Source organism: Ranitomeya variabilis, chromosome 2, assembly GCF_051348905.1.
Source record: "Ranitomeya variabilis isolate aRanVar5 chromosome 2, aRanVar5.hap1, whole genome shotgun sequence".
Classification (NCBI taxonomy): domain Eukaryota; kingdom Metazoa; phylum Chordata; class Amphibia; order Anura; family Dendrobatidae; genus Ranitomeya; species Ranitomeya variabilis.
Window position 1 is genome coordinate 271,535,648 of NC_135233.1, and position 72,089 is coordinate 271,607,736.

Sequence of the window (72,089 nt, forward strand, 5' to 3'; positions counted from 1 at the left end):
GCCGTTAGACGGTTCGGGGGTTCTTGAATATCCAGCGTGGATATTTTAATAGGGTTTTTGCTGACCATATAAGTCATCTTACTATATTCTGCTATTAGCTAGTGGGCCTCTCTTTGCTAAATTCCTAGCTCATTCTTATGTTTGTCTTTTCCTCTTACCTCACCGTTATTATTTGTTGGGGGCTTGTATCCAACTTTTGGGGTCTTTTCTCTGGAGGCAAGAAAGGTCTTTCTTTTCCCTTCTAGGGTTAGTTAGTTCTCCGGCTGGCGCGAGACGTCTAGAACCAACGTAGGCACGTTCCCCGGCTACTTCTATTTGTGGTGCTAGGATTAGATATATGGTCAGCCCAGTTACCACTGCCCTATGAGCTGGTTTTTTGTGTTTGCAGACTTGGTATTGATTCCTGAGACCCTCTGCCATTGGGGTCATAACAGACGTCCCTTATGACTGATAACACTGGTATACAGTGTCTTTGGTGCGTGCCAACAATGTCTGAATGGTGCGGTGAAACGCTACCTGAGTGAGTTGGGGAACACTCGCTTGGCACGGGATTTAAGCACTCAGGCAAAATTTCTCCACTTAAACATCCGGTTTATTAAACATCATAAACCACGTGACATACAGTCTATTTCATTACATCCATGAACTTATCATGACCGCCAGTCTGTTCATGCAGCAGATAAACTTCTCTGCCATATATTACAATCCCCTTGTCCAGGGTTACCTTTCAGGAGCTCCACTCCTCACGCTGACTCCATGTCAGTCCTGGCTTCGCCAGTACAGAAGCCGTCCCAGGCTCTGTAGGTCCACGGTCTCTCAGGTGCTTCCAGGAAGACTCCACTCACAGGAGCTTCCAACACAGACCATCAGGACTCACACTCTCACCAGGTGCTTGCAGGACTCCAGTCCATCCCAGGACAATCCAACACCCTGAGCATTCAGGCCCACAGTTTTTCTAAGTACTTCCAGGATGTCTCCACTCCCAGGAGACTCCAACATAGACCATCCAGGACCTTGCACATGGACCACCCCGATCCATACACTCTATCCATGTGACCACCCCGATCCATACACTCTGACCATGTGACCAGACCTCAGTCACATTATATGGTTGTAACCACTCCCCTAGATGGGAGTGTGTGTGGTTAGCCTGTCCCGCCCAGCTCACCAGCTAACCCTATAAGCCCGCCCTTATAGGTAAACACAACAAACTCTTGTGGAACTATAAGTCCCAGCATAACCATATCATTTTGGGCTTACAGAGCAGAGCACCTCTGCGACACATACCGGCCATTTACAATCCTGCCGGACTTTGTCTCATCACCATAATTATGCCTCCAAGCGCATCCTGAAGCACACACACAGTGCCCACTGGCTGTAACATGGGTTACTGCACCACAACGGTTATGGTGCCGATTAAGAATATGACTTTGGTTTTCCAACATTAGCTCTAGTTTTTGAGATATTGAATAGTTATTTAATTAATTACAGAGGAATTCTGACTTCAAAAATGGCTTTTATATCATTGTAAGCCTACAATTTGAAATACAAAATAATCATATGGGATATTTCATTACTTAAGACAATGTTAAAGAGTCAAAAGTTTAAAATCTTTTGCATTTGTTATCACGCACAAGTCACATTGGGGGAATGCATTATTTTCATGGATGAATTATCTCAAAAACTAGAACCAAAAGTGATGGGATTTTTTAATTCAGCCCCCTCAAAATACCCAGAATCCATTCTAAAAACTTTGTCACCTGAACAAAAAATATTTTTTTGAAGACCTGTGTATAATTAAAAAAGGAGTTGGATCCTTTTTTCACAACCTGTCATATGACAAATGAAATTTTATTACGAGAACTGCTGATGGGAAATGGTAACTATGAGTTCACACATGTAGTAGGATGGCCTACGTAAGTGTACAGACCTCATGTCTCACCTACGTACTGTACTGTCTGATGTTCTGAGCATTCCTACATGTTGGCACTGTCCCCATGTGAATTTTACAGTTGCATGTTACAGGCCACCGCGACACTTGAAGATCACAGAAAGAAACATTTCCCAGAAGGAAGAGTTCTAAATTTGGATTGAAGCTGCTGAATTGTTCTTGGAGAACAGGAGATATTGTTTCTGGCAGTGGCGCACAATAACAAGCAGACATGACAGCTCTGCTGAGATAGGGTTATACACAACCTCTCGGTGCCTCACAACTTTGTCCACAGTTTCACTGCTTTCTGTTCTGATAACAACTGCCAAAAGCCTTGGGAAATCTCAAACGTCATAGCGGAAAAATGAAAGTCTATGGACATCTTCCTTTTACTATGTTTGAAAACAATTTCCAGGTAAATGTGAAGGAACCACATTATGTCCAAGACCTGTTTGACTGTCAGAATATTTAACTCTGTAAGCTTAAAGAGGGTGTCCACTACTTTAACATTGATCATCAAAGTCTGATCGTTAGGGGTGCGACTCATGTCACCGCCACGGGTCAGCTGCTCCCAGTGTCGGAATAGCTCAGCTATGGAGCTGCACAGCTCTGTTGATGGAAGAGTGGCCGGGTACTGCACTTGCACCCCCTATTGATTTGAATAGGGGGCAGATATGCAATATTCAGCCACGCCCACAATACAGTTAACGGAGCCGTGCTGTGTAGCTACATAACTGAGAAGTTCTGGCCACCACCCACTTTAAAAACAGCTGATCAGTGGGGGCGCCCCTTCCTACCCCATGATGACGTATTCTAAGAGTAGTCCATCAATGTTAAAGTCCCAGACTTCTTTAATAATGACATTCCTGACATGTTTCACTTCTATTAAGGTTTGTTGCAATTGTATCTAGCTTAGGTAAATCCTCTCTACATTTTATTTATCCTGCCACAAAAAAAATGTTTGCTAACTATCTTAGAGATTACTTAAGCGGCAGGGGTCTGTGCAGCCTGTTCAATGGTACAAGTGCCCATTACTCTGACCACAATGGCTGCATTTCTTGCTTCCTCCCTTACTCACTCTCTCATAGATTACACAAATTCTGCATCTTCCTAAAAAGCCAACTTTAATATTGTATTAAGTTTTTTGATTATCCTCTATGAAATGTGAGCAGGGGCGGATTATAAGAGGGTCATTCTGGGCGGTAGCCCAGGGCCCAGTGGTGTGGGGGGGCCCTGAGCTTCCGCACAGATTGCCCGCCGGCCGCCGCAATCAGGGCATTACTGCACATGCCCTTCAGACTGGCCGGGCGTATCATTTATGGGCCCGGACCCGGTGGGCAGAGAGAGGGGGCCCGTACCGGGCCCCGTCTCATCTGCTCACCGGGCCCCTACCGGCGCTGCGGGGGTTTCCTATTGACGTGCGGGCGCGCGCCCGCATGTCAATAGTTAACAACAGCCGCCAGCCAATTGGAGGCTGGCAGCTGAAGTCGGCCGCAGGCGCAGCTCACATGTCGCCGGCGTCTGACGTCATTGTCAGTCGCCGGCGAGTCCACGCTGCTGGAGGGAGCTCGCCGCCTGGAGCGCTGGTCAGATGAGGAGAACTCGTTTTTATAGGGGTTTTTTTGCGAACGGCAATCCGGGGGGCCCAGGGCAATATGCTGGAGACACTGGGGCAGATTGCTGGAGACACTGGGGGCAATGCTGGACACACTGGGGGCAATCCTGGAGGACATACTGGGGCAGATGATTGCTGGAGACACTGGGGGCAATGCTGGAGACACTGGGGGCAATACTGGAGACACTGGGGGCAATGCTGGAGTCACTGGGGGCAATGCTGGAGACACTGGGGGCAGTGCTGGAGACACTGGGGGCAATGCTGGAGACACTGGGGCAATGCTGGAGACACTGGGGGCAATGCTGGAGACACTGGGGCAATGCTGGAGACACTGAGGCAGATTGCTGGACACACTGGGGGCATTGCTGGAGGACACACTGGGGCAGATGATTACTGGAGACACTGGGGCAATGCTGGAGACACTTGGGCAATGCTGGAGACACTGAGGCAGATTGCTGGACACACTGGGGGCAATGCTGGAGGACACACTGGGGCAGATGATTACTGGAGACACTGGGGGCAATGCTGGAGACACTGGGGGCAATGCTGGAGACACTGGGGGCAATGCTGGAGACACTGGGGGCAATGCTGGAGACACTGGGGCAATGCTGGAGACACTGGGGGCAATGCTGGAGACACTGGGGCAATGCTGGAGACACTGAGGTAGATTGCTGGACACACTGGGGGCAATGCTGGAGGACACACTGGGGCAGATGATTACTGGAGACACTAGGGGCAATGCTGGAGACACTGGGGCAATGCTGGAGACACTAAGGCAGATTGCTGGACACACTGGGGGCAATGCTGGAGGACACACTGGGGCAGATGATTACTGGAGACACTGGGGGCAATGCTGGAGACACTGGGGGCAATGCTGGAGACACTGGGGGCAATGCTGGAGACACTGGGGGCAATGCTAGAGACACTGGGGCAATGCTGGAGACACTGGGGGCAATGCTGGAGGACACACTGGGGCAGATGATTACTGGAGACACTGGGGACAATGCTGGAGACACTGGGGCAATGCTGGAGACACTAAGGCAGATTGCTGGACACACTGGGGGCAATGCTGGAGGACACACTGGGGCAGATGATTACTGGAGACACTGGGGGCAATGCTGGAGACACTGGGGGCAATGCTGGAGACACTGGGGGCAATGCTAGAGACACTGGGGCAATGCTGGAGACACTGGGGGCAATGCTGGAGACACTGGGGCAATGCTGGAGACACTGAGGCAGATTGCTGGACACACTGGGGGCAATGCTGGAGGACACACTGGGGCAGATGATTACTGGAGACACTGGGGGCAATGCTGGAGACACTTGGGCAATGCTGGAGACACTGAGGCAGATTGCTGGACACACTGGGGGCAATGCTGGAGGACACACTGGGGCAGATGATTACTGGAGACACTGGGGGCAATGCTGGAGACACTGGGGGCAATGCTGGAGACACTGGGGGCAATGCTGGAGACACTGGGGGCAATGCAGCACGGTGGCGCAGTGGTTAGCACAGCAGCCTTGCAGCGCTGGAGTCCTGGGTTCTAATCCCACCTTGGACAACATCTGCAAAGAGTTTGTATGCTCTCTCCGTTTTTGCGTGGGTTTCCTCTGGGCACTCCGGTTTCCTCCCACATTCCAAAGACATACTGATAGGGAATTTAGATTGTGAGCTCCATCGGGGACAGCGATGATAATGTGTACAAACTGTAAAGCGCTGCGTAATATGTTAGCGCTATATAAAAATAAAGATTATTATTATTATTTAATGCTGGAGACACTGGGGGCAATGCTGGAGACACTGGGGGCAATGCTGGAGACACTGGGGCAGATTGCTGGACACACTGGGGGCAATGCTGGAGGACACACTGGGGCAGATGATTGCTGGACACACCGGGGGCAATGCTGGAGACACTTGGGGCAATGCTGGAGACACTGGGGGCAATGCTGGAGGACACACTGGGGCAATGCTGGAGACACTGGGGCAGATTGCTGGACACAATGGGTGCAATGCTGGAGGACACACTGGGGCAGATGATTGCTGGACACACTGGGGCAATGCTGGAGACACTGGGGCAATGCTGGACATACTGGGGCAGATTGCTGGACACACTGGGGGTAATATGCTGGACACACTGGGGCAGATTGCTGGACACACTGTCTGGGGGCAATGCTGGACACTCTGGGGCAATATGCTGGACATACTGGGGCAGATTGTTGAACACACTGTCTGGGGGCAATGCTGGACATAGGGGCTAATTAAGGGATATTATTACTGCAGTGATGTATTTATTTTATTTTTTGACTATACTGTTTTAAATGGGGGGCGGTCCTGTTATTGTGCAGAGTGACACTATGTCGCCTTTTTTTCTTCATGTGGTGTAATGTAGAAGTTGGGAAAAATTAAGTAATGTGTTCTGTAAGCGGAGCTCGAGATAACTGTGTTATTTCCAGCAGAAACGAGTCCTGGCTGGAAGAAATGATGGCGGTCTCCCCTGCATATATTATATACCTGTATGCCATCTCCTCCTGGCTGTCAATTTGCCTCCAACACTTTTCCTTTCACTTTTTCCCCATTATGTAAATAAGGGCAAAATTGTTTGGTGAATTGGAACGCCTCACAACATAGCCTATGACGCTCTCGGGGTCCAGACGTGTGACTGTGCAACATTTTGTGGCTGTAGCTGCGACGGTGCAGATGCCAATCCCAGACATACACACACACACATACACACACACATTCAGCTTTATATATTAGATATAAATTTCCACATTACTATCCTTTCCTCTGCAGTGATTTATCTATTCTATACATAGTGTTAGGACAACACCTTTAGATTTATGCATTTATTATTCTAGTTGTCAGCCTTTCCATTTACCATTATGATATATGCAGTTGCCCCCATACTGTGTGCGTCCTAGCTTGCCAGCTCAAAGGATGTGTGTTTTTTCCCCTCTGCACACTTATTGTTACTGTTATTACCTTTTTCTTTTTAATAAACTTTATCTTGTTCATTATTTCTGTGACCCATTATTGTTCTTTTTCTCTGTCTTTGGTTATAATAAGCAACAAGTACAATATTCTTGAACAATACAAGTCACCGACTGGTACAGGAGGAGAGAGGACCCTGCCCGTGAGGGCTCATAGTCTACAAGGGGTGGGTGCGGATACAGTAAGTGAGAGTAGAGCTGGTCGTGCAGTGGTTTAGTGGAATGATGGGTTAATGGCACTATATAGATGAGTAAAATAAACATAAGTAAAATAAATCAATACTGACTGGAGTGCTGGATGATAGCGCCAACTTGCTGATAGAAGCTTCTTATTATCGGCTACTTTTCTGTAATTAGAGACTTTCTTCTTGATATCAGTGCTGCTTACTTGCTTTTAGCCATTTTGTAAGATAAATGGTGATTTGCACCACGTATAATGATGATTGTTGCTTTTCCCATGATGTGGCCCTTATCTCTCCCCTTTTTCTTCCCCTCCGCTAATATTATCTTATTCTTTTCTGTTTTAACCCCTTAACGACCGCCGATACGCCTTTTAACGGCGGCCGCTAAGGGTACTTAAACCACAGCGCCGTTAATTAACGGCGCTGTGGAAAAAGTGAATAGCGCCCTCCAGAGTCGGATTTTCTCTGGGGTCTCGGTTGCGGAGGGTAGCCCAGACCCCAGAGAACATGATTCGGGGGGGTTTTACCGACCCCCGAGTTGCGATCGCCGGTAATTAACCGTTTACCGGCGGTCGCAACAAAAAAAAACAAACGCGATTTGCCATTTAATTTCTCTGTCCTCCGATGTGATCGCACATCGGAGGACAGAGAAATGGGGTCCCCGATCGCCCCCGATAACCCCCCAATACTCACCTATCTCCCCCGCTGCTCCTCGTGGCTCCCGATGGGCGCCGCCATCTTTTTCCAGGGAAAAAATGGCGGGCACATGCGCAGTGCGCCCGCCGCCCAGCACCCGGAAGATCTTTGGGGTCTCGGCTGCCGGGGGTAGCCGAGACCCCAAAGAACATGATCGGGGTCGGTTTTTACCGACCCCTGTTTTGCGATCGCCGGTAATTAACTGTTTACCGGTGACCGCAAAAAAAAAGCGATGTCATTCTCTGTCCTCTGATGTAATCGCACATCAGAGGACAGAGAAATAGGGGGATTTTGGGACCCTGTTATACTTACCGGTGTCCCTGGGTCCTCCTACTTCTTCTGCTGGCCGCTGGCTTCTTGCTCCGGTGAGAAAATGGCGGGTGCATGCGCAGTGCGTCCGCCATGATCTGCTGACCGGCAGAGGAAGATTCTTCCACTTGTTTTATTTTGGTCACTGTCAGATCCTATCACAGTGATCAAAATAAAAAAAATAGTAAATAACCCCCCCCTTTATCGCCCCCTTAGTAAGGAAAAAATAATAAAATTAAAAAAATGTATGAATTTCTATTTTCCAATTAGGGTTAGGGGTAGGGGTAGGGTTAGGGGTAGGGTTAGGGGTAGGGTTAGGATATGTGCACACGTAGAATGGTTCTCTGCGGATTTTTCCGCAGCGGATTTGATAAATCCGCAGGGCCAAAACGGTGATTTTTTCCTGCGGATTTATCGCGGATGTACCGCGGTTTTTGTGCGGATTCCCCTGCGGTTTTACACCTGCGGTTTTCTATTATGGACCAGGTGAAAAACTGCTGCGGAATCCGCAGAAAGAATTGACATGCTGCGGAAATGTAAACCGCTGCGTTTCCACATGGTTTTTTCCGCAGCATGGGCACAGCGTTTTATGTTTCCCATAGGTTTACATTGTACTGTAAACTCATGTTAAACTGCTGTGGACCCGCAGCTGCGGAAACGCTGCGGATCCGCAGCAAAATCCGCAACATGTGCACATAGCCTTAGGGTTAGGGCTAGGGATAGGGCTTGGGTTAGGGTTAGGGTTAGAGCCAGGATTAAGGTTAGAGCTAGGGTTAGGGCTAGGGTTAGGGTTGGGGCTAAAGTTAGGGTTAGGGTTGGGGCTAGGTTTAGGGCTAAAGTTAGGGTTTGGGCTAAGGTTAGGGTTAGGGCTAGGGTTGGGGCTAAAGTTAGGGTTAGAGTTGGGATTAGGGTTTGGATTAGGGTTGGCATTAGGGTTACATTTGGGATTAGGGTTAGGTTTGGGATTAGGGTTAAGGCTAGGGTTGAGATTAGGGATAGGGGTGTATTGGGATTAGGGTTAGGTTTTGAGGTTAGGGTTGAGATTAGGATTAGGGGTGTGTTCGGTTTAGGGTTTTGATTAGGGTTATGGTTAGCTTTGGGATTAGGGTTAGGGGTGTTTTGGGGGTTAGGGTTGTGACTAGGATTATGGATCGGGTTGGGATTAGGGTTAGGGGTGTGTTGGGGTTAGGGTTGGAGTTAGAATTGGGGGGTTTCCACTGTTTAGGTACATCAGGTGGTCTCTAAACGCCACAGCCAATTTTGCGCTCAAAAAGTCAAATGGTGCTCCCTCCCTTCTGAGCTCTGCCGTGCGCCCAAACAGTGGTTTACCCCCCACATATGGGGCATCAGCATACTCAGGATAAATTGGACAACAACTTTTGGGGTCCAATTTCTCCTGTTACCCTTGTGAAAATAAAAACTTGGGGGCTAAAAATCTTTTTTGTGGAAAAAAAAATATTTTTTTATTTTCACGACTGCATTATAAACTTCTGTGAAGCACTTGGGCATTCAAACTTCTCACCACACATCTAGATAAGTTCCTTGGAGGGTCTAGTTTCCAAACTGGGGTCACTTGTGGGGGGTTTCTACTGTTTAGGTACATCAGGGGCTCTGCAAATGCAACATAACTAGTATCTGTATAAGAAAGTCAGCGACCCGCACCACAGATCCTGCCCTATGCGAGCCTGTGGGTAAATGAAATCCTGCTGTCCTGCTGGGTGTCGGGTGCCAAAGCCAGAAGAAACCAAATGGATGTATGCGATAATGAAGAAAACGGCTGCACTCACCAACCTTCGGTAACAGGTCACTCTTTATTCAGTCCATACAAACTCGGCACGGGGGTGTGTGTACACAGGGTAATGCGGCGGCTGAACGACGGCCGTTTCGCACCTGTCCGGTGCTTCAACGGGTTCAGTGAGTGTGCAGGAAATGACGCTTTAAGAAGGACACACACAGCGTGCGCCTCCCTCCAGCTTCAATCCGCCCACCACTGGTACACTGAACACTAAAAGTATTTAAAAACAATGAAGTTAAAAACAAAAACACTCACCAAAGGCATAAATCTTAATATAACAACTATCTAAGCGTTCTCTTCTTACTTATCTGCGATTATATGGCGGGACCACGGCTATGGTAATTAGCCCACTATTCTCATTCATTATGAGTCCGATTTATTTTACACAGAAAAGACTACGCTCACCATCGGTGAAGAACCGGAGATACTGATAAGGGGGTAAAATTCATATTTTATACTATATTTTCCCCCTATCATCTCGTAGCGGCTGCATCTAATGGGCATTGGCTCACATCCCTCTGTATGAAGCTAAAAATAGGACTATCCCCACCTTCCAATGTTACTATGTTTTATAGAAATATAGACATGTCTATTTTCTCATTAAGTCCTGCAGGGCCCACAGCTCCCGTCCGCATGATCCATATAGCCTCGCTCCTCAGTAAGGCATTATGGTGGTCTCCTCCCCTCCTAGCTACATTAACTCTCTCTATCCCAGCAAAGGACATTAAATCCGGGTTCCCATTATGATTTTCTCGCATATGATTAATTAGTCTGGGCACCCCTTTACCAGTTATTACCGACCTGCAGTGTTCTCTAAAGCGTATGTATAGGCTTCTGATTGTTTTGCCTATGTAGAACCTGCTACAAGGACACCAAACCACATAGACAACATACTTGGTTTGGCAGGTGATCAATTGCAATACTCTGTGTTCGATGGGACCGATATTTAAAACCTTACTTGTGACATGTTTTTCACAGTATGAGCAATGCCCACACCGATAATTCCCTACAGGGGTACTGCGTTCTAGCCAATTACTTTCCTTCTCATTTGTGACCTGGTTATGCACTATCAGGTCCCTAACTCGAGTACTTCTTCTGTTAGAAATTAAAGGACCCCTTGCTACTACTTCGGTCAGTTCTCTCTCATTGTCAAGTAAGTGCCAATTGTTTCTGATGGCCGCTCTAATTTGTTGGTCCATTGGACCATACTTAAAACAAAATGTAAATCTTTTATCCGTGGGATTACTTCTATCTCTTACTGTACTTCTACGGCTACCCAATTTCTTCCGGGCCCCTTGCCAAATGTGATCAGGGTATCCCCTGTATTTTAACCGTTGTTCAAGGTCTCTAGACTGCCTTAAGAACCCCTCCGATGTGTTATTGGCTCTTTCGGCTCTAACTAGTTGTCCATAAGGTGGTGCACGTTTAGTATGATTAGGGTGATAACTTTCAAAGTGCATAAGTGCGTTAGTGGCTACTTCTTTCCCTTGTTTTTAAATACTTTTAAGGTACCTTCACACGAAACGACATCGCTAGCGATCCGTGACGTTGCAGCGTCCTCGCTAGCGATATCGTTTCGTTTGACACGCAGCAGCGATCAGGATCCTGCTGTGATGTCGCTGGTCGCTGAATAAAGTCCAGAACTTTATTTGGTCGTCCGATCGCTGTGTATCGTTGTGTTTGAAAGCAAAAGCAACGATACCAGCGATGTTTTACACTGGTAACCAGGGTAAACATCGGGTTACCAAGCGCAGGGCCGCACTTAGTAACCCGATGTTTACCCTGGTTACCAGCGTAAAAGTAAAAAAAACAAACAGTACATACTCACCTGCGCGTCCCCCAGCGTCTGCTTCCTGACACTTACTGAGCGCCGGCCCTAAAGTGAAAGTGAAAGCACAGCGGTGACGTCACCGCTGTGCTGTTAGGGCCGGAGCTCAGTCAGTGTCAGGAAGCGGACGCTGGGGGACGCGCAGGTGAGCATGTACTGTTTGTTTTTTTTACTTTTACGCTGGTAACCAGGGTAAACATCGGGTTACTAAGTGCGGCCCTGCGCTTAGCAACCCAATGTTTACCCTGGTTACCCGGGGACCTCAGCATCGTTGGTCGCTGGAGAGCGGTCTGTGTGACAGCTCTCCAGCGATCAAACAGCGACGCTGCAGCGATCAGCATTGTTGTCGCTATCGCTGCAGCGTCGCTTCGTGTGAAGGTACCTTTAGTGTTCAGTGTACCAGTGGTGGGCGGATTGAAGCTGGAGGGAGGCGCACGCTGTGTGTGTCCTTCTTAAAGCGTCATTTCCTGCACACTCACTGAACCCGTTGAAGCACCGGACAGGTGCGAAACGGCCGTCGTTCAGCCGCCGCATTACCCTGTGTACACACACCCCCGTGCCGAGTTTGTATGGACTGAATAAAGAGTGACCTGTTACCGAAGGTTGGTGAGTGCAGCCGTTTTCTTCATTATCGAATGCAACATAACGCCCGCAGACCATTCTATCAAAGTCTGCATTCCAAAACGGCGCTCCTTCCCTTCTGAGCTCAGCCATGTGCCCAAACAGTGGTCCCCCCACATATGGGGTATCAGTGTACTCAGGACAAATTGGACAACAACTTTTGGGGTCCAATTTCTCTTGTTACCCTTGTGAAAATAAAAATTTGAGGGCTAAAATAATCTTTTTTGTGGAAAAAATATATATTTTTTATTTTCACGACTCTGCATTATAACCTTCTGTGAAGCACTTGGGCATTCAAAGTTCTCACAACACATCTAGATAAGTTCCTTGGGGGGGTCTAGTTTCTAAAATGGGGTCACTTGTTGGGGGTTTCTACTGTTTAGGCACATCAAGGGCTCTGCAAACGTAACATAACGCACGCAGACCATTCTATCAAAGTCTGCATTCCAAAACGGCGCTCCTTCCCTTCCGAGCTCTGCCATGCGCCCAAACAGTGGTTTATAACCCACATATGGGGTATCAGCCTACTCAGCATAAATTGCACAATAAATTTTGGGGTCTAATTTCTCCTGTTACCCTTGTGAAAGTAAAAATCTGGTGGTGAAAAATCATTTTTGTGGAAAAAATATGATTTTTTTTATTTTCATGGCTCTACATTATAAACTTTTGTGAAGCAGTTGGGGGTTCATAGTGCTCACCACATATCTATATAAGCTCTTTGAGGGGGTCTAGTTTCCAAAATGGGGTCACTTGTGGGGGGTTTCTACTGTTTAGGTACATCAGGAGCTCTGCAAATGCAACATGACACCCGCAGACCATCCCATCAAAGTCTGCATTCCAAGCGGTGCTCTTTCCCTTCCGAGCCCTGATGGGTACCCAAACAGTGCCCCCCCCCCACATATTGGGTATCAACGTACTTAGGATAAACTGGTCAACAGATTTTGGGGTCCAATGTCTCCTGTTACCCTTGAGAAAATAAAAAATTGCAGGCTAAAAAATCATTTTTGAGGGAACAAAAAGGATTTTTTATTTTCACGGCTCTACGTTATAAATTTCTGTGAAGCACTTGGGGGTTTAAAGTGCTCACCACACATCTAGATAAGTTCCTTAAGGGGTCTAGTTTCCAAAATGGGGTCACTTGTCGGGAGTTTCCACTGTTTAGGCACATCAGGGGCTCTCCAAACGCAACATGGCATCCGATCTCAATTCCAGCCAATTCTACATTGAAAAAGTAAAACGGCACTCCTTCTCTTCCAAGCTTGGCAGTGCGCCCAAACAGTAATTTACCCCCACATATGGGGTATCAACGTACTCAGGAGAAATTGCACAATAACTTTTGTGGTCTAATTTCTCCTGTTACCCTTGTGAAAATAAAAATTGGGGGGCAAAAAGATCATTTTTGTAGAAAAAATGCGATTTTTTATTTTCACGGCTCTACGTTATAAACTTCTGTGAAGCACCTGGGGGTTTAAAGTGCTCACCACACATCTAGTTAAGTTCCTTACGGGGTCTAGTTTCCAAAATGGTGTCACTTGTGGGGGGTTTCCACTGTTTAGGCACATCAGGGGCTCTCCAAACGCGACATGGTGTCCGATCTCAATTCCAGCCAATTCTACATTGAAAAAGTCAAACGGCGCTCTGTTGTGAATTTGGATTCTGGGCTCCCCCGGTGGCCGCTTGTGGAATTGGACTTGTCATCCTCTTTCCTGTTTCACCTGGTTCCATCAGTAGTGGGTGTCGCTATTTAAGCTCATTTCTCTGGTGGTTTCTTGCCGGTCAACAATGTTATCTGATGCCTCTCAGTGCTTGTTCCTGCTTCTAGACAACTACTAGATAAGTTGGACTTTTGTCCATGTTTTGTTTTGCCTATTTGTTCCAGTTCACAGCTGAAGTTTTGTTACTGTGTCTGGAAAGCTCTCGTTGATCAGGGATTGCTACTCTGGCGTTATGAGTTAATGCCAGAGTTTAAGGTAATCTCTGGATGGTGTTTTGTTAGTGTTTTTCTGCTGACCATGAAAGTATACTATCTGTCTTCTGCTATCTAGTAAGCGGACCTCAAATTTGCTAAGACTATTTTCCTGCTGCGTTTGTTGTTTCATCTGAACTCACCGTCATTATATGTGGGGGGCTACTGTCTTCTTTGGAATATTTCTCTAGAGGTGAGCCAGGTCTTATATTTCCCTCTGCTAGCTATTTAGGTCTTAGGCCAGAGCTGGGCATCTAGCGATAAATAGGAAATGCTACCTGGCTATTTCTAGTTGCGCGGCAGGCTTAGTTCATGGTCAGTATAGTTCCATCTTCCGAGAGCTTGTCCCTCTATAGGCTTGCTATGATCTCTGCCTGCAGAGATCTTGACAGTTTGACCGGCCCATAAAGTGTTAAAGACCCAGGTTGAGAAAGGAGAGTTATAAGAAGTCTGCTGGAATTTTTTTTTTTTTTTTCCTCCAGTCTGCCTTGCTGCAGTCTTTTGTCTCTCTCTCCTCCTAATCTCTGTATGCTCTGTGTGCACCTGACAATAATGGATCTCCAGAGTGTAACTGCGGGTTTGAATAATCTCATCACGAAAGTACAAAATTTACAAGATTTTGTGGTACATGCTCCGGTATCTGAGCCGAGAATTCCTTTGCCGGAGTTCTTCACAGGGAATAGAGCTAGCTTCCAGAATTTCCGAAATAATTGTAAGCTTTATTTGTCCCTGAAGTCTCGTTCAGCTGGAGACCCTGCTCAGCAGGTTAGGATTGTGATTTCCTTGCTCAGGGGTGACCCTCAAGATTGGGCCTTCTCATTGCCAGCAGGGGATCCTGCGTTACGCGATGTGGATGCGTTTTTTCTGGCCTTGGGCTTGCTTTATGAGGAACCTCATTTGGAACTTCAGGCAGAAAAAACTTTGATGGCACTATCTCAGGGGCAAGACGAAGCTGAAGTTTTCTGCCAAAAATTCCGTAAATGGTCTGTGCTTACTCAGTGGAATGAGTGCGCCTTGGCGGCAACTTTCAGAGAAGGTCTCTCTGATGCCGTTAAGGATGTTATGGTGGGGTTCCCTTTGCCTGCAGGTCTGAATGAGTCCATGACAATGGCTATTCAGATTGATAGGCGACTGCGGGAGCGCAAACCGGTGCACCATCTGGCGGTGTCTATGGAAAAGACGCCAGAAAGTATGCAGTGTGATAGAGTTCTGTCCAGGAGCGAGCGACAGAATTTTAGACGGAAGAATGGATTGTGTTTCTATTGTGGGGATTCTACTCATGTTATATCAGCATGCTCTAGGCGTACAAAGAAGCTTGATAAGTCTGTTTCCATTGGCACCATTCAGTCTAAGTTTATTTTGTCTGTAACCCTGATTTGTTCTTTGTCATCCATTGCCACGGACGCCTATGTTGACTCTGGCGCCGCTCTGAGTCTTATGGATTGGTCCTTTGCCAATCGTTGTGGTTTTGATTTAGAGCCTTTGGAGACTCTTATTCCTCTGAAGGGGATTGACTCCACCCCATTGGCTAATAATAAACCACAATACTGGACACAAGTAACCATGCGTATCAATCCGGATCACCAGGAGATTATTCGTTTCCTGGTGCTGTATAATTTACATGACGATTTGGTACTGGGATTGCCATGGTTGCAGTCTCACAACCCAGTCTTGGACTGGAGAGCAATGTCTGTGTTGAGCTGGGGATGTAAGGGTATTCATGGGGACGTACCTTTGGTTTCTATTTCGTCGTCCATTCCCTCTGAAGTCCCTGAGTTCCTCTCTGATTATCAAGACGTCTTTGACGAACCCAAGCTTGGGTCGTTACCTCCGCACCGTGAGTGCGATTGTGCCATAGATTTGATACCGGGTTGTAAATATCCAAAGGGTCGTTTGTTTAATTTGTCTGTGCCGGAACATGCTGCTATGCGGGAATATATAAAGGAGTCTTTGGAAAAGGGACATATTCGTCCATCTTCTTCTCCCTTGGGAGCTGGGTTTTTCTTTGTCTCAAAAAAAGACGGCTCTTTGAGACCATGTATTGATTATCGGCTTCTGAATAAGATCACTGTTAAGTATCAATACCCATTGCCATTGCTTACTGATTTGTTTGCTCGTATAGAGGGTGCTAAGTGGTTCTCTAAAATTGATCTTCGTGGGGCGTATAATTTGGTGCGGATCAGGCAGGGGGATGAGTGGAAGACCGCATTTAATACGCCCGAGGGCCACTTTGAGTATTTGGTCATGCCTTTTGGTCTTTCTAATGCCCCTTCAGTTTTCCAGTCTTTTATGCATGATATTTTCCGCGATTTTCTGGATAAATTTATGATAATATATCTGGATGATATTCTGATTTTTTCTGATGACTGGGACTCTCATGTCCAGCAGGTCAGGAGAGTTTTTCAGGTTCTGCGGTCTAATTCTTTGTGTGTGAAGGGGTCTAAGTGCGTTTTTGGGGTCCAGAAAATTTCCTTTTTGGGGTATATTTTTTCTCCCTCTTCCATTGAGATGGATCCCGTCAAGGTGCAAGCTATTTGTGACTGGACTCAGCCCTCCTCTCTTAAGGGTCTTCAGAGATTTTTGGGCTTTGCCAACTTTTACCGCCGATTTATTGCTGGTTTTTCGGATGTCGTTAAACCACTGACTGATTTGACCAGACAAGGCGCTGATGTTGCTAATTGGTCCCCTCATGCTGTAGAGGCCTTTCAGGAGCTTAAGCGCCGTTTTGCCTCTGCCCCTGTGTTGCGTCAGCCTGATGTGAATCTGCCTTTTCAGGTTGAGGTTGACGCTTCGGAGATCGGAGCTGGGGCAGTGTTGTCGCAGAAAGGTTCCGACTGCTCCGTCATTAGGCCTTGTGCCTTCTTCTCTCGCAAATTTTCGCCCGCAGAGCGGAATTATGATGTTGGGAATCGGGAGCTTTTGGCCATGAAGTGGGCGTTTGAGGAGTGGCGCCATTGGCTCGAGGGGGCTAGGCATCAGGTGGTGGTATTGACTGACCACAAAAATTTGATTTATCTTGAGACTGCCAGACGCCTGAATCCTAGACAGGCGCGCTGGTCTTTATTTTTTTCTCGCTTTAATTTTGTGGTGTCATACCTACCGGGTTCTAAGAATGTTAAGGCAGATGCCCTTTCTAGGAGTTTTGACCCGGACTCTCCTGGTAATTCTGAACCCACAGGTATCCTTAGGGAGGGAGTAATTTTGTCGGCCGTTTCTCCTGATCTGCGGCGGTCCTTGCAAGAGTTTCAGGCGGATAGACCGGATCGTTGTCCGCCTGATAGACTGTTTGTTCCGGATGATTGGACCAGCAGAGTCATCTCTGAGGTACATTCTTCTGCATTGGCAGGTCATCCCGGAATTTTTGGTACCAGGGATTTGGTGGCAAGATCCTTCTGGTGGCCTTCCCTGTCACGAGATGTGCGAGTCTTTGTGCAGTCATGTGACGTTTGTGCTCGGGCCAAGTCTTGTAGTTCTCGGGCTAGCGGACTGCTGTTGCCCTTGCCTATTCCTAAGAGGCCTTGGACACACATCTCGATGGATTTTATTTCAGATCTGCCTGTTTCCCAGAAGATGTCTGTCATCTGGGTGGTCTGTGACCGTTTCTCTAAAATGGTCCATTTGGTTCCTCTGCCCAAGTTGCCTTCTTCTTCTGAGTTGGTTCCTCTGTTTTTTCAGAATGTTGTCCGATTGCACGGTATTCCTGAGAATATTGTTTCTGACAGAGGTACCCAATTTGTGTCTAGATTTTGGCGGGCATTCTGTGCTAGGATGGGCATAGATTTGTCTTTTTCATCTGCTTTTCACCCTCAGACTAATGGCCAGACCGAGCGGACTAATCAGACCCTTGAGACATATCTGAGGTGTTTTGTCTCTGCTGACCAGGATGATTGGGTTGCTTTTTTGCCATTGGCAGAGTTCGCCCTCAATAATCGGGCCAGTTCTTCCACCTTGGTGTCCCCGTTTTTCTGTAATTCGGGGTTTCACCCTCGATTTTCCTCCGGTCAGGTGGAATCCTCGGATTGTCCTGGAGTGGATGCGGTGGTGGAGAGATTGCATCACATCTGGGGGCAGGTTATGGACAATTTGAAGTTGTCCCAGGAGAAGACTCAGCGTTTTGCCAACCGTCATCGTCGTGTTGGTTCTCGGCTTTGTGTTGGAGATTTAGTGTGGTTGTCTTCTCGTTTTGTCCCTATGAGGGTCTCTTCTCCTAAGTTTAAACCTCGGTTCATCGGCCCTTATAGAATATTGGAGATTCTTAATCCTGTTTCTTTCCGTTTGGACCTCCCTGCGTCCTTTTCCATTCATAACGTTTTTCATCGGTCATTATTGCGCAGGTATGAGGTACCTGTTGTACCTTCAGTTGAGCCTCCTGCTCCGGTGTTGGTTGAGGGTGAGTTGGAGTACGTTGTGGAGAAAATTTTGGACTCTCGTGTTTCCAGACGGAAACTCCAGTATCTGGTCAACTGGAAGGGTTACGGCCAGGAGGATAATTCTTGGGTCAATGCATCTGATGTTCATGCTTCTGATCTTGTTCGTGCCTTCCATAGGGCTCATCCTGGTCGCCCTGGTGGATCTGGTGAGGGTTCGGTGCCCCCTCCTTGAGGGGGGGGTACTGTTGTGAATTTGGATTCTGGGCTCCCCCGGTGGCCGCTTGTGGAATTGGACTTGTCATCCTCTTTCCTGTTTCACCTGGTTCCATCAGTAGTGGGTGTCGCTATTTAAGCTCATTTCTCTGGTGGTTTCTTGCCGGTCAACAATGTTATCTGATGCCTCTCAGTGCTTGTTCCTGCTTCTAGACAACTACTAGATAAGTTGGACTTTTGTCCATGTTTTGTTTTGCCTATTTGTTCCAGTTCACAGCTGAAGTTTTGTTACTGTGTCTGGAAAGCTCTCGTTGATCAGGGATTGCTACTCTGGCGTTATGAGTTAATGCCAGAGTTTAAGGTAATCTCTGGATGGTGTTTTGTTAGTGTTTTTCTGCTGACCATGAAAGTATACTATCTGTCTTCTGCTATCTAGTAAGCGGACCTCAAATTTGCTAAGACTATTTTCCTGCTGCGTTTGTTGTTTCATCTGAACTCACCGTCATTATATGTGGGGGGCTACTGTCTTCTTTGGAATATTTCTCTAGAGGTGAGCCAGGTCTTATATTTCCCTCTGCTAGCTATTTAGGTCTTAGGCCAGAGCTGGGCATCTAGCGATAAATAGGAAATGCTACCTGGCTATTTCTAGTTGCGCGGCAGGCTTAGTTCATGGTCAGTATAGTTCCATCTTCCGAGAGCTTGTCCCTCTATAGGCTTGCTATGATCTCTGCCTGCAGAGATCTTGACAGCGCTCCTTCTCTTCCAAGCTCTGCGGTGCACCCAAACAGTGGTTTATCCCCAGATATGGGGTATCGGCATATTCAGGAGAAATTGCACAACAAAAAGTATGGTTAAATTTCTATTTTTACACTTGTGAAAATAAAAAAATATGGTTCTGAATTAAAATGTTTGCAAAAAAAGTTAAATGTTCATTTTTTCCTACCACATTGTTTCAGTTCCTGTGAAGCACGTAAAGGGTTAATAAACTTCTTGAATGTGGTTTTGAGCACCTTGAGGGGTGAAGTTTTTAGAATGGTGTCACACTTGGTCATTTCCTATCATATAGACCCCTCAAAATGACTTCAAATGTGATGTGGTCCCTAAAAAAAATGGTGGTGTAAAAATGAGAAATTGCTGGTCAACTTTTAACCCTTATAACTCCCTAACAAAAAAAAATGTTGTATCCAAAATTGTGCTGATGTAAAGTAGACATGTGGGAAATGTTATTTATTAACTATTTTGTGTGACATATCTCTCTGATTTAAGGGCATAAAAATACAAAGTTTGAAAATTGCTAAATTTTAAACATTTTCGCCATATTTCCATTTTTTTCATAAATAATCGCAAGTAATATCAAAGAAATGTTACCACTAATATGAAGTACAATATGTCTTGAAAAAACAGTCTCAGAATCAGTGGGATCCGCTAAAGCGTTCCAGAGTTATAACCTCATAAAGTGACAGTGGTCAGAATTGTAAAAATTGGCCCGGTCATTAAGTACCAAATTGGCTCTGTCACTAAGGGGTTAATAATGGTTAAAAACACTTGGAATTTTTAGTTTGTATGTACAGACGTTTTCTCACATCTCCCCTCTATAAGTTGTAAAGCGCTGCGGAATATGTTGGCGCTATATAAATAAAAATTATTATTATATTATTATTATTATAACATAGCTACATTGCTAACATGCTATTGTCTTTCAATAAGAGTTGAATTAAAAAGATCTCTGTATCTACATCATGATGTTCTCAGAAGTGGTAGCAAAAACCAATTAGAATCTTTTTAATGGTTCTCTGAGGAATGTTCTGCCACCCTGCTGGCACTTCCACACACAAGTCATCAAGATCTTCTGCTGGTAACTCCCTTTGCAACTGCTAACCAAAGATGTGAGAGATGTGCTCAACGAGACACAAGACTGGAGACGCTGCAGGCCATTATAGCATGATTAGGTCACAGAGGTGACTCATGGCAGATTAGATTAGAGGTGTATGGCTACCGTACATTATGCCACCCCACACCATAACCCTGGAAGTAACACTATTGTGATGTTCCCTTGTGAAAGCCTTTATGGCATTTCCCATGTGGTCACTGGCTATTATTGCATATAAAACATTGCATCCAACCTCATTGCTCCATTCCAGCCTCTGGTCTCCATCTGTAGAACATGTTGACAAAGCCATGAAGAGGCTTTCATAAGAGTAGATCTTACTAGTCCTGCTTCTGGAATTATGGTGTGAGGTCTCGTAATGTATGGTTGCTGGACCCCTTTATTTTTTGTTCCAGGTACATTAACAGTTCAACCTTACATTGATTTGGCGGTGGAATCTGTGGTAAGGCCAGTTCTCAACATTGTCCCAAGAGCTGTTTTTGAACACTACGACACCAGGCTACATGATGTTTGTGGTACTTTGAGTAGCCTGCATGGGCTTAACATGCATGCTACCATGGCCTGCAGCATCTCTGGACTTCTCTCCCATCGAGCACTGGGACATAATTGGTCAGCAATTACAAAGGAAGCTGCTGTCAGTGGATCTTGATGATTGGTATGCCCAAGAACATTTAGCATGGCAGAGCATTTTTCATACAACCATTAATAACTTCACTGATTGCAGCCAAGGTCTGTAAGTATGGGATTACGGTACATGTCATTCATACTCGATACTGAATACTTTGAGATGTTTCGAAAAAAATATTCTTTCCATTTGTTCATCATTTGCATATCATTAACATGTCTATTCATTCTGTGATTTCCATAATTCTTTGACTTGTCATTCTTGGAGCTGCAATTTCAGTGTTGAGGAGTTTAGTCCACCCACTGTCATGATGTGACATCCATGTAACCTTATATCAGATGACAACATCTGGCAAGGGCGGCCTGCAGGAGGGATGTTGTCCATGCTTATGTCACCTCATAGCCGTTGATTAGCTTCCGCTGGTCACATGACGTTATATGGAAGTAAAGTTTTGGCAAATGACAAAGAGGAGGGGTTGGAAGGCTTCCATGGAGAGAAGCAATGTTTCTTCTGACATATTGAGGCACATTTGAGCTTAATTTTAGATTACACAATTCTTTAACCACCACATTTGCATTATTCTCCAATGTATTTAGTTAGAATGGAGAGCATATATCACTGTGTATCTTTTATTCATGATTTTTCTTTCATACATTACTTCTATTAAAGCTAATCTGAAAGCACTAATAGGTTAATGAGCACATTTTTAAAGGGTTTACATAGTTTGGTTTTAGGGTTTTCTGATGTCTTTGTGGTTTGGAAAAGTTGGAAACATCTGATATCTAGAGATTAATGAACTCAGCGTCAGGGGAAGCATTCTGGAATTGCAGAATACAATGTACCATTGGGAGGAAGGCTTGGACATCGGCCCTTGTTTAATTCAGGTTTATTTGTCATCCATAATTGTAAAATAAACTTTCCTGAAAAGGGCATGGGTCAGACGCATTGATCTGATCTGTGCTGGAGGATGAGGAGGACAGAGGAGTCATTCTATACTCTGTACATATATATCATTCGAGAAGTATGTAGATGCCTGATGAAGAAAGCATTTTTATCCCAAATCCAAAAGCTTACTTTATACAAAAATCACAAACTATTTGCAAATTGATAATTTAGAGTATTTATGTACCCTATAATTATGCCGTAACTCACAGATACACTACAGAATACTAGCCTTCTTACGTATCAATGAATAACTGGTGCTACAATAATAACATATATTATTCTGAAGATTTACCCCTAAAACACAGGCATGACCAGAAAATGAGTCTCAGTTCAGTGAAGTCTTGATTGTATGTCCTGTCCCGCTGTTTATTGTTCTTTTACATCAGCAACATATGCTTGAAAACAAATACACTAGAGGTGAGGGCATTGTTTTTAATTCCAGTTCGCAGACTTCGTTCCCCTAAAAAATTGATTTGCAGTGAAAAAATTAGCATGAATCCTAATACTGAAAAACTTGTAACTGCTCAGAAAATAGACTTGGGGGAGAGGAGAGAGAGAATCCAGTTAACCATAGGAGCTTACTCTTAGGGTACCGTTACACTAAACGATTTACCAACGATCACGACCAGCGATACGACCTGGCCGTGATCATTGGTAAGTCGTTGTGTGGTCGCTGGAGAGCTGTCACACAGACAGCTCTCCAGCGACCAACGATGCCGAAGTCCCCGGGTAACCAGGGTAAACATCGGGTTACTAAGCGCAGGGCCGCGCTTAGTAACCCGACGTTTACCCTGGTTACCATCGTAAATGTAAAAAAAAAAAAACAGTACATACTCACATTCCGGTGTCACGTCCCTCGCCGTCTGCTTCCCGCACTGACTGTGAGTGCCGGCTGTAAAGTAAAAGCAGAGCGCAGCGGCCCTGCGCTTAGTAACCCGATGTTTACCCTGGTTACAACCGAACACATCGCTGGATCGGTGTCACACACACCGATCCAGCGATGTCAGCGGGAGATCCAGCGACGAAATAAAGTTCCAAACGATCTGCTATGACGTACGATTCTCAGCGGGGTCCCTGATCGCTGCTGCTTGTCAGACACAGCGATATCGTATGGATATCGCTGGAACGTCACGGATCGTGCCGTCGTAGCGACCAAAGTGCCACCGTGAGACGGTACCCTTACTCTCTCTGCAAAGGAGAGATAAGAGATAAGAGCTTACACTCTACAGAAGAAAGTGAGAGGACCCCACTAACCATAAGAGCTTACACTCTACAGGAGAGAGAGGACCCCACTGACCATAAGAGCTTACATTCTACAGGAGACAGAGGACTTCACTGACCATAGGAGCTTATGCTCTGCAAAGGAGAGAGATATATGAGATATAAGTTATACTATACAGGAGACAGAGGACTCCAGTGACCATAAGAGCTTACACTCTACAGGAGACAAAGGACCCCACTAACTATAAGAGCTTATACTCTACAGGAAAGAGAGGACCCCATTGACCATAGGAGCTTACACTCTACAGGAGACAGAGGACTCCAATGACCATAAGAGCTTATACTCTATAGGAGTGATAGGACCTTACTGACCATAAGAATTTACACTCTATAGGAGAGAGAGGACCCCACTCACCATAAGCGCTTACACTCTACAGGAAAGAGAGGACCCCATTGACCATAGGAGCTTACACTCTACAGGAGACAGAGGACTCCAATGACCATAAGAGCTTACACTCTAAAAAGGAGAGAAGCTTACCCAGTGACTCTAGCGATGGCAAACGATTTTGCTGCACAAACTGTGCTCGGCTGGGAATTGCTGATTTCTGATGGCCCAAGTACTGACGACCACCATGCAATGTATGATTTTCGGGTAAATGTCAAAGCTGCAGGACATTATGGGTAGGCACCATAGCCATGTAAAATAACGTTAGCCCATTCACTGATGCTTCATGGGCTAAGACAATTTTTTTTTTTGCTTACCACAAATCAAATATCAAAATGTTTGAATTCCTAAGAAACCGCCAATTTCAGAAAATTCGACTTGAACTCGATCCTCTATGGATCAATCCACTCATCTCTAAAGTGCATGGTTTCATTAAAGTGCCTAAGTGGAATAGCGAATGTGTTTGATCGTTTGCACTTGTAATTAGGCACCAAAGGCCTCCATCAGCACAACAGCTCTATTCTGAGTCATGCTACATCAGTTGCTCACAAAACCTCTAACAAAAGATCCAGCAATGTATATTTTTTCTTAAATGCTTGTATTTTTGTCCAAAATCATTAATCACAGGATTCTCCAGGGGCCTGTCTCTAAGTTACTCTGTATAATTACCCTGTGATCCATGACTCCTTGGTAAAGTCCAATAAAATGGGCCTTATCTTTGTTACCATAGGGGGAATTATGAAAAAAAAAGAATACTTTGTGGAGCAGCAGTAATAAAATAGGAACAAATATTGGCAACTTTTCAATTGGTGACAGGTCCTTTAAATCACAATACTTCTTTAACTATAAAAGTTAGCTTCATGTTAGATATAGTTACATACATGGTGTATCCAGTGTCAGACTGGGGTGCCAAGAGCCCACCAGTAACATTGACTTTAAGGGGGGCCCACTTTTCATCTGCATAACAATATTTCACTTCCCCCATTCACAAATTTACCTATATCTCTATATAATAAAATAGGTAGTTTGGTTAATGAATGATGAGATGCTGCTTTTTTCTGTACATTGTGAATCAAGTGAATTATGCCAAGTACTGCCCATACAGAGGGATTGGGGGCTCAGATCTACATGTGGGCCCACCGGGGGATTGCCCTGTTACCCTGTGGGCCAGTCCGAGCCTGGGTGTATCCCGTTAGATAAACTATAGCCCATATATTGTATATCTCAAATGTTTAGCTTTTCCGCTTCTTTAGCTGCTATTGTCATCCTTGTCCTTGCGTTTTATTCCCTCTTTGTTTTAGACTTTTTTTTCTCCATATTTTCTCGCTTTTGGCACTCCCACGGCTATACTGTTATTACACCAATGTGTCTGGACTTTAATTGGAACCATTTACACAATTATTTTGTTCTGTTAAGATGTATGAGACTTCTTTTCTGGAAAATATAAAACTCCAGTCCCAGAACCATCACATCCACATTGCTAAGTGTAAGATACTTTGAGCTTGCAGACAAACAGGGCAACAGAAAACTATTTCATCTTCCTGCCATCACTGGAAAATCAAGTCTGGAATTTAACAGATTTGTGCAAATTACAGTCTGCTGTTGTTGTTACACACAAAGTCTACAGTGTGTAAACCAAATTGTCCTCCCAAATATTATACCCAGAGGGTTGGATGATGCTGCTTTAATTATTGTGAGGAAATAAATCCGATGCTACACAAAATAGTGGAAAATCCACAACCGGACACCCAACAAGTATTGTCTCACCCAAATGGTGACTGGTGAAGAACACAAGTCATCAAAATGGAGGAACACAAAAAAGTACATTTTACTGTACTTTATTTCCACTACAACATCCACACTTATTTCACCTATCTGTGCTGAGACATCTTATTTTATCTGTTCTTTTTCGGTGTCAGACAATTACAGTGTTCTCCTGACTTTGAACCTCCTTGTTACAGTGTAGCCGACTCCAGGTAAGGCACCAGCTCTTCTGCCCCTACATTCTATAATTAATGGGGGTAATTTCCTGCAACCCCTCCATGCAGCTATGAAGCTCTCATTTAGTCACAGAGCTGTCCTGGTTTTATACAACCAACATGATCATTTTAATAGGTGAGGGTAGCAACGTCCCAGATCCGGCAGTATTGTACTGGATTTGTGGAGATCTCTTGCTGTCCCAGGAGGTAGGTGGCTTGCCCTGTTATCAATTTTGCCTCCATCTTTGGGACACAGATACAGTTGAAATCAATAATAGAGCAGAGAGTCATCAGATTCTTGCTCTACCATTCACCTGTTCTTAGGTTTGGTGTTGGAGGTGATCTGCTCCTCTCATCATGGAAATGGGGCTATGCAAATATGTTTTCAGATTTCCTGGTAGAGTGGGGAGACAACATGCTGGAGGAAGGGAGCCATGTGAGGTATCGAACTTTGTGGGATAAACTGTATGAGCTTCTTAACTCCTTACCGACATCGGGCGTAATAATACGTTGATGACGGTATCCCTCCCTTTGATCTGGGCTCCGGTGGTGAGCCCACATCTTTCCCAGGACATGTCAGCTTTTTTGAACAGCTGACATGTGCCCACAATAGCCGAGGGTGGAATAGCGATCCACCCACGGTTATTAACTAGATAAATGCCGCTGTCAAACTGACAGTGGCATTTAAATGGCGCTTTCGGCAATCACGGGTCACCGGTGTGTCGACGTGACAACCTGAGGTTTCCTGGTTGTCAGTGCCGGATTGCTGTGAGCGCCACCAAATGGTCGGCGCTCATAGCAAATCAGCAATTCTACTACACACAGGCAATCTGAACATCGCCTCTATGTAGCAGAGCCGATCGGGTTGTGGCAGCTTCTAGTCTCCTATGGAGACTACTAAAGTATGCCAAAAGTTAAAAAAAGTTTTTAAAAATATAAAAAAATGTAAAAAAAATATAAAAGTTCAAATCACCCCCTTTCTCCCCATTAAAAATAGAACAATAAAAATAAAATCAAGCCTACATATATTTGGTATTGCCGTGTTCAAAATTGCCTGATCTATCATTAAGAAAAAGGATTAGCCTGATCGCTAAATGACGTAGCGAGAAAAAAGTAAAAACTAATTACGTTTTATTGGTCGCCACGACATTGCGTTAAAATGCAATAACTGGCAATCAAAAAATCGGATCTGCACCAATATGGTATCATTAAAAACGTCAGCTCGGCACGCAAAAAAAAAGCCCTCAACTAACCCGAAAATGGTGCAAAATTTGGAATTTTTTTTCACCACTTAGATAAAAAGAAGCCTAGACATGTTTGGTGTCTATGAACTTGTAATGACCTGGAGAATCATAATGGCAGGTCATTTTTAGCATTTAGTGAACCCAGTAAAGAAGCTAAACAAAAAACAAGTGTAGGATTGCACTTTTTTTGCAATTTTACCCCACTTGGAATTTTTTTCCCATTCTCTCGTACAAGACATGGCAAAACCAACGGTGTTATTCAAAAGTACAACTCACTCATCCTGCAAAAAACAAGCCCTCACATGGCCATATTGGTGGAAAAATTCAAAAGTTTATGGCTCTGGGAAGAAGGTAAGCGAAAAACGAAAACGCAAAACCGAAAAAAGCTCCTGGGGTTAAGGGGTTTATTTGTGGAGCACATTAGTGTGGGGTTCACTGAAGGCACTGTGTGAGGGCACTGTGGGGGCATGATTGCCTCAGAGGTGTAATATGGGACATGACTGTGTGGTGGACAATCTGGTTGGAATCTTTTCAAGTGTGGGACTGTGGGCACATCATTTTGGGAGGCTCTGGGGGCATCTTTAAGTATGTGGATGTGTATAAAGAAGTACTTTTGAACATCACATTGGGAATGTAGGATGATGGACCAGAATAGTGGTCTCTTTTGCGTGTCTGGGCCGGAACTGTCGGGAGTGTCACTATTGTTGCCGGGGGAAGCACTTTCTGACCAAAGTAGACCTTTGCACCTGACTGTTGGAGGCAGGGGTGATATAAAAGAGACTGTGCGCTCGGCAACGGGGCTTTTGGTGGGTACCCAGCAAGTGCTACAGGAGAAGGTTGATTCCCTCTCCACTGACCGATGCCAACTGACAGGCCCGCATTGCATTGTTCCATCCCCTGCGCATACAAACTGTGCATCTCCTGAGACCGACTCCCTGTTACCCTCTGACGCCTACAGTACTAACCGGTCAATGCATCTGACATCTACTGACTCTCTTTGTAACGCTGATCCGACATTGCACACGCTTCGCAGCAGTGAGACTGCGGCCTTGACTTCGGGACTTTGTACATCCTTGGCTGTGCAGCAGACCTTTCCCCGTTCAGCACCTCGTTCCAGGATAAGCAGACCTCATACAGGAAGATCAGGATACTTTGCCACTGTACAGAGACAGTGCTTCACTTTCCTTCAGGACCAGACATCTCACGCCACCTGCGGCGCCATCGTGGCATTTTCCAGCCACCATCATCCTGGAACCATAGACTGATAAGTTAACCCGTTATTTGACCCGTTGTTGTTACTTTATTGCTGTATACATATTGTGGGCCTGTATATTTACACTCCCTTACTCCCTGCGTGAAGTATCAACTGCTGTGATAACTATATATAAAAAACCCGTTAACTCTTGCTCTGCCTCCTGCTCGTCACTGCATCCCGCATTCCTGCTAGCACCATACCGGGTATGCAAGGGAGTGATGTTGCGCGATCCTTGTGGTGTCATACTGCGTGAAGGCTATAAAAGAGGTATTAAATTGTGTGGGAACACTAAGGCTATGTGCCCACATTGCGGATTCGTGTGCGGATTTTCCCGCACTGTGTTTGAAAAATCCGCAGGTAAAACGCACTGCAATTTACCTGTGGAATTACCCACGGATTTACTGTGTTTTTTGTGCGGATTTCACCTGCCGTTTTACACCTGCGGATTCCTATTGAGGAGCAGGTCTAAAACGCTGGGGAATCTGCACAAAGAATTGACATGCTGTGGAAAATACAACGCAGCGTTTCCGCGCGGTATTTTCCGCACCATGGGCACAGCGGATTTGGTTTTCCATAGGTTTACATGGTACTGTAAACCGCATGGAAAACTGCTGCGAATCCGCAGTAGCCAATCCGTGGCAGATCCGCAGGCAAATCCGCAACGTGTGCACATAGCCTTCAATAGGAGCACTTTTTTGTGTGGTTGCAAAAAGACGACTGGACTATGTTAAAAGCGTGTCAAAACCCAGGTTCTGATGTCCTTTTTCCAGCATCTCCCGTTAACAACGTGGTGGCTCACGCAGCATATGGATGTCACTATGTACATCTCACGCACAGCACCAGGTTCTTTCTGGGATTAAGCTGATTTCCATAACATTCAATTGCAGTTGACAACCAAGAAGACTGAGGAAAAAAGGGAAATCATTCATAAACACTCAGTTTGATTCCTATTGGCCTTTCCTTGGACATTAGTGCACGGGAAATCCTACCCAAGGAGAACATCATGCCAGTGAAAATTTACTGGCATACAGAGATCAGTAGAGACGAGAGCATATTTATTTACAGGTTTTCCTTCCTCTATGATTTACCGTGTGCCAAGAAAAAGAAGGGTAATAAAAAAAAGACAAGTGCTAAATCTGCATGTAGACTAGTTTATCATCAGCCTTTTATTTACAGACTCTTGCCCGTAGCCATTTATGCTGTTGTTCCTCAGAGCCTGCGCCAAACCTTGGCCTCTCCAAAGTGTCACAGCTGTGATATGATTCAAGAGATTTTCTCAATTCTTTTAAAGTTCTCCACAGCAGGATTACCAATCATTCTATTTGATTTCTTAATAAGCAGAGACTCATCTCTCTATTTTGAGTAATATATTTGCATAGAGAATGTACTAAGCAGATTGGGCTTAATCTCAAGCAAAAACCATCCAACACATGATTCCAATCTACAGAATAGAGAAAGAATCCCAGCGAAAAAAAACAATTATTGCATATATTTTTTTTTCTCAGACTTCAATTTTCCTTTATATCATCATCTTTTCCTATCTGTTAATGCTGATTCATAATAGACATTTAGGAAATAACTCAATGCATGCAATGAAATTCTGTCCTTAAACTACCGGCCATGCACCACGCCAGTATACATTCTCCTTGCATCATTTACAACTTTGCCATTCAACGACCCCTAAAAAGGCAGTCAAAAGTGAACCTGGAAAGTGTCTTAATGAAAATAAATATATACATTTCAAACCATGGAGTGTGATGCACTTATCATAAAGATGTTCGAGAGCAGACTGTATTTTAACCCCTTCATGCCGCAGCTCTTTTTCATTTCTGTGTTTCTGTTTTTTGCTCCCCTTCCTCCCAGAGCAATAACTTTTTTATATTTCTGTCAATATGGCCATGTGAGGGCTTATTTCTTGCGGGACAAGTTTTACATTTGAACAACACCATTGTTTTTACCATGTTGTGTACTGGAAAATGGGAAAAAAATTCCAAGTGCAGTGAAATTGGAAAAAAAGTGCAATTCCACAACTGTGTTTGTGTTTTGTATTTTTTTTACCAAGTTCACCAAATGCTAAAACTGACCTGCCATTATGATTCTCCAGGTCACTACGAGTTTGTAGATACCAAATATGTATAGGTTGTTTTTTATTTAAATAGTGAAAAAAATCAAAATTTGTTAAAAAAATTGCGTCATTTTCCGATACCCGTAGCATCTCCATTTTTCATGATCTGGGGATGGGTTTAGGCTTATTTCTTGCACTCCAAGCTGACGTTTTTCATGATACCATTTTGGTGTGGATACAATATTTTGATAGCCCGTTATTGCATTTTAATGCAATATTGCAGCGACCAAAATACCATAATTCTGGCATTTTGACTTTTTTCGCTACGCTATTTACCGATTAATAATTTTTATAACTTGATAGATCGGGCGATTCTGGTCATGGCAATACCAAATATGTGTATATATATATATTTTAATTGCTTTTTTTTTAATGGGGTGAATGGGGAGTGATTTGAACTTTTAAATATTTCTATTATTTTTTATATTTTTAAAACCTTTTTTTTATTTTTGCATGCTTAGGCCAGTCTCACACGTCCAGATAATTCCGGTACCGGAAAAATCGGTACCGGAGTTATCCGTGTTTGTGTGTCCGTGAGCTCACGTGGCAAATCAGTGTGGCACATGTGCGGCAGCCGTGTGCCGCCCGTGTGCCGACTGAGTACCACACGGACCATGCAGGAGACAGCGCTACAGTAAGCGCTGTCCCCTGCTTTGGGTGCTGAAGCTGCCATTCATTCCTTCGCCCTAGCAGCGTTCGCTGGAGAGAAAGAATGAAAAATCAATGTTTTTTTATTATTTTTGTGTTTAAAATAAAGATCCTTGTCACCTGCCGCCTCCCACCCCCTGTGCGCCCGCCCACTGGCATTAAAATACTCACCCAGCTCCCTCGATGCTTCCTCTCAGCGCCGCAGCTTGTCCTGTATGAGCGGTCACGTGGTACCGCTCATTACAGTGATGAATATGCGGCTCCACCTCCCATCCCATCATGCTTGGATGCTTTCAAACTTCAGTTTCTCATGAACCAAGGTATGTACAGCCCAAACTTCCGTACGATAAATAATGTCTTTAGAAGTTACAGCAATTTTTCTGGGTAAAGAAGAGAGTGAATCACTTTGTATTATTTTAACATTTTATGTACCTTCTCTACTTTGAGAGAATCACTTTATGAGCACAATACACAACTGTTGCACTCTATCTATATCATGTTTATTTTGTTAAATATGGCTTACCCCTCGTGAGGGTTTTTGCCTTCCTCTGGTCAACATTGTGGAAGGATAGGTCAAACGTGGATGGACTTATGCCTTTTTTTTCAGTTTTATGGGATCTGTTACTTTGTGTATTTTTCCTAAAATAGACATCTCAATTTACTTTGCTCAAAACAGGGTTAATGCTATGGCTCTTCATTATAAATCCCACCAAGTGTATAGCTATCAGAATAAATAAGCATTAGAAATGTTAAAGAGGGTTCGAGACATACTTGTAATATTAGCTCCCTCAGAGGTCTCCTGTATTCATATTCTAATTCATTGAAACTGAGCCCTATAATCCTAACACAGTCCTGGGTTCTTATTATACAGAAAATCTTAGCACTATACATTGAACTGTGCTTCACAGATTAGAAAGCACATTGAAAGGGCAGTGGTTTGATGTCATGAATGCTCTTGTATTCTGCTCTGTGGATTTCATGGTTCACCTCACCTTTTAAGTGATAAATATTGTACAAAAGTTGTTAAAGGATTTTTTGTGTGTTGGGGTTGAATAGTCATTAAGTTCATGCAGTAGGGAGTCTTTACGAAAGTAGAGATTCAGCCTTTTCACAGGGTATGAGGCGGAGAACACCTGTTTACTGACATGAAACTTTCTCACACATTCTGCAATAACAATACTTCGGCTTTCTTAGATGAAAGAGGCAAGGAGACGCCTGTTGCCATCCTCTCTTCAGAGATTTTGGCAAATAGACACTGCCAAAATTATGTTCAATGCGTGTCCAATGGAAAATAAGCTCCACCAAAAGAGTATCCAATATTACATTTCATCAAATGCATTTTAGCTTTTTTGTCTTATTTGCAATGTTTGAATAGAGCATATTTGTAGAATATATAAATCCAATGAAAATTATTCAATTCCTCTTTGCAATTGAGATTTACTAGAAAAATTTTGAAAAAACTTTCTGCAATTAACTAATCAATTACCATATTTTTTGTACTATAAGATGCACCGGACCATAAGACGCACCCCAAATTTTGGGGTGAAAATAGCAGAAAAAAAGATTTTTATAAGATGGGGGTCTGTCTTATTGTCCGAATTTATGGTATCTTACCTGAGGGCTGACGGTGGTACAGCAGGGTCACAGGAGGCATGGTGGCGGCAGAGGTGTGGTGATGCTGAGGCACGGTGGGTGGTACGGCGTGCACCTGAGCAGAGTCCCTTCCTGCTAAAGTGGGCGATGCCGCAGCCTGGTGTCCATGGGGGTTTGTTGCAGAGGTGTGGTGATGCTGAAGTACGGTGGGCGGTGCGACATGCATCTGAGCAGGGTCCCTTCCTCAGGTGAGGTGATGCTGCGGCCTGGAATCCAAGGCAAACAGCAGAGCCGGGTTAATCACAGGTTTCTCGGTGGTGGTGGCCATCTTCCTGAGGCCACGCATGCACGGATTGAGTATTCTGCTTCCCGGGGCTTCAGGAAAATGGCCGTGGGAGGCAGCGCATGTGCAAATGGAGATCATGGCAGCCATTTTCCTGAAGCCAAGATCTCAAACTGCGAACTCGGCTACAGGAAAATGGCCACGGTGATCTCAATCTGTGCATGCGCAGCCTCCCGTGGCCATTTTCCTGAACCCCCGGAAAGCAGAGAACTCAATCTGCGCATGCGCGGTCTCAGGAGGATGGCCACCATGATTCTCCCGGCTCTGCTCTCTGTGGACACCAGGCCACGGCATCACCTCACCTACGGAAGGAACCCTGCTCAGGTTCACACCGTACCGCACCTCAGCATCACCGCACCTCTCCCGCCACCACACCACATCACTGCCACAACCAACTGGTAAGCCTGCGTTTGGACTACAAGACACATCCCCCAATTTCCTCACAATTTTTTGGGAGAAAAAGTGCCTCTTATTGTCTGAAAAAAACGGTAAGAGGAATTGGACCATTGGACCCTTCCAACAGGACAATGATCCCAAGCATACCTCAATATTTCAGAAGAAAACAGGAAACATTGGCATTCAGTATACAATTCAAGATATATATATATATATATATATATATATATATATATATATATATATAGTGGCATGGCGACTGGTCATGTGATTGATGGGCGGTATGTATAGCAGAGGTGGGTGGCTCTGTAATGGAAGCCTGGGCATGTTTTGCTCAGCAGATCTACTGCTGAGGAATTTGTTTTACATTGGGAAGGCTTCCAGGTGACTTGGAAAGATGGGTGGGTCCAGTCAGCTACAAACCCACCCAAAGGGGTGTGTCTGAACACCTAAGATGGTTCTGTGTTTGAGGACCTGCAGTGATATCACAATCACCTGACTAGCCATGTGATAGGTACCTGGGTGTGGTTACAATTATGTAATGGAGGTGTGTTTGGCACATGGGAGCGAGTGCTGGCTAGTCTGAGCCAGACAAGGAGGTCTGTGAGAAACCTCCGGAGTGGACGGTCTGATAACTGTGAGTGATACTGACCGGGGTCAGTGAGAGATGTCTGTGGGATACCTCTGAGGATAAGAGGTATCCGGGAACCTGTGTGGCCGGCACCAACAGGTAACAGAAAGGGTTCTGTGTTATACTGACCAGGGTCAGAGAGATAGAGAGACTGTGTTTACTCTATGGGATACCTCTGAGGATAAGAGGCATCCGGGAACCTGTGTGATGGACGCTAACAAGTAACGGACTGTAATCCGTGTTATGCTGACCAGGGTCAGTAAGGGACTGTGATTCCACTGTAAATCCGAATGTGTACAGACGTTCAGGCTGTTGCATACTGCCAAGTTCCTGAGGTTGCGGTTTATGCTGATGTTGAAATAAACCAAATAGACTGTTTTTGTAAGAAAATCGTGCCTGTGTGCGTTAATCCCGTTGCCAAGCGAGTGTCCCCCAAGACACGCAGTAAGCGCTATCTTACAATATATATATATATATATATTTCATTGTGAGAACAGCCTAAGTTAGGCAGCCAAAACACTAGTGATAGACTTTTAGGTCTATTTCACATGTTTGTAAAGGTCCGTCATGGTGGATGGAGTATAGTGTATGTGGTTTAGGTGCTTCGCTCTGTATGCCGTCCACTTCTTTATTGTGTCTGATAAAAAAATGGCTATGGTAATTGGCGGTAAAGACAGTGCCGATCCAGCATATGTCACTTGCTGGCATTACTGCAGTACTTCTGTTGTGAGGACCTGATCTCTGACAGACCCTTACAGTAGATATGCGGTGTACTTATACTGCAAAACTTTTTTCTCAACATTTTTTCTCTTTTTGCCCAACATTATTATTTCACTCTCCAGTAGATGGGAAGCATCTGTAGGCAACAGTGAAGTATAGTTGAGGTTCCTTGCAAGTTTGGGGTTGCATTTAACCCTCCATCAGGAACAATGCCATCACTAACGAGTTCAGGTACAATGTGCCTGTCAGGTGCAGGCTAGAAAAATGCCTACAGTATAATATCTAATTTTCTCAATTTCAGTGCTCTAAAAGTGATCAGTGACCTTCATATGGATGTAATAATAGAGAGTACACTTAATCAGATGGAAAAAAAACATTTTCCGTATTTTTCAGTCTATAAGACGCACCGGACAATAAGAAGCACCCCAAATTTTCAGAAGAAATATAGGAAAAAAATTAATGCGTCAAATGAGGGTTCGTCTTACAGTCCGATTTATTCAGCTTACCAGGGGGTAGGGTATGATCAAGAGCACTGTTGGAGTGGGGTCACAGGAGGTATTCGGTGGCCTGTCGATGATCTGACTCATCCCAGGCTGGTGCGGCAGGTTTGGTGGTGCGGGGGCTCCACCATTTTGTGAGAGCCCCCACACATCCATCCCAGGATGGTACACAACAGTTTTGCAGATGCTCAGTGGTGCAAGGGCTCCGCCAACATTATGTGACAGCCCAGGGCCCACGCACATCCATCCCAGACTGGTGCACGGTAGTTTCTGAGATACTTGGTGCTGCGGGGGCTCCACCGACATTTTGTGAAAGCCCACTCTTTCATTGCTGTAATGCTGTGGTCTCCAGGAAAATGGGATGAGGAGGATGAAGAGGATAGGGAGATAGAGATATAGGTAGGGAGTAGCTGAAGCTGTGAGCCACACACCCTGCATTGTCAGGCTTGTGTTTTTAAAGCTGCATTGCTGACGCTAAATCCATCTACTGCATGCATACTGTAGCAGTATAATTCTATGTCTTGATTTACTAGAGATAAAGAAAAAGTCAGATTTTTTTCCCTATTAAATTACTAATTAATAGTGAAAGATAATTAGAAAAATGTAATTTTCTCTTCTTGTGATGTGGTTCCCCCAAGAATCAAACCTATGGCTTCTTTCATTGCAGGAAATAGCTAAAGCTGTGAGCCACAGGCTGCACTGACAGCCCAGGAAGGATTTCTATACTTGAAGCTTCAATGCAGGCTGTAAAGTCATCCACAAACAGGTTATATACCAGTGCATTTTTATGTCGCTCTGTTTGAGGCCGGCGTCACACAAGGCGTATGAAAATACAGTCCATTTTTTATGGCCGCAATACGCAGAAATTGTCCCAAAACACTGTTCCGTATTCAATGCGAGGATGCAATTTTTACTCACAAATTTATCCGTGTGTCATCCGTATGGCATCCATATGGCTTCCGTACGGCGTTTTTTTCACACAGGCTTGCAAAATGGACATATCATGGATCCATCGGCTCAAATATTCTTAAAAACATATATACAGTCTATATATATATATATATATATATATATATATATATATATATATATTTGTCAGTGAGACACATATATATATATTTATATTTAATTCAGCGCTAGATAGCAGAAAAGCCGGTAATTCAATTGCCGGCTTTTCCTATCTCCTTCACAAACCCGACAGGATATGAGACATGGTTTACATACAGTAAACCATCTCATATCCCTTCTTTTATTACATATTCCTCTTTACTAATGTAACAAGTGTCTCTGTGTAAAATTTTAGGTCTCTAACTATTAAATTAAAGGGTTAAATCCGGGAAAAAATTGGCGTGGGCTCCTGTGCAATTTTCTCCACCAGAGTGGGAAAGCCAGTGACTGAGGGCAGATATTAATAGCCTAGAGAGGGACCATGGTTATTGGCCCCCCCTGGCTAAAAATATCTGCCCCCAGCCACCCCAGAAAAGGCACATCTGGAAGATGTGCCTATTCTGGCACTTATCCTCTCTCTTCCCACTCCCGTGTAGGGGTGGGATATGGGGTAATGAAGGGTTAATGTCACCTTGCTATTGTAAGGTGACATTAAGCCAGGTTAATAATTGTTAATTAATTGTTAATTCTTAGGAACGGAGGCTGCCGGTTGCACCGCTAAGGTCCAGGGTCCGTCGGAGGGGTGAGTATATCCATTTTTTATGTTTATTCTTTATTTTTTACATGAATATGGATCCCAGGGCCTGAAGGAGAGTCTCCTCTCCTCCAGACCCTGGGAACCATACACTGGGAACTTCCGATTCCGATTTCCGATATCACAAAAATATCGGAACTCGGTATCGGAATTCCGATACAGCGAATATCGGCCGATACCCGATATTTGCAGTATCGGAATGCTCAACACTAGTTTCCATCTATTTTCCCTCAGCCAGATAGGTTTAGGTCACTTAAACATTACTATGGTTGTACTTGCATTAAAGAGGGGTTCATTTGAGTCCTAGGAGAACTTAAAGTGTCCTTTCTGGGCAATTAGAGGCTTTGCAATATTAAGACTTTTGGGGGAAAATTAGGCAAACCAGGCAAGTTCAAATTTCAAAATATACAGTCATTTCTTATGATCAAATCAAATAGATATGGAATTCAAATTAAATTGAGTTGGATTTTGTTATATTCGCAGGTCCTGGCAAATTCGAACAATTTGTGATTTTGTAAGGAGGTGAAGCACATGAAGAGTCCGGGGGCGGTTACCTTCTCGGCTCTGTGCCTGGAACCATTGAGCTGTGCTACAGGTTCCCCAGAGGGCAGACTTAGATACTGGGACAGGAAGGAAGCCGGGCAGAGAGCGGGAAAGGCACGCACGCAAGGAGCAGAGCAGCGTAAGCAGCGGTCAGAGCCAGGCACAGCTGCGCACCAAGAGAGAGCTCCCGGTCAGAGGACAAATAGAGGGAGATTGCCCAGTAAGACTGCATCTTGTGAGTACATGAAAGCGGACTCTGCTGTGACTGGAGAGGGGCGCTTTGAGACCCATGCAGAGACATTGGCCTGTACAGAGACTGTGACCCCCTGGTACCCACGGTATCAGTACAGAGACTGTGACCCCTGGTACCCTCGGTATCAGTGCAGAGCCCTTGATTCCTGGTGAGAGACTTAATAATAGACTGACTATCGTTTTCCAGGGATAGGATGTGCTGTAAAAGCTAAAGACTCAGAGCCTGTGCAAATCACAGTAACTCCCGAAACCCCAGGCAGCGGGCTCCTAGATACTACTCAGCCCACGGACAACAGATGGACGACACGTGCCGCTGTTTCTCGGCCCCTACATTTTTGAAGATGACCCTTCAAGCAAGTCCTCATCAGACTGATAAGTATTCTTTTTCTCAAGAAATCCTGCTTAATTCTGTTACACTGTTTGACGCCCATATTTTTTGAACTGTTTTATTGCTAGTTATATTCTACTGCTTCCTCCCTGCGAGGAGAACCTGATTCCTGTTATTAAACCCCTCAACTGTTGCTCTGTCTGTTCCGTGGTGACACATTCAGTACCTGCGTACTATTACATTTTCATTCACCAAGAACATGGCCACCAACATTTTACACATTGTAGAAAATTACATTAGTCACGGAAAGGATTATCTGCAAAACAAAATCCCCCCAAAATCCAGACATTTAACAGTGTCTATCTACTGTATCTTACAAAGTACAGTACAAAGCAAATTTTTTTGTACTGGTACAGGTGCCCTGCTTCAGGTGGTGGATTATTTCTGTCAAACATTACTTAATTTGCATTTTTGGTAAGAAGGCTGAATTGTATCAAAATAAAAAACAAAGGACATGTTTAAAAAATGTAGCCATGTAACTAAGCAATATTTGTTTTCGCACACCTGTATTACTAGTCGAAGAAAGTCTACTCCACACCTACACTGTGGCCTGCTGCCACATTTTGCTTTCTGTACTTACACATCTAGTATGTATTTCTTGTTATGTCCTTTTTGGCAAGGGTTGAATAATTTGGGTTGAAAAGATTGTCAAAAGTTAATTAGTATTGCATAAATTGTGGGGCAATTGCAATGGACTGGATAGTGTAAAAAGAAAAAAAATCTTATGACAGCTAAAAACGCAGAAGTTGTTAACAGAAACATCCTCACTATTGGCACGAGCCTTTCAGACAATAGTACTACCAAACATAAGCCACAGTTGGTTTCCTTTTCCTCTGGCAAGTGCATTAATGGGGAGTAAGCTGAGAGCATGATAAAATATAAAGTATATCACTCTTCTCAGTTTCAGCATGATATTATCTCTGATAGCGACATTGTCAGTTTGAGTCTGTGTCTTGCAAAGATCAATCTGTCAGTTTACAAATAACTAAGAGGGATAATTTTTAGACCATTTTTTTAATTAAAAAAAACATGAAAAGTCTGTCAGTGTTCTGCATTATTAAGTGGCCTATTGGTTACTGCCAGTTTCCATCCGTTTCTATGGTGAAATCACTTTGGCACCACTAAAGCTGTGTTTATGTTAAAGAACAAGGAAGTGGCTGGATATCTTCGTAGGCACCTCAGACTTCTGTCCTCCATTAGGCCACAGTTTAAACCTCTTTGGGTCATAACAATTAGGTAGTATTGCAATAAATAACATGTGTTTGCATGTGAAATTCTCAAACTGCTGCAAATGGTGACTACGGATATTGTCACTATTACATTTATACAATTAACTCACTATACAGCTCCTGAGTGGGATCTGTTCATTTTCTTTACAGGTTGGGGTGTTCCAAGGGAGAACTTATGCATTCCTAAGTTCCAAATTCTGTGGATGGGTCATGTGTGCATGGACAGCATGCCATCATTGCAGGGAAATAAGCACTGACCAATAGAGACCATCAGAGTGGCGCTAACAGACCTGTGGGGGTTTAAAATGGGGAGTTATAATTCATGTTTTATTTTATTGCTACTGCTAGGAAGCATTTTCTACATCACAAACATACTTAAGCATCAAAAGAAATTTGTCTGTGCATAATAACTTTTATATGAACCGGGCATGTCTGTATACCATTCTGCACTGTAGAGTATATTTATGGCAAAAAAGCATATATTTATGACAAAAGAAGCAATATCAATGGGTTAGTAAGCTAATCGATCAGACATCATTAGCACTGTAGAAAAGTAATTAAATAAAAAAAACTATGCCTGTTTTACATTAATGACAACTTTCATTTACATTACATTTACCAGTATGTCAATAATGTTCATTAATGTATATACAAATTACACAAAAATATGTTTGCTACTTCAGGTGTAGAAAAATCTACCTGGGCAGCATATTCTCAAGCAGAGTGACCAAAGATGCTGAGGTCAACAATAGAATTGCCAAAGCCAACATCGCCTTCTGGGGACTGCGTAGTAACGTCTTGGAACAATTGGGACTCAGCTTTCCCTCCAAGCTGAAGATTTACCACGCGGTGGTCCTTACCACACTTCTCTATGCCAGGGAGACCTGGACGGTCTACAGCTAGCATGCAAAATAGCTCCATTACTTTCAAGTAAGCTGTCTCTGCAGACTTCTCCACATTAGGTGGCAAGACAATGTCCCTGACATGGCAGTCCTGGAACAATCTGGGCTCTGCAGCATTTACATTCTCTTGCTGAAAGCCCAAGCCAAGTGGGCTGGACATGTGGTCAGGATACCAGACAGCCGATTGCCTAAACAACTGTTGTACGGACAACTGTGTCAGGGAAAGCGAGCAGTCAGGGAGAAGAAGAAACATTATAGAGACTGCCTTAAAGCAGCTCTCAAAAACCTTAAAATCAACATCAACGAACGGGAAAAGCTTGCCCTGAACCGTTCAGCTTGGCAAGGGTTGATCACCTCAGGTGCATGCACAGCTGTAGATAGGAGAATCCTTGAGGCAAAAAGAAGTGAGCTGTGTGCAAGGCACAAGCAGTATCTACTATCCTGACAACATCTAGTTACTTATGTCACGTACAGTGCCTTGCGAAAGTATTCGGCCCCCTGGACTTTTCAACCTTTTCCCACATATCATGCTTCAAACATAAAGATACTAAATATAAATTTTGGGTGAAAAATCAACAAGTTGAACAAAATTTATTGGTTATTTTACATTTTTGTGGAAATTCAAAAACTGAAAAGTGGGGCATGCAATATTATTTGGCCCCTTTACTTTCAGTGCAGCAAACTCACTCCAGAAGTTCATTGTGGATCTCTGAATGATCCAATGTTGTCCTAAATGCCTATTGATGATAAATATAATCCACTTGTGTGTAATCAAGTCTCCGTATAAATGCACCTGCTCTGTGATAGTCTCAGGGTTCTGTTTGAAGCACAGAGAGCATCATGAAGACCAAGGAACACAACAGGCAGGTCCATGATACTGTTGTGGAGAAGTTTAAAGCCGGATTTCGATAGAAAATGATTTCCAAAATTTTAAACTTCCCAAGGAGCACTGTGCAAGCGATCATATCGAAATGGAAGGAGTATCATACCACTGCAAATTTACCAAGATCCGGCCGTCCCTCTAAACTTTCATCTCAAACAAGGAGAAGACTGATCAGAGATGCAGCCAAGAGGCCCATGATCACTCTGGATGAATTGCAGAGATTTACAGCTGAGGTGGGACAGTCTGTCCATAGGGCAACAATCAGTCATACACTGCACAAATCTGGCCTTTATGGAAGATTGGCAAGAAGAAAGCCATTTCTCAAAGATATCCATAAAAAGTGTAATTTAAAGTTTGCAACAAGCCACCTAGGAGACACACCAAACATGTGGAAGAAGGTGCTCTGGTCAGATGAAACCAAAATCAAACTTTTTGGCAGCAATGCCAAACAATATGTTTGGCGTACAGGCAACACAGCTCCTCACCCTGAACACACCATCCCCACTGTCAAACATGGTGGTGGAAGCACCATGTTTTGGGCCTGCTTTTCTTCAGCAGGGACAGGGAAGATGGTTAAAATTGATGGGAAGATGGATGGAGCCAAATAAAGGACCATTCTTGAAGAAAACCTGTTGGAGTCTGCAAAAGACCTTAGACTGGGACGGAGATTTGTCTTCCAACAAGACAATGATCCCAAACATAAAGCAAAATCTACAGTGGAATGTTTCACAAATAAATGTATCCAGGTGTTAGAATGGCCAAGTCAAAGTCCAGACCTCAATCCAATCGAGAATCTGTGGAAAGAGCTGAAAACTGCTGTTCACAAACAATCTCCATAAAACCTCACTGAGCTTGAGCTGTTTACCAAGGAAGAATGGGCAAGAATTTCAGTCTCTCGATGTACAAAACTGATAGAGACATACCCCAAGAGACTTGCAGCTGTAATCGCAGCAAAAGGTTGAGCAACAAAGTATTACGTTAAAGCCGGGGCCAAATAATATTGCACGCCCCACGTTTCAGTTTTTGAATTTCCACAAAAATTTAAAATAACCAATAAATTTCGTTCAACTTCACAATTGTGTTCCACTTGTTGCTGATTCTTCACCAAAAATTTACATTAGTTATCTTTATGTTTGAAGGATGATATGTGGGAAAAGGTTGAAAAGATCCAGGGGGCCAAATACTTTCGCAAGGCACTGTATGTGGGCGAGCCTTCAAGTCCAGGATTGGCCTCATCAGTTACCCACAGCCACTGATTCTGCTCTAAATCCTGAACTTATTGTCATCTTTGATTACGAAGAACGAACACCAGTGAAAATCTAATGAATAATTGACATGTTGGACAGAATTAGTATACTTTTAAATTGTTTTTACAACACATTGCTTGCTAGAACTAGCCGCTACTAGTTGTCAAGTAATTCCAGTAAGGCCAGTGTAGCTAAGTATGGATGAAAAATTGACTAGTAAGGTGTTCTTTAGACAGTAAGTGTAAATGGAGTTAAACTCAAAAGAATTTATACCTACAAAGTGTGTGTATGACATCCCTAACTGAAGACAAACTGTCACATAACATGCAGGGGGTCGTTTGTGAAGATTCTTTGACTGGGGATATACACTCACTGGCCACTTTATTAGGTACACCTGTCCAACTTCTTGTTAACACTTAATTTCTAATCAGCCAATCACATGGCGGCAACTCAGTGCATTTAGGCATGTAGACATGATCAAGACAATCTCCTGCAGTTCAAACCGAGCATCAGTATGGGGAAGAAAGGTGATTTGAGTGCCTTTGAACGTGGCATGGTTGTTGGTGCCAGAAGGGCTGGTCTGAGTATTTCAGAAACTGCTGATCTACTGGGATTTTCACGCACAACCATCTCTAGGGTTTACAGAGAATGGTCCGAAAAAGAAAAAAAATCCAGTGAGCGGCAGTTCTGTGGGCGGAAATGCCTTGTTGATGCCAGAGGTCAGAGGAGAATGGGCAGACTGGTTCGAGCTGATAGAAAGGCAACAGTGACTCAAATCGCCACCCGTTACAACCAAGGTAGGCCTAAGAGCATCTCTGAACGCACAGTGCGTCGAACTTTGAGGCAGATGGGCTACAGCAGCAGAAGACCACACCGGGTACCACTCCTTTCAGCTAAGAACAGGAAACTGAGGCTACAATTTGCACAAGCTCATCGAAATTGGACAGTAGAAGATTGGAAAAACGTTGCTTGGTCTGATGAGTCTCGATTTCTGCTGCGACATTCGGATGGTAGGGTCAGAATTTGGCGTAAACAACATGAAATCTTTGGGATGTGGTGGAACGGGAGATTCGCATCAGGGATGTGCAGCCGACAAATCTGCGGCAACTGTGTGATGCCATCATGTCAATATGGACCAAAATCTCTGAGGAATGCTTCCAGCACCTTGTTGAATCTATGCCACGAAGAATTGAGGCAGTTCTGAAGGCAAAAGGGGGTCCAACCCGTTACTAGCATGGTGTACCTAATAAAGTGGCCAGTGAGTGTATATACACATTAAAAGAAAAACTGACATAAGCTGGACAGATGAAAGTAAGACAGTCACTTAGAGCAGGTCCTGGTAGGCACCATGGGGAGTAGTGAGCGGAAGATCCATGCTGAAGTCTTTGGTGGAGTTTCACAATCAGAAACATGAGAGGAGTCAAGTACAGCGGGGGTTCATGTTCTCAGCTGACTGAATTAACAGCACACAGCGTGTCATTTTCGTCTTTTTCGTCAGTGTCTGTCACTTCACAAATGTCTAAAATCTATTTTTTATGTCACTATGGAAGTTATATTTGTGTTACATTATTATTCTAAATTTTAATTAAGAATTTTAGTATTTTGTCTATTTCTGTGAATCGCAGGTTCCATTCTGAATTTCAAGAAATATATTCAATCTATTTTAAGCCATGCTAAATGCAGACAGTTTGCCTTGAGTAGGTGGCTTAAAGGTAATATGTAAAAGTGTAATGTTGTCTAATAAATAATAATAATAAATAATTAAAGATGTTTCCCCATAAATGGTGACAAACTGGTCCTGGTGATCAACTGATAGGCCCAAGTATGGATAACTAAACCTGAAGCTGTGGACAGTATCACATCTCTGTAGAGACAAAATGCAGTATTACACGATGCACTACTATAAGAAGTGACCACACTTCATTTATTTAATCATATTGTGTAATTGCTTGGTCTAGACAAAGGGTGCAAACATTTTAAATGGCTGCTAATCTCCATACCCACATCATCCATTGCATCAGTTAATCAATCTGGAGGATGTTATGCTCACTTCTTTTAGTATTGTATGTTTGGACTCTAGATTGTGTGACAAAGTCTCTGGTAAAGTGCTGGAGGGGAGATGTTTCACTGCACTTAATGGTGTCAGTGATGTAAAACCAAGAGATTTTCCTCCAACACATTAGGTGCTGCTAGTAGTTAACGGCTAATTTTCATAATGGGCTGTGTTTTGCAGACAGCAATAGAGTGGTTGGAAGGTTGTCCACCTTATATCCATCCCAGGGAGTTGTCTGGGGCTTAAATAGCTGGCCTCCGAAAGCAGTCTAGTCTGGGTTCAGTAGGGTTGGAGAGAGGATCTCCTGTGGTTTGTGTCCTGAGAAGGAAAGATTGAACCTGTACTATCCCTGGGTTGTTCTAGAGAGGGCAGCTCCCTGCAAATGTATGGACTGTGTTACAGCCTTTTTTTTATTTTGTTTTCCTGTTTTCCCCGAAAGGCTGTGATTATTTTTCCCTTCATGTTGTTTTATGCTGTCTGTTTAATAAACCAACAGAAGATATAAAGAGACAGTGTTCCTGTTTTCTTCCTTTGTGTACCGCTAAGTGAGCTGAACTACCACAATTGTTATACTATTGAGCATCTCTAAGAGTTTTCAACACAGCATGTCCTGGTGATTATTGTGCAGCAAAAATGTTAGACATATAACCATGAAATATCAGGTTGCGAAAATCCTTCCAGAACAAAAACTATTCAATCCATTATCTCTTTACTCGTTGGCCAATGGTGTAAGTCCCAACCATTGATTGAATGATTCATTGATGGAGAAACTCAAACTGTCTTCACATGTATCATTAATTATCTTGGCTAATTTGTTTAGTCAGGTCATGTCTAGCAATTGATTCTCAAAGCAAACTGTTCTGTAGATGCTACTGATGACTAGATATGAGCGGATCTGATGGGATTCAAAGTCAGCAAATTGTGTGGATATTTGATTTGCAGCAAACTTATAATGCGCAAATTGAATGTCCCTTGTTACATGCATTTGAAGAGACCCTAAAGCATAAAGAATGTAAAATGAAGGAAATAAAAAACAATTAATACTCATCTCACTGCTTAGCTCTCCGGGCCACCCCTGCTGCTCACTGCCCTCCATATGATTCTTGGTGCTTGGGCTTACCCCTTCCATGCACTAAAACCTTGGGCCTCTTTGTGCTAGGCTAGGTCATCCATCCATGATCAGGCACTGGACAACATCTGTTTGCCCCTCATTAGGGCAAGTCTTCTATCATGAGGAGGTCCAGAATTAAAGCAGATGATAGAAGTAAGAAGAAACACCAAGGACTGTACTGGAAACAGGGAGCAGTGTAAGTGGCAGGAGAGGTAAGTGGAGAGGTGACTAATAGGATTTTTGTCACTAACCTGTTGCTGGTCATCATCAACAGTTCAGCAAAATCAGATGGCTGATTTGCATGTAGTGAATTAAAATAATCCATAGTCTAAAAATGCTATTTTATTGCTATTTCTTTTATTTCTTGATTTCTCACTTAAATGTTTGCTATCTTCTACAGCAATTCGAGGGAACGTTTTGTCATTTTTCAATGAAAAAAAAGTTTTTTTTTGAAACCTAAACTTGTTTGTGTTTTAAAAATCATAAAAATAAAAATAATATATTTTCAAATATATTGTTTATTACCCCTTTAAGGACCAGGGAATCTTTTATTTTTGTGCTTTTGTTTTTTCCTCTCGTTTTTATACCTTTGAACAGCTATAACTTTTTTATTTTTCCACTGACATAGTGGTGTTAGGGCTTGTTTTTGTGGGAAACGTTGTAGTTTTGAAAAGCCTTATTTATTTTACTATATAATTTACTGAAACACAGGAGACACATTGCAAGTGTGATGACATTTTGAAAAAAAATGACAGTCATCCATTGTTCATTGGATTTTGTTTTTATGATGTTCATTGCGCAGTAAAAAATGACCCTGAAACATGATTGGCCAGGTCAGCCTGATTACCACAATATCAAATATGCATCCATTTCTTATTTAAGTAATGAGGAAATAGACTATTGTAAAAAAAAAACAAAAAAAAAAAAACTTGCTTTGTGTTGCCATTTTATTTCCTGTAGATATTATGATATGATTGCATGTTATTACATTTTTAGGGTGGTGAGGTGAAAAAAATAATTAAATTCTTAATATATTTTTGTCATTTTATGGAGTTTACCACTTTGGTATATTCCTTATTTTAATAGATCAAACACAGCAATTCCATATATGTTTATTTTATTTTTATTTCTTTATTTTTAATGGTAGGAAAAGGGAGTGATTTAAATATTTTTTTATATACTTTTCATATTTTTGAAAAACTTCTAGATTTAATTTTTTACATTATATTTCAGCCCCCTTAGGGGACTTGAACCTATGCTCACCTGATCACTTATACTATATACTGCAATACTACTGGATTGCAGTATATATTATTGCAGAATTATACTGCAGTATACTGTATTGCAGTATGTAGTGAAAAGTTCAGTCTCCTATGGGAAGATCAAGATGACAGCAACAGGGAACGTGTCATGGTGGTGACGGTCACTGACGGGAGCCTGAGTGGCCAGGCATGGGTGCGCATTCTACTTGAATGCCATTGTCACCGATTGACCAGACCTCAGTGCTGGCTATGACTGTTTGAGACAGAGGCCAATTTTGCAATACAACCATAATTTGCCAAGTGTCGCCTGAGCTCCCTCCACATGTGATGACCCATTCCCAAGGCGTGAATACAACATCCTTTTGCAAGAAGACATTAAGTCTTCTATTGTATCCACTATTCAAAACCTTTGGCCATCAATACACATGAAGCTGTCATGTCGAAATCATGTGTCCACTCTTTAGCTCCCAAAAAATGGTTTATATGTAAATATAACTTCAGGGTATGTTAACATTATGCAGAAACTATGCAGATTTTCCATTTGGAATTTCCAAAGTGGTGGAGATTTAAAAAATGTCATCCAAACATTGCGAAAAACTTGTATGTAATCAATGAAGAAATTAACCTGCACTGTAGATATTTGATCAGCAGTATGCCAATTTATGCTGCCAATCCCTAACTGCCATAGGGTAGGATAGATCGGCATATGCCACTCCAGCCTACTCCTCTTCACCAAACATGCACTGTTGGAGAATTGTTGTGGATTCTGTTTGTGGGCTCCCTCTGGTGGTTACTGCTGGTACTGGGTGACTTTGGTGGGTTGCGGCCTTTGGTTTCCACCTGTCCATCAGTGGCTGGGTGTTTCCTATTTTACCTGGCCTTTCTGTCATTTCCCTTGCCGGCTATCAATGTATTCAGATGTGCTCTGTTTGGTTCCTGCCTACCTGCTCCCAGATCTTTCAGGATAAGCTAAGTGCTGATTTTCAGTTGTTTGGTTTTTTGTCCAGCTTGCTTATTATGTCTCTATGCTAGCTGGTAGCTCTAGTGGACTGAGGTTCTCCCCATGTGCCATGAGTTGGCACATGGGTTCTTGTAATCTCAGGATGGTTTTTTTTTGATTAGGGTTTTTTGCTGACCGCTCAGTCCCCTTTTGTATCGTTCTGCTTTCTAGTTTACAGCGGGCCTCAATTTGCTAAATCTATATATATCATCTCTATGTGTGTGCCTTCCTCTCATTTCACCGTCAATACATGTGGGGGGCAACTATATCTTTTGGGGTTCATTCCTCTGGAGGCAAGTGAGGTCTTTATTTTCTCTGCAGTGCTAGTTAGCTCTTAGGCTGGTGTGTGGCGTCTAGAACCAACGTAGGCACGCTCCCTGGCTATCTCTGGTTGCGTTTGTCAGGCGTAGGGCAGCGGTCAGCCCAGGTTCCATCACCCTAGAGCTCGTCCGTAATATATTTGTACTTTGCTTGTCCTGTGCTATCCCTAGCCATTGGGATTCATGACAGAGAATACCCTGGATTAAAAAAAAAAAAATAAATTCCTTTATTAAATATATGAATATGAAATATAGATTAAAAAGGGTGAGTAAGAAAGTAAATGTCATCACAGTGTAACTAGAGGGAAAAAACAATGTGCCTGGTTATGATAGGTAATATATTAGACTAAAGTGGCTTATTATATCAAGTGAGAGCATAAACACAAAATACCATAGTGAGATAAATATTAGATAGTCACACAAAGAGTAATGGTGATAAAACTTAAGTACCAAGCAAAGACTTATACAGTGGAAAAGAATTTAACCAATAGTGTGGTGCCAGGACCCCGACACGCGTTTCGGTTATGAGCCTTCTTCCGGTTTAGTGGCGCTACATTATATATTGTAAGCCAGCCAATGATAACAAGCAACACAAATCACCAATGAGTAAAATATGCAAATTTGATGTACATTGGTGCATTGATGTACTGTATAGTCAAGGCGGTCACATCGGCGAGTGTGTCATATGTGACGTTGAGATTACGAGACCCGTATCATCCCCCACATGAAATCATGTCAGCGGGTCATGCAGTCGTGTGTAAAATACTACTAGAATATGCCATTACATTTTTGATGGCAGAATTACCTTCAAACCTAGTTAACTCATTCAATATTTTGTACGTTTATTCATACCATATGATAAGGAGAACTTTGCTGTCTGGCTTTTCCCGTAGAATGCTTAGTGTTTTTACAATGCCTTCATCTGTCTTGAATCTTGTGAGCAACAGATATCAGAATGTTAAAAAAAACTGTACATAACTCACATTTTAGGATTGTGCCCCAAGTCAGAGCTGTGGTGCAATACCCTGTAGATATTTCTATAACACATGGACCCTTCTTCAGATGAGACTATGAGACTATCTAACCCTAGGAATGGAAGGGCAGAGCCAAGGGAAACATCCGCAGACTTCTGCTTGTCTCACTCTGTGTAACAAAAGACAGACACAGACAGAATAGAACAGAGCCAGATGTTCTCCTGAGTCACACACCTCGGCCAACGTGTGCAAACTAAGTGAACCCTCCAGGGTTGCAGCTTTTCCGTTACCACCTCAGAAGTCTTGCTCAAAGACATTTGGAGAATGATAATAGAGTAAGGAGCAGGGAAGAAAGCAAAGTATCTTTTTTTTGTACCTTGACAGTAATGAAGGAATGATAACCGGATGATGTGCAGCAGACAGCTTTTCATCAGCACCACTTACCAGCTATTCTATAACTCCTTGCAAACACTAACAGCGATAAATTGACACAGAGTGGCTCATATCTTGGCAAAATTGCATTTAGTCACCTCAATAAATCTTGCCAAACTGAACCTTACGTCACATGAAAAAAAATCTACACTACATTCCTTTGAGTTTTATAAATGATTGACATGGTTCATTTTCCAGCTGATTTCTATCTATTATTTTATGTCTGAATTGTAACATACTTGAAAATTTGTATTTCACTTATCTATAGAAGTTGAATGTATAGACTTGTGCTCTGATAATATATAATGCTGCCGCATCTCCACATCACATACATATATCTATATTGTTTCTGCATCAGTGCGCGCAGTGTAGTAACACATTGTGAAGATGCTACTGTATAATTACACACATCACAAGTTACATTTCTCTATCACTACATATTTTTCGCTTACAATTTCTATGTAAACTCGTGATTGAATTCAAGAATCATTTACTAAAAGCAAAAGAACCACCACTTGAAAATACAAGTCTTAAAATTAGAGAAAACTAAGGATATGTTCACACAGATTTTGTAGCAGTTTTCATCCTGTGTATTGTAAGAGGTAAATCGTCCACTAAAAATTAGCAAGAAACACAATATTTATACGAATATGATTTTGTAAAACCTCATTACTTGCATTGAACTTATCTTAGTTGCAGAACTTCAATGAAAATCCACAACTAGTACAGCGAAAGTTCAACTTTCAATGAATCAAGACATGTATCAGAAATCTACATATTTTTTAAATTGGTTAAAATATAAATCATTTTTCATTTTCTCTTTTTAATATTTGCGTCAGTCCTTATAAAAAAAAAAAATCTGAAACAACCCCATTAACATGAATGGAACATGCAGTGTGTGAATTCACCCTAGTTATTGATTTCGGATTGCAACATTTAGTGACTTACCGTATTTTTTGGACTATAAGACGCATCGGACCATAAGACACACCCCAAATTTTGGGGTGAAAAATAGAGATTTTTATGAGATTGGGGTCCATCTTATTGTCCAAATTTAAGGTATCTTGCCTGATGACCGGTGGTGGTACAGCGAGGTCACAGGAGGCATGGTCCCTTCCTCAGGAAGCCAGCGGCGGCAGAAGTGGGGCAATGCTGCAGTCCCAGGGTGAGATGCTGGGGCGTCCGGTGTCGGCGGTGAGGCAGAGCACCAGAGCAGGGTCTCTTCCTCAGGATGCCGGAGGCAGAAATGTATTATTTTTATTATTATTATCATTATTATTTTTATTATTTTTATAGTGTCATTTATTCCATGGGGCTTTACATGTGAGGAGGGGTATACATAATAAAAAACAGGTACAATAATCTTAATCAATACAAGTCATGACGGGTACAGGAGGAAAGAGGACTCTGGTGTCCACGCTGCTGTCCAGTGTCCATGCTGCTGTCCGGTATCCAAGCTGCTGTCTGGCAGCTGGACAGCAGCGTGGACAATGGACAGCAGCGTGGACACCGGACAGCAGCGTGGACACCAGGCCACGGTGTAGAAACATTTCTGCAACCTGCATCCTGAGGAAGGGATCCTTCTCTGGTGCACTCTGCACCGCCCACCGCCGCAGCATTGCCACACCTCTGCTGCTGATGATTCCGCTGCTGCAACCCCCCAGTAAGCCTGTGTTCACACCATAACATACACCCCCCATTTTCCTCCCAAATTTTTTGGGGAAAAAGTGCGTCTTATGGTGCGAAAAATATTGTATATACAGGCTGACATTAAGGGGGTTGTCCACTACTCGGACAACCCTTTCTAAACCCTTTCTAAACCTCTGTTCCCCCCTTGTAAAAAAATAACACTGAGGCTGGGGTCACACTTGGCGTAAGACAATACGCCACGTATTATACGTCCGTACTACGGCCGTAATACGGAGAAATGTTCCCAAAATATTGATCCGTAGTCAGGGTGTGTCAGCGTATTTTGCGCATAGCATCCTCCGTATGTAATCCGTATGGCATCCGTACTGCGAGATTTTCGCGCCGGCTTGCAAAACCGACATCTAATGGATTTATGTGCTCAAATGTTCGGGAAAACATATATACAGTATATATATATATATATATATATATATATATATGTCATTGAGACACATATATATATATTCTGTATATAGATTTCATTCAGCGCGATATCTGTGAACAGCCGGTAATTCAATTGCCGGCTTTTCATTTCTCCTGCACAAACCCGACAGGATATGAGACATGGTTTACATATAGTAAACCATCTCATATCCCCATTTTTTTTGCATATTCCACACTACTAATGTTAGTAGTGTGTATGTGCAAAATTTGGGCGCTGTAGCTGCTAAAATAAAGGGTTAAATGGCAGAAAAAATTGGCGTGGGCTCCCGCGCAATTTTCTCCGCCAGAGTGGTAAAGCCAGTGACTGAGGGCAGATATTAATAGCCAGGAGAGGGTCCATGGTTATTGGCCCCCCCGTGGCTAAAAACATCTGCCCCCAGCCACCCCAGAAAAGGCACATCTGGAAGATGCGCCTATTCTGGCACTTGGCCACTCTCTTCCCACTCCCGTGTAGCGGTGGGATATGGGGTAATGAAGGGTTAATGCCACCTTGCTATTGTAAGGTGACATTAAGCCAGATTAATAATGGAGAAGCGTCAATTATGACACCTATCCATTATTAATCCAATTGTTTGAAAGGGTTAAAAAACACACACAAACATGATTTAAAAGTATTTTAATGAAATAAACACAGCGGTTGTTTTAATAATTTATTGCTCTCTCAATCCATTTGCAGGCCCTCGCTTGGCAAAATAATAAACGCACAAGATACATACCTTCTGATGTCCTATCACGTCCAACGAGGTAATCCATCTGAAGGGGTTAACTAATATTACAGGCACGAGCTGCGATAAACCACTCGCTCGTGCCTGTAATCCCCGGGTGCTGAAAGGAAAGCTGGATCTGTGCTTACATTGAGTCGCGGTGATGCGCCCCTGCTGGATGTTTTAATGAACTGCAGCCTGGTAACTTTTTCCCACGCTCCAGGTCATATGAGGACATCCACCAGGGGGCGCATCACCGCGACTGAAGGAAATGTAGGTCAATGACCTACATTTCATTCATTCGCCGGGGAATTACAAGCACGTGCACACAGCTGCATTAGCAGGGCTCCTGCCTGTAAAATATTTTAACCCCTTCAGATGGATTACCTCGTGGGACGTGACGGTTCAGCTGAGGGTATGTATCTTGTGCGTTTATTATTTTGCCAAGCGAGGGCCTGCAAATGGATTGAGAGAGCAATAAATTATTAAAACAACCGCTGTGTTTATTTCATTAAAATACTTTTAAATCATGTGTGTGTGTGTTTTTTAACCCTTTCAAACAATTGGATTAATAATGGATAGGTGTCATAATTGACGCTTCTCCATTATTAATCTGGCTTAATGTCACCTTACAATAGCAAGGTGGCATTAACCCTTCATTACCCCATATCCCACCGCTACACGGGAGTGGGAAGAGAGTGGCCAAGTGCCAGAATAGGCGCATCTTCCAGATGTGCCTTTTCTGGAGTGGCTGGGGGCAGATGTTTTTAGCCACGGGGGGGCCAATAACCATGGACCCTCTTCTGGCTATTAATATCTGCCGTCAGTCACTGGCTTTACCATTCTGGCGGAGAAAATTGCGCGGGAGCCCACGCCAATTTTTTCCGCCATTTAACCCTTTATTTTAGCAGCTACAGCGCTGAAATTTTGCACATACACACTACTAACATTAGTAGTGTGGAATATGCAAAAAAAAGGGGGATATGACATGGTTTACTATATGTAAACCATGTCTCATATCCTGTCGGGTTTGTGCAGGAGAAATGAAAAGCAGGCAATTGAATTACCGACTTTTCACTAACACCGGTGCGTATTTCTCGCAAGTCACACTGCTGGTCCGTGTGGAATCCGTATTTTTCTCGCCCCCATAGACTTTCATTGGTGATTTTTTTGCGCAATACACTGACAAACGCAGCATGCTGCGATTTTCTACGCCCGTACAACGCCGTATATTACGGATCCGTAATATACGCCTGATAGGACTAGACCCATTGAGAATCATTGTGCCGTATGTAATGCGAGTTTTACGGACGTAGTTTCTGCGCTCTTACGTCCGTAAAACACGCATGTGTGACCCCGGCCTTATACTCACCTCCACTGCCAGCATCGTTCCATCAAATGGACTGTCTATGATAAGATGACATCTATGATAAGATGACCCTATCAGGTGATTAAATCATGTGAATCTTTAACTATTGTTTGACTTTTCTGTTATTAGCTCAAAGGAAATGAGATATTAATTCTCGGTGATATACCTATCTAGCAAGTTGACATGCTCAATAATGTCGTTGATTGGAACTTACTACATCAAAACACTTAAAGTCATCCTTTAACATAAAATCAGTAAAGTGTTCAGTTTACTTCAAAGAAAACAAGTGCTCAATTAGTGTGAAAAAAGCTTTTCCAATTTTATAAGAGTTTCTATAACACACATCACACATCTTAATCATGGCAGATACATAACAAGAACTCCTTGATGTCAGTTGTTTTATGGAATTTATGAAAAACATTCCAGTTAGGCTGGACTCCTTGCCCAACTCTGACTCAGCAACTGTGCTGTTCACCAGATGTTCACAATTCTTTCATTAAATGAGTCTAACCTGCCATTTCTTCAAGTGATAGTACGAATAATTATTATTATAATAGCTAACATTTCATGCCCCCTTGTTTTATTTTTACACATTATACATGACATATGGGTGAGGAATAAAGCTGATCAAATCTTTTGAAATTCAACAGGTTTGATCAATTTTTCCACAAAACATTATTTACAGCAAATCGATTTCCCATGAATCATAATACTGCAAAGCCTCTAATTGCCCAGAAAAAAATGTGTAACACTCTGAGGTCTCCTTGGACTATATCCAACCTCTTTCTTCCTCTTTAACCTCTTCCTCTCTGAAGAGACAATTTGCATGTTTCCCAGAGGAGCATTGCGGTTTTAAGTCTCCTCATCTCGACATGCTTAACATGTCACTCTCCGCAAGGAGAAACAATACTTCTTGGATCCCTTCCTCTTTAACACAAACACATCCTTACTATCAAAGTGACCTTGCCATCAATACTGATAGTAATACAGTAGTATAGTAAAGGCCCCGTCACACATAGCGAGATCGCTGCTGAGTCACAAGTTTTGTGACGCAACAGCGACCTCAGTAGCGATCTCGCTATGTGTGACACGTACCAGCGATCAGGCCCCTGCTGCGAGATCGCTGGTCGTGTCAGAATGGCCTGGACCTTTTTTTGGTCGTTGAGGTCCCGCTGACATCGCTGAATCAGTGTGTGTGACACCGATCCACCGATGTCTTCACTGGTAACCAGGTTAAACATCGGGTTACTAAGCGCAGGGCCGTGCTTAGTAACCCGATGTTTACCCTGGTTACCAGCGTAAATGTAAAAAAAAAAAAAAATACATACTCACCATCTGATGTCCGTCAGGTCCCTTGCCGTCTGCTTCCCACACTGACTGAGCGCCGCTAAGTGAAAGTGAAAGTACAGCACAGAAGTGACGTCACCGCTGCGCTCTGCTCTCACTGTATGGCGGCACTCAGTCAGAGCAGGAAGCAGACGGCAAGGGACCTGATGGACATCAGATGGTGAGTATGTACTGTTTGTTTTTTTTGGTAACCAGGGTAAACATCAGGTTACTAAGCGCGGCCCTGCGCTTAGTAACCCGATGTTTACCCTGGTTACCCGGGTGCTGCAGGGGGACTTCGGCATCGTTGAAGACAGTTTCAACGATGCCGAAGTCGTTCCCCTGATCGTTGGTCGCTGGAGAGAGCTGTCTGTGTGACAGCTCCCCAGCGACCACACAGCGACTTACCAACGATCACGGCCAGGTCGTATCGTTGGTCGTGATCGTTGGTAAATCGCTATGTGTGACGGGGCCTTAAGGCACTGACAGATTTTTTATGTTTTTTAAATAAAAAAGAAATCTTTATTAGGTATTTGTGATTAGGCAGACTTTTCTGCACAGAACACTGACTCAAGCTGACCGTGTCGCTGTCAGAAGTAAGAGCGATCAGCTGTGACTGAGACGAGTGAAGGGCCATATGTTTCATAAAACCCCCCACTTCCTCCCCACTAACACACCTGACGTAGAAGACTTCCGATGCCTGTGTTGGTGCTTTAACTGCAGTTCACAGCTCCCACATTCTTAGCCAAAGATTTTTTTTCGCTAACTAGTCCGAAGATATTGAGACTTTCTTTTCTTCCATACAATTTGCATAACACTATTAAATTGTGATAATCATCTCAATCAAAATTATTCAGCTCTTGAGACAAAGGACGTAACAGGCTGCAGTATTTGTGTGGCACATACAGTTTATCAAATTGGACTAGTGAAACAGATGTATAAAATCAGACATACACATTTAAGTACATACATTTTGTAAACTTTTTTTTTCATTTTTAATGAAATTCAAATTTCTTCCATAAATGACCTAATGAAAGGGTAGGTACAAATTTCTAAAGTCAGCAACAGCAACAGGGCACTGTATTGGTGTGATGTGCAAAGATGTAAAATTTTACTAATAAAACACATGTGCAAAAAACATGCTTGCAATATGCCCACTTTGAGGTAAATTGGTCATTTTTAAAGGTCAGAATTTTGGTGATTTTTTATTTTTAATTAAAAAAAATCCACTCTTCATGAAAAGGAATGTACTAGAAATGCAAAAACTCTGTTTCGGTGACAAACAAGCACACTGTCTCTGACTGATACTGATTTCAGATTTTCTTTTTCTTTGTAAAAAAAAATATTGTGCTGCCTTGCTGCTGCTTTGTAGTGCTTTATGAATGAAGAAAAAAAATGTCATTGTTACTTATATGTAGCAGGACACCATATCGCTGCTGTATCACACTGGAACTGTTGCTGTCACCTTTGATATCTTTCACCCCCTATCTCTGTATTACCTGAAGTCTGCTAGACTTTTCTTCTTTACTGCTGCAATTGTATAACATATTAGAGTGTTTGTCCAATGTTTTTGTGCTTTTTCTTCCTGTCTCTATTGCTGAACTGTGAGCTCTGATATCAGCTCACTATTTTATATAACTAACATAATGACTTCTACATTCATTGCATTTGCTTTTATATATACCGTATATTCTCGAGTATAAGCCGAGATTTTCAGCTCATTTTTTGGGGGCTGAAAGTCCCCCTCTCGGCTTATACTCGAGTCATACCCAGGGGTCAGCAGGGGAGGGGGAGCGGGGGTTGTCTAATTATACTCACCTGCTGCTGGCAAGGTCCCTGCAGGTTCCTGCTTCCCTCAGCTTCTTCCTGTACCGAGCGGTCACATGGTACCGCTCATTACAGTAATGAATATGCAGCCCCACCTCCCATAGGGGTGGAGCCGCATATTCATTACTGCAATGAGCGGTAACGGTGACCGTTCAATACAGGAAGAAGCTGCGGTGCCGGGGAACCAGGGACCTGCAGGGACCACATCAGGAGCAGGTGAGTATAATGGGGTGGGGGAGCGCTGCGCAATAGTCACCTCTCCTCGTTCTGGGCGCCACTCTGTCTTCAGTGTCTTCTGCAGTGATGCTCAGGTCAGAGGGCGCAGTGACGTGGTTAGTGGGCGCCCTCTGCCTGAACGTCAGTGCGGAAGATGCTGGAGACGGAGTGGCACCAGAACGAGGAAGGGTGAATATTGCAAGTGCCGGGGGCCTGAGCAACGAGAGGTGAGTATGTGATTTTTTTTTTTTTTAATCGCAGCAACAGCAAATGGGGCAAGTGTCTGTATGGAGCATCTTATGGGGCCATAATTAACGTTTGTGCAGCATTATATGGGGCAAATTTCTATATTGAGCATCTTATGGGGCCATAATCAAAGTTTGTACAGCACTGTATGTGGCAAGTGTCTATTTGGAGTATCTTATGGGGCCATAATTAACGTTTGTGCAGCACTGTATGGGGCAAGTGTCGGTATGGAGCATCTTATGGTGCCATAATTAACGTTTGTGCAGCATTATATGGGGCAAGTGTCTATATTGAGCATCTTATGGGGCCATAATTAATGCTTGTGCAGCACTATATGGGGCAAATATCTTTACGTAGCATGTTATGGGGCCATAATTAACTTTTGTGGAGCATTGTATGGGGCAAGTGTCTGTATGGAGCATCTTATGGGGCCATAATCAATGTTTTTGCAGCACTATATGGGGCAAATGTGTCTATGGAGCATCTTATGGGGCCATTATTAACCTTTATGCAGGATTATATGGGGCATATTTTATTATGGAGCATCTTATGGGGCCCATCATAAACTGTTTGGAGCATTATATGGGGCTCTAGATTCAATATCAATATTCAAAAACACTTAACCTACTGATGTCTCAATTAATTTTACTTGTATTAGTATCTATTTTTACTTTTGACATTTACCGGTAGCTGCTGCATTTCCCACCCTAGGCTTATACTCGAGTCATTAAGTTTTCCCAGTTTTTTGTGGCAAAATTAGGGGGTCGGCTTATACTCGGGTCAGCTTATACTCGAGTATATACGGTATTAACAAAAATTCAAACATTGTGCCTTTGTTTCCCAAATATAGCAGAACAATACTGGGACTACAATACTAGGACAGATACAATAGCTAATCAGCAGCCAGTCAACAAATGCAGCCAGTGAACAATAATTCAATGACAATAAGAGTCACTAGATCAACATGTTAGGGCATGTTAGGTTAGGCTATGGGTTGAACTAGATGGACTTAAAGTCTTCCTTGAACCTTAACCCCTTCCCGACCTGTGACGCCACGTAGGCGTCATGAAAGTCGGTACCCCCAAATTTACTGGCCAGATATTTCTAGACAATTCCAATTGCATCAGGATATTTCAGGTGAAAAATTGTTTCATTCAATTCTGAATGTTGTTTTAAACAGTGGTGATCTGTTCTGGATTAACAGTACATTAAATCATTATTTCTATCCTATAAAAATAATTCTAAATTCATTAATATATGGGAATATTTTAGACAAAATCCCATGAGTTTAAAGTGTGAAAAGTCAAGAATTACAGGGTAGGGCTTCCACACCCTATTTTTTGCATTCCTTTTATTCATTTTGCTTAATATCCAATGGCACATCAGAATATTAAAGTAGACATTTCAGCTAAAATAGAAAGCACAAATATAGTTTACAGCTGTCCTTACACAAGCAATACCTGTCTTCCAAATTGTAATATTAGGCCGATACATCGGCCGACTTCTTTATAAACATGAATGTCTCTCTTTAGACTTGTTCAACAAGTTCATTTTTATTGCCATTGTATGGACCAAGATTTCTAAATGACCCTGGGTCTCATGACCTGAGTTTATCACCCTCCACCTATACAATATCTTTAACCGACTGTTGGGGTCAGGTGGGGAGACCCACTGCCTGTATTTGGACCACAAAACTTGAATGTATGAAATCGGCCTTACATGCATGCAATTTTAATAAGATGATGTGAATAAGTCACTAGGTAAATTTTTGAAAACGGTTTATCTACCATTGTAACAAATGATTTACCGTATTTTTTGGACTATAAGATGCACTTTTTCCCAAAAAAATTTGGGAGGAAAATGGGGGTGTGTCTTATAGTGCGAACACAGGCTTACCAAGGGGTTCGCGGCAGAGGTGTAGCGATGCTGCTGTGGTGGGTGATGCGGAGTGCACCCGAGCAGGGTCCCTTCTTCAGAATGCCGGCAGCAGAGATGTGGTGACACCACGGGGTCCATGGTGAGCAGAGCCGAGTGCATCACTGCTTTCCCTGCGGCCTTCTTCCTGAAGCCATGGGCCACCGGAGGCTTCAGGAAAATGGACACCGGAGGCCATGCATGCGCATTTTGAGATCTCGGCAGCCATTTTCCTGAAGTCAAGTGCCACTGAGATTTCAATCTGCACTCGGCTCTGCTCACCATGGACACTGGGCCGCAACGTCACCACATTTCTGCTGCCAGCATCCTGAAGAAGGGACCCTGCTCCATGATCCGCAGCATCACAGCCCGGGACTGCAGCATTGCCCCACTTCTGCCACCGCCTGTCTCCTGAGGAAGTGACCATGCCTTCTGTGACCCCGCTTTACCACCATCAGCCCTCACGCAAAATACCTTAAATTCGGACAATAAGACGGACCCCCATCTTATAAAAATCATTTTTCTGCTATTTTCCACCCCAAAATTTGGGGTAAATCTTATGGTCCAATGCATCTTATAGGCCGAAAAATATGGTATATATTTTTTTATCCCTACATTTGTATTTAAAGAACAGCCAGCATGCACCTATACACATGACATCACTTACTTGGCTTCTAGAGTGAACTGGACAGATTTGCTTCCTGGCATCTTCATAAAATTCATCTCTTTAGCCTCTATTTACAACACAAGTAGCTCCACTTTCCTACATTATCTCCCATTCTATAAAAGACAGTGAAATCCAGTCCCTAGTTAAATGAACAAGTGCATTTTGATGTTGCAATTCTTTACCAGTATTGTTTATATGGAAGGATAAATATGCTGAAAACTGGAACAAGCTAACATTTATTTATAGGAAATTTAGGGAATGAATAATATACAGTAGGCCCATGTTTCGAATAAAGAAGTAATGGTAGGGGGTGGCTCAGTCAGTGAAGTGATTCTAGCTCCCGCTGAGTCTGTCACCTCTACTGTGAGAAAGCGGGGAAACAGTTTCAGAAATATTTAGACGAGGAAGCGTGATCCGTGTAATATACCTTCCCCCCTCATGAGAAGCCTAGCTCTGGTCAATGCTAATGAAGGCTGCCAGGGTTAATTCCCAAAGGACATGACAGGTTAATGGATTTTGCCAGAAAAGTTACTTGACTGCAGGCAAAATATGCATATTATCCTTTCTAGACAGCAATACTTAGGGCAACACTGCACATGATTATTGTATGCCTTCCCTATACCAGCTACTAATGGTTTTCTAAAAGTGATTAGGAGGCACGCTTTAGCTATCAGTATGAGTAAGGCATAAAAAGAGATGAAAAATACATAGTGTGAAATATAAATAAAGAATATAAAATGCATATAACAAAGCAAACTAAAGGTTCCCACATCCAAAATACTTCAGGTTAAGGGTTAACATATATAAGATAAAGTGGGCGCAAGCAAAAGGAGAACAGTTCTTGTATTGGTAGATCCAGACTGTCCATATTCCCTACATTGGCCCCAACAGGGAAATGTGTGATGAATAGCTGAGGGATCCAGGAGCCGGACTTTTGTCTGATCACAGGAATTGCTGTGATGAAAGAAGGGTTCATCTTATCGTCATGCTGCAACTTCATTAAGATCCATGTAGTTACATCAAACATGGAAAAATTTGGAATGAGCAAATCTGAGCATCTTTTGAAATGTTGAATTCATCAGCTTCATCAAATTTTTCCAAACATTTATTTAGCAATTAATCAATTTCTGCTGAATTATAAGTGCTACATTTTCCCTGAATGAGCATAGCACTCTAAGGTCTCCTAAGACTGTATTCAACTCATGCTAAGCTGTTCAATGCAAAAACAGCCTTAGTAATCTCAGTGACAACCACATTTATGGCTATAGGTAAATGGATGCTAACTAGTGATGGGCGAGCACTAAAATGCTCAGGTGCTCGTTGCTCGGGTCGAGCAAATTGGAATACTTGGGTACTCGATCCGAGCACTGAGCCCAATGTAAGTCTATGGGAAACCCGAACATTTTTACCGCAATCCCACCCAGGGGTCCTTTTAAGGTCTAAAAACGTCTGAAAATAATCAAAACACTGCTCAAATGACATGGGAACGTCATGGGGATCGCCCCTGGAAGCATTTCTGACTCCTAGGTCATAGCTGTAAACAATGTTGTCAGAGTTTCATGTCAATTGTACAGGTGCCCCAAAAAACATACAAAAACTAAACCAAAATGGATTTTGCTGGGAAATATGTTAAGGTACATTCTTTCCAGGGCAATGACTTGTATATAACGCAAAATAATTGACCCCAGATCAAAATCTTCCTCCACCACTTGGGCTATGTTCAGACGCAGCGTTTTTGATGCATTTTTCAACTTTAAAATTGCTTTCAACCAATACAAATGTATTCACTGGGAAATGTCATTGTAACATTTAACAATACTAGCTGGCCAAGTGGTGTGTGACACATAAGGAGAAATATCTTGTTTCATTTATGAAGGAGGACCTCTTAAAGTCACAAAGCCTATTTTTAGAGGGACATCAGGTGGCACTAATTCCTAAAGGGCATTTTTAAACAGTGGGTTTCCTATGCAGTTATTGTCTATGCAGTTAGTGGCTGGGTTGCCAAGAGCTACAACGCAACCCAATACCCCTTTCACGAGAGGTACAGGAGGGCTTCCTGAAAAAATCTTGCATTGAATGCAAGGCTTGCCCTGCTAGCAAGTCATATGCACCCTAAGAATCTTTTGAACCCAGGTACTGGATGGCCACAATAAAATCCACTTCATATTATTCATTTTGTACTTTCATACACTATGTGCAGAATTATTAGGCAAGTTGTATTTTAGAGGATTATTTTTATTATTGATCAACAACTATGTTCTCAATCAACCCAAAAGACTCTTAAGCTTAATATTTTTGGAAGCTGGAGTGGGTTTTTTTAGATTTGGCTATCTTAGGAGGATACCTGTTTGTGTAGGTAACTATTACTGTGCAGAATTATTAGGCAACTTAATAAAAACCAAATATATTCTCATCTCACTTGTTTATTTTACCAGGTAAACCAATATAACTGCACAAAATGTAGAAATAAACATTTCTGACATGCAAAAACAAAACCCCAAAAAATTAGTGACCAATATAGCCACCTTTCTTTATGATGACACTCAACAGCCTTCCATCTATAGATTCTGTCAGTTGTTTGATCTGTTTACGATCAACATTGCGTACAGCAGCCACCACTGTTGTGAAATCTGTTTGTGGGCTCCCTCTGGTGGCTACTGGTGGTACTGGTTGACTTCTGTCTTCTATCTCCAGTGCACCTGTTCCCATCAGGAAATGGGAGTTTCCTATATAGTCTGGCTTTTCACTCATTTACTTGCCGGCTATCAATGTTACCAGAGCTCCTCTGTTACTTGCTACCTGCTCCAAGTCTGCTGAGTCAGATAAGTTTGATCATTTGTACCTTTTGTCCAGCGTGCATTTATATGAATCTTGCTGCTGGAAGCTCTAGTGAACTGAAATGACCACTCCGGTGTCATGAGTTGATACCGGAGTTTAAAGTCATTTCAGGATGGTATTTTGTAGGGTTTTGAGTTGACCGCGAAGTCCACTTTTGTATTTTCTGCTATCTAGTTAGTGGGCCTCTCTTTGCTGAAGCTGTATTCATACTGCGTATGTGTCTTCTTCTTAACTAACCGTCATTATATGTTGGGGGCTACTATTACTTTGGGGTTTTCTCTGGAGGCAAGCCAGGTCTGTGTTTCCTCTATTAGGGGTAGCTAGATCTCCGGCTGGTGCGAGACGTCTAGGGATAAAATGCAGGTACGTTCCCCGGCCACTGGTAGTTGTGCGTTAGGTTCAGCATCGCGGTCAGCTTAGATTCCATCTTCCTAGAGCTAGTCCTGTTTTTGCCCATGTCCCTGCCATTGGGAATCATGACAGTATAGCCGGCCCAATGTGTTAAGTATTGGCTGAAGAAGGAGAGAAAAGAAGTCTCTGACACCTTTTTTTTTTTTACTCTGAAGTCTGTTTAGCCATAATTGCAGTCTGCTTCTTTCCCCTCCTCTTAATCCCTGAATGGCTCAGATCTCAGCTGCTGAGAAATGGATATCCAGAGTTTAGCTTCAAATCTGAATAATCTTGCTTCTAAGGTTCAAAATATACAAGATTTCGTCATACATGCTCCTATACCAGAGTTTTTTTCTGGAGATAGATCTCGTTTTTTGAATTTTAAGCACAATTGTAAATTGTATCTTTCTCTGAGACCTCACTCCGCTGGAAACCCTGCTCAGCAGGTTAAGATTGTTATTTCCTTGCTGCGGGGTGACCCCCAGAATTGGGCATTTGCATTGGCGCCAGGGGATCCTGCGCTGCTCAATGTGGATGCGTTTTTTCTGGCGCTGGGGTTGCTCTATGAGGAACCGAATTTGGAGATTCAAGCTGAAAAGGCCTTGATAGCCCTCTCTCAAGGGCATGATGAAGCGGAAATATATTGTCAAAAGTTTCGTAAATGGTCTGTGCTTACTCAGTGGAATGAGTGCGCCCTGGCGGCGAATTTCAGAGAGGGTCTCTCTGACGCCGTTAAAGATGTCATGGTGGGGTTTCCTACGCCCACAGGTCTTAATGAGTCCATGACAATGGCTATTCAGATTGACCGGCGTTTGCGGGAGCGCAAACCTGTGCACCATTTGGCGGTGTCTTCTGAGCAGGCTCCGGAGAATATGCAATGTGATAGAATTCTGTCCAGAAGTGAACGGCAGAATTATAGGCGTAAAAATGGGTTGTGTTTCTATTGTGGCGATTCTGCTCATGTTATATCAGCATGCTCTAAACGCACTAAAAGGGTTGATAAGTCTTTTGCAGTTAGCAACTTGCAGTCTAAGTTTCTTTTGTCTGTAACTTTGATTTGTTCGTTATCATCTATTAATGTGAATGCCTATGTGGACTCTGGCACCGCCTTGAGTCTTATGGATTGGTCCTTTGCCAGGCGCTGTGGGTTTAGTCTAGAGTCTCTGGAAGTCCCTATTCCTTTGAAGGGTATCGACTCCACACCATTGGCTAGGAATAAACCTCAATACTGGACACAAGTGACTATGTGTATGACTCCAGACCATCAGGAGGTGATTCGATTCCTTGTGTTGCATAATTTGCATGATGTCTTAGTGCTTGGATTGCCATGGTTACAAACTCACAACCCAGTTCTTGACTGGAAAACAATGTCCGTATTAAGCTGGGGATGTCAGGGGGTTCATGGGGGAGTACCTTTGGTTTCCATTGCTTCATCTACTCCCTCTGAGGTTCCGGCATTTTTGTCTGACTATTGTGATGTTTTTGAGGAGCCTAAACTTAGTTCGCTCCCTCCTCACAGGGATTGCGATTGTGCTATAGATTTGATTCCTGGCAGCAAATTTCCTAAAGGTCGTTTGTTCAATCTGTCTGTGCCAGAGCATGCTGCTATGCGAGAGTATATTAAGGAGTCCTTGGAAAAGGGACATATTCGTCCATCCTCATCCCCTTTAGGAGCAGGTTTTTTTTTTGTGGGTAAAAAAGATGGTTCCCTGAGGCCTTGTATTGATTATCGGCTGTTGAATAAGATTACAGTCAAATATCAGTATCCTTTGCCACTGTTGACTGATTTGTTTGCTCGTTTTAAGGGGGCAAGGTGGTTCTCTAAGATTGACCTTCGGGGTGCGTATAATTTGGTGCGGATTAAGCAGGGAGATGAGTGGAAAACTGCATTTAATACGCCCGAGGGCCATTTTGAGTATCTGGTAATGCCTTTTGGTCTTTCTAATGCCCCTTCAGTCTTTCAGTCCTTTATGCACAATATTTTCCGTGAATATCTGGATAATAATAATAATATAATAATAATAATAATTTTATTTATATAGCGCCAACATATTCCGCAGCGCTTTACAACTTATAGAGGGGACTTATACAGACAACAGACATTACAGCATAACAGAAATCACAGTTCAAAACAGATACCAGGAGGAATGAGGGCCCTGCTGCTCGCAAGCTTACAATCTATGAGGAAAAGGGGAGACACAAGAGGTGGATGGTAACAATTGCTTTAGTTATTTGGACCAGCCATAGTGTAAGGCTCGGGTGTTCATGTAAAGCTGCATGAACCAGTTAACTGCCTAAGTATGTAACAGTACAGACACAGAGGCTATTAACTGCATAAAGTGTATGAGAACATGATGGAGGAACGTGATTATGTTGTTGTTTTTTATTAATAGGCCACACAGGGATAATTAGGTTAATGCGTTGAGGCGGTAGGCCAATCTGAACAAATGAGTTTTTAGTGCACGCTTAAAACTGTGGGGATTGGGGATTAATTGTATTAACCTAGGTAGTGCATTCCAAAGAATCGGCGCCGCACATGTAAAGTCTTGGAGACGGGAGTGGGAGGTTCTGATTATTGAGGATGCTAACCTGAGGTCATTAGCAGAGCGGAGGGCACGGGTAGGTTGGTAGACTGAGACCAGAGAGGAGATGTAGGGTGGTGCTGAGCCATGGAGTGCTTTGTGGATGAGGGTAGTAGTTTTGTACTGGATTCTGGATTGGATGGGTAGCCAGTGTAATGACTGGCACAAGGTAGAGGCATCGGTGTAACGGTTGGCGAGGAATATGATCCTGGCAGCAGCATTCAGGACAGATTGGAGCGGGGAGAGTCTGGTAAAAGGTAGGCCAATTAGTAGAGAGTTACAATAGTCCAGACGAGAATGAATAAGTGAGACAGTAAGAGTTTTTGCAGAGTCGAAAGTAAGAAAAGGGCGAATTCTGGAAATGTTTTTGAGATGCAGATAAGAAGAGCGAGCCAGTGATCGGATGTGGGGGGTGAATGAAAGCTCGGAATCAAGGATGACTCCAAGGCAGCGGGCATGTTGCTTTGGAGTAATGGTGGAACCGCACACAGAGATGGCAATGTCGGGCAAAGGTAGGTTTGTAGAGGGAGAGAACACGAGGAGTTCAGTTTTTGACAGGTTCAGTTTCAGATAGAGGGAGGACATGATGTTAGAGACAGCGGTAAGACAATCACTGGTGTTTTCTAAAAAGGTCGGCGTGATAACAGGAGAAGAGGTATATAATTGGGTGTCGTCAGCATAGAGATGGTACTGGAAACCAAATCTACTGATTGTTTGTCCAATAGGGGCAGTATACAAAGAGAAGAGGAGGGGGCCTAGGACTGATCCTTGAGGAACCCCAACAGTAAGGGGAAGGTGAGAGGAGGAGGAACCAGCAAAACAAACAGTGAAGGATCGGCCAGAGAGATAGGAGGAGAACCAAGAGAGAACGGTGTCCTTGAGGCCGATGGAGCGGAGCATAGTGAGGAGGAGCTGATGATCCACAGTGTCGAATGCTGCGGAGAGATCCAAGAGAATTAGCATGGAATAGTGACCATTAGATTTAGCTGTTAGTAGGTCATTAGAGACTTTAGTGAGGGCAGTTTCAGTAGAGTGTAAAGAGCGGAAACCAGATTGAAGAGGGTCGAGAAGAGAATTATCTGAGAGATAGCGGGTAAGACGGGAGTGGACCAGGCGTTCCAGGAGTTTAGAGATGAAGGGAAGATTAGAGACAGGTCTATAATTAGCGGCACAATTTTGATCGAGGGAGGGCTTTTTAAGTAGTGGATGTATGATGGCATGCTTAAATGAGGAGGGAAAAATACCGGAAGTGAGGGAAAGGTTGAATATTTTTGTTAGGTGAGAGGTGACAGCCGGGGAAAGGGACTGGAGGAGATGCGACGGAATGGGGTCGCTGGTGCAAGTGGTCGGGCGAGAAGATGCAAGGAGCCTGCTTACTTCTTCTTCTGTAACTGGTTCAAAGTCAGAGAGTGAACTAGATGCAGTGGGGGAGGGAGGACAGTGCTTGGTATGAAGAGATTGGGAAATGATTTCCTGTCGAATGTGGTCAATTTTTTCTTTGAAGTAATTGGCCAGATCGTCAGCGTGGAGATCTGTGGTTGGGGCCTGCTCTCTTGGGTTGAGTAGGGACCGGAAAGTGTCAAAGAGACGTTTAGGGTTATTGGACAGCGAGGTGATGAGGGTGTTGAAATAGGTTTGTTTGGAGAGGTGAAGGGCAGAGTTGTATGTTTTTAACATGAACTTATAATGGATGAAATCTTCGGGCAGATTAGATTTTCTCCACAGACGTTCGGCGCACCTGGAGCACCGCTGCAGGAAACGTGTTTGCAGCGTGTGCCACGGTTGTCGCCGTCTGTGCCGAGTTGTTCTATGTATAGGAGGTGCAGCTTCTTCCAGGGCACTTTGCAGGGTTTCATTGTAATGCTTCAGAGCAGAATCAGGACAAGAGATGGAGGATAAATTTATGATTGCGTATCTGGATGATATTTTGATTTTTTCCGATGACTGGGAGTCGCATGTTCAACAGGTCAGGAAGGTTTTTCAGGTTTTGCGGGCTAATTCTTTGTTTGTAAAGGGTTCAAAGTGTATTTTTGGGGTTCAGAAGATCTCTTTTTTGGGGTATATTTTTTCCCCTTCTTCTATTGAGATGGATCCTGTCAAGGTTCGGGCTATTTGTGATTGGACGCAACCGACTTCCCTTAAGAGCCTTCAGAAATTCTTGGGCTTTGCTAATTTCTATCGTCGATTTATAACTGGTTTTTCAAGTGTCGTTAAGCCTCTAACGGATTTGACTAAGAAGGGTGCTGATTAGTGTTGAGCATTCCGATGCTGCAAGTATCGGGTATCGGCCGATACTTGCTGTATCGGAATTCCGATACCGGGATTCCGATACTCTTGTGGTATCGGGTATCGGGTATCGCAACAACATTAATGTTAAAATGTGTAAAAGAGAGAATTAAAATAAAAAATATCGCTATACTCACCTGTCCGACGCAGCCGGGACTTCAGCGAGGGAACCGGCAGCGTTGTTTGTTTAAAATTCGCGCTATTACTTGGTTACGTGAATTCCCGGCTTGTGATTGGTCAGGTCGGCCATGTTGCCGGGACGCGGACCAATCACAGCAAGCCGTGACGAAATTACGTCACGGCTTGCTGTGATTGGTCCGCGTCCCGGCAATATGGCCGCCCTGACCAATCACAAGCCGTGACGTCACGGGAGGCTGGACACGCGCCCATTTTAAAATGAGCGCGTCCAGCCTCCCGGCTTGTGATTGGTTGACCGCGGCGCAACCAATCACAAGCCGTGACGTCACGGGAGGCTGGACACGCGCCCATTTTAAAATGAGCGCGTCCAGCCTCCCGGCTTGTGATTGGTTGACCGCGGCGCAACCAATCACAAGCCGTGACGTCACGGGAGGCTGGACACGCGCCCATTTTAAAATGAGCGCGTGTCCAGCCTCCCGTGACGTCACGGCTTGTGATTGGTCAGGGCGGCCATATTGCCGGGACGCGGACCAATCACAGCAAGCCGTGACGTAATTTCGTCACGGCTTGCTGTGATTGGTCCGCGTCCCGGCAACATGGCCGACCTGACCAATCACAAGCCGGGAATTCACGTAACCAAGTAATAGCGCGAATTTTAAACAAACAACGCTGCCGGTTCCCTCGCTGAAGTCCCGGCTGCGTCGGACAGGTGAGTATAGCGATATTTTTTATTTTAATTCTTTCTTTTACACATTTATATGGTTCCCAGGGCCTGAAGGAGAGTTTCCTCTCCTTCAGACCCTGGGAACCATCAGGAATACCGTCCGATACATGAGTCCCATTGACTTGTATTGGTATCGGGTATCGGTATCGGATTGGATCCGATACTTTGCCGGTATCGGCCGATACTTTCCGATACCGATACTTTCAAGTATCGGACGGTATCGCTCAACACTAGTGCTGATGTTTCCAATTGGTCCTCGGCGGCTGTGGAGGCCTTTCGGGAGCTTAAACACCGCTTTTCTTCTGCTCCTGTGTTGCGCCAACCTGATGTTTCACTTCCTTTTCAGGTTGAAGTTGATGCTTCAGAGATCGGAGCGGGGGCGGTTTTGACGCAGAGAGGTTCTGATTGCTCGGTGATGAGACCATGTGCGTTCTTTTCTCGAAAATTTTCGCCCGCCGAGCGAAATTATGATGTTGGTAATCGGGAACTTTTGGCTATGAAGTGGGCCTTTGAGGAGTGGCGTCATTGGCTTGAGGGTGCTAGGCATCAGGTGGTGGTCTTGACTGATCACAAGAATCTGATTTACCTTGAGTCAGCCAGGCGTCTGAATCCTAGACAGGCGCGCTGGTCGTTGTTTTTCTCCCGGTTTAATTTTGTGGTCTCATATCTACCAGGTTCAAAAAATGTGAAGGCAGATGCCCTTTCTAGGAGTTTTGAGTCTGACTCCCCTGGTGATTCTGAGCCTACGGGTATCCTTAAGGATGGGGTGATATTGTCTGCTGTCTCTCCAGACTTGCGACGTGCTTTGCAGGAGTTTCAAGTGGATAGGCCTGATCGTTGTCCGCCTGGGAGACTGTTTGTTCCAGATGAGTGGACCAGTAGAGTCATCTTGGAAGTTCATTCTTCTGTGTTGGCAGGTCACCCTGGAATCTTTGGTACCAGAGATTTGGTGGCCAGGTCCTTCTGGTGGCCTTCCCTGTCTCGGGATGTGCGTACTTTTGTACAGTCTTGTGATGTTTGTGCTCAGGCCAAGCCTTGTTGTTCTCGGGCTAGTGGATTGTTGTTGCCCTTGCCTATTCCGAAGAGGCCTTGGACGCACATCTCTATGGACTTTATTTCGGATCTCCCGGTTTCTCGGAAAATGACCGTCATCTGGGTGGTGTGTGACCGTTTTTCTAAAATGGTTCATTTGGTACCCTTGCCCAAGTTGCCTTCTTCATCGGAGTTGGTTCCTCTGTTTTTTCAGAATGTGGTTCGTCTACATGGTATCCCGGAAAACATCGTTTCTGACAGGGGATCCCAATTTGTGTCTAGATTTTGGCGGGCGTTCTGTGCCAGGATGGGTATTGATTTGTCTTTTTCGTCTGCTTTCCATCCTCAGACGAATGGCCTGACAGAGCGTACTAATCAGACCTTGGAGACTTATTTGAGGTGTTTTGTGTCTGCTGATCAGGATGACTGGGTCGCCTTTTTGCCGTTGGCGGAGTTTGCCCTTAATAATCGGGCTAGTTCTGCCACTCTGGTTTCTCCTTTCTTCTGCAATTCGGGGTTTCACCCTCGTTTTTCATCTGGTCAGGTGGAATCTTCGGATTGTCCTGGAGTGGACACTATGGTGGATAGATTGCACCAGATTTGGAGTCATGTGGTGGACAACTTGAAGTTGTCCCAGGAGAAGACTCAGCAGTTTGCTAATCGTCATCGTCGTGCTGGTAATTGTCTTCACGTTGGGGACTTGGTGTGGTTATCTTCTCGTTTTGTCCCTATGAAGGTCTCTTCTCCTAAGTTTAAACCTCGGTTCATAGGTCCTTATAAGATTTTGGAGATTCTTAATCCTGTATCGTTTCGTTTGGACCTACCGGCATCTTTCACTATTCATAATGTCTTCCATCGGTCTTTGTTGCGGAGGTACGAGATACCGGTTGTTCCTTCTGTTGAGCCTCCTGCTCCTGTGTTGGTGCAGGGTGAATTGGAGTATGTTGTGGAGAAGATTTTGGACTCTCGCATTTCCAGACGGAGACTTCAATATTTGGTTAAATGGAAGGGATACGGTCAGGAGGATAATTCTTGGGTGACTGCCTCTGATGTTCATGCCTCTGATTTGGTTCGCGCCTTTCATAGGGCTCGTCCAGATCGTCCTGGTGGTTCTCATGAGGGTTCGGTGCCCCCTCCTCAAGGGGGGGGTACTGTTGTGAATTCTGTTTGTGGGCTCCCTCTGGTGGTTACTGGTGGTACTGGTTGACTTCTGTCTTCTATCTCCAGTGCACCTGTTCCCATCAGGAAATGGGAGTTTCCTATATAGTCTGGCTTCTCACTCATTTACTTGCTGGCTATCAATGTTACCAGAGCTCCTCTGTTACTTGCTACCTGCTCCAAGTCTGCTGAGTCAGATAAGTTTGATCATTTGTACCTTTTGTCCAGCGTGCATTTATATGAATCTTGCTGCTGGAAGCTCTAGTGAACTGAAATGACCACTCCGGTGTCATGAGTTGATACCGGAGTTTAAAGTCATTTCAGGATGGTATTTTGTAGGGTTTTGAGTTGACCGCGAAGTCCACTTTTGTATTTTCTGCTATCTAGTTAGTGGGCCTCTCTTTGCTGAACCTGTATTCATACTGCGTATGTGTTTTCTTCTTAACTAACCGTCATTATATGTTGGGGGCTACTATTACTTTGGGGTTTTCTCTGGAGGCAAGCCAGGTCTGTGTTTCCTCTATTAGGGGTAGCTAGATCTCCGGCTGGTGCGAGACGTCTAGGGATAAAACGCAGGTACGTTCCCCGGCCACTGGTAGTTGTGCATTAGGTTCAGCATCTCGGTCAGCTTAGATTCCATCTTCCTAGAGCTAGTCCTGTTTTTGCCCATGTCCCTGCCATTGGGAATCATGACACACCACAGCCTCCCAGACACTGTTCCGAGAGGTGGACTGTTTACCCTCCCTGTAGATCTCACATTTTATGAGGGACAACAGGTTCTCTATGGGGTTCTGATCAGGTGAACAAGGGGGCCATATCATTATTTTTTCTTCTTTGAGACCTTTACTGGCCAGCCACGCTGTGGAGTAGTTGGAGGCATGTGATAGAGCATTGTCCTGCATGAAAATCATGTTTTTCTTGAACGATACCGACTTCTTCGTGTACCACTGCTTGAAGAAGTAAGAAGTTGTCTTCCAGAAACTGGCAGTAGGTCTGGGAGTTGAGCTTCACTCCATCCTCAGCCCGAAAAGGTCCCACAAGTTCATCTTTGATGATACCAGCCCATACCAGAACCCCACCTCCACCTAGCTGGCATCTGATTCGGAGTGGAGCTCTCTGCCCTTTACTGATCCAGCCTCTGGCCCATCCATCTGGCCCATCAAGAGT